The sequence below is a fragment of the Thalassophryne amazonica genome, chromosome 11 (genome assembly GCF_902500255.1).
Source record: "Thalassophryne amazonica chromosome 11, fThaAma1.1, whole genome shotgun sequence".
Lineage (NCBI taxonomy): Eukaryota > Metazoa > Chordata > Actinopteri > Batrachoidiformes > Batrachoididae > Thalassophryne > Thalassophryne amazonica.
In genome coordinates, this window is record NC_047113.1 from 59,393,950 (window position 1) to 59,466,038 (window position 72,089).

The following is a 72,089-nucleotide window of genomic DNA, read 5'->3' on the forward strand; positions in this document are numbered from 1 at the left end:
AAGAAGAGGAGGACGAAGACCTCATATGCCCATTGGTGGTTAGAAATGGTCATCATGTGTATACCCCATGGAGCTGGACAGACATGGTGGGGCTGGCCAACAGGCTGCCAGACATCACCCAAGGAGCTGGGAGATGGATAACTGCCTTAGAAGAAGGCACTGCAGGGGTAACCTTGTCTTTAGGTGACATAAAAGCCTTGCTAATGCATGTAATGGGAAAACATGACACTGAAGAATTAGCAGGAAAGGTTGGACTAACACAGATGATGGGCACTAATCAACATGATGAAGTCCCCTTTAATCGCTATAGAAACTCCATGTGGGAAGGACTGAGAAGAAAGTACCCTGAGGTCTTGGATCCCTCTAAATTGGATGATGAGGAGTGGACACCTGAAGAGTGCCCAAAGAAGTTCCTGCACCGATTCCAGAAAAAATGGGCGGAGGAAACAGGAAATGCATGGAACCATTCTCCAGCAACTGAAATCCTGTTTAAAATAACTGTAAAAAAGGCTCTACCAGATGAGGTTCAGAAAGCCCTAGATGGAGTCGTGGGACTATCAAAAATGAATTGGGCTTTATACTCTGAGCATATTTGTCACCATCTTGAAATCTACAAGAAAGAAAAACAAAAAGAAGAAGATGCAGCAAAATCCCTGACGAAAAAATTGGTGCAGATGCAGTTGGGAGAGCTAACCAAAGTCAAGAAAGAAAAAACAAAGACCCAGGCACCAATGATGACCCCTGTTCCTTCTGAGTCGGCAAGCCTAGCCCCTACGACAAACACTGCTGCCACCATACAGGCACCTGTGGTAACAGCCACACAGAGCCCCCAAGGAGCAGCAGGGAGCACTGCTGCAGGAGAAGTCTCGGCACCAGTGGAGCATCACTATCACTACCATAGCACTGGCACACCCGGAAATGGACCCACCTACAGTCATGGGTGGAGAGGAGAGTCACGGAACTTTCAAGGTCAAAGAGGAGGGTGGCGAAGAGGATCTCGCCAACCTTCATTTGGAAGCAGATTCCAGAACTCAGCTCCCAGGAACAGTCAAGCGGGACCGCCTATGGGACCAACACCCCCAATAGGGGATCAACCCTCTAATGAGTGTTGGAGCTGTGGACAACCTGGACATCGAATGAGAAATTGTCCGGCCCGACCTTGGGTTGGACCCTCTGCCTATTGGCAATAGGGAGGCCTAGAGAAGACAGAGGGGGAAACGGTGGCATTGGCTATTTCGATGATACCTAAGGAAGAGCCAACCGTCACCGTTAATATACAAAACAGAGATTTCCCTTTCATGGTGGATACAGGGGCAACATACTCTTGCATAGGGAAAATGGGTGCTCATCTCCCCCTCTCTGGGTCTGTAATTAAGACCATCGGCTTCTCTGGGAAAACTCAAATAATACCTTTTACACGCCCACTTCCTGTAACGATTGCAGGAAAAACAATTGAAGCACCCCTGTTATACTCACAAAATACACCTGTGAATTTGCTGGGAAGAGACATTTTATGTAAGCTACAAACCCAGATAGTGTGTACCCATCAAGGACTGCAAATACACTTTCCTGACGAAGCACTCACCAACATTATCGTGCTTATGGACATGGAAAACAAGGTCCGACCTGTGCAACCCATGGTATACTGGCTGAAGTTACAACCAGAAAATTCAAATCTCCAACTGGAATGGGAAAAATGGAAGCCCTGGGCAGAACAACACTATGAAGCAGTATATACACCTAGTTTACCTTTACATGTCACCCTGATGTTCGATGCCAAACAAGAACAGACTGACTATGCATGCTGCTGGGATGCATTGATGAATCAACGGCTGTTTCACATAACCACCACAGAAATTTATTTAGGCCCCCAAGGGGCCGCAGCTTCTGTCAAGCTAACTTCAGCTGAACAACAATGGTATCAAGTGCCGAATGCCACACCTCATGTGACCCTTTTAGTCTCAGAAAAGTACGAATCCCATGACCTAGGTCCAATGGTAAAGACAGCCTCAGAAGTTGAAGAATGGCAAAACATGGAAAGTCCACAAGTACATCTGTCAAAAGACCAGCAGTTTGTACGAATTAACTTAAAAGTAAATGATGAGGCTATAGCTCAAAAAGTGGAGCTCAATCCTAGACCAGAGGGACAGATGGTGTTATCGGCCCAACAAGAGAAATTGTTAGAGCAAATACCACCAGTGGTGTGGTCCAAAAGCAAAACGGATGTAGGACTAGTAAAAACAGCCTTACCAGTAAAAATAAAAGTAAAACCGGGAGCAAAACTGCCTCACCAAAGGCAGTATCCATTAAAACCTCAGGCTATTGAAGGCATAAAACCAGTAATTAAGGGACTAATGGCAGCTGGAGTTCTAATAAAAACTGCAAGCCCATGCAATACTCCTATCTATCCTATCCCTAAAAACAATACCAAAGAGTATCGGCTGGTACATGATCTGCGTCCTATCAATGCAATAATAGAAATGGATGCACCTATAGTACCTGATCCGCATACTATACTATCAAGCATCCCTGCTGGAGCAAAATGGTACACAGTAATCGATCTGTGTTCAGCCTATTTCAGTGTGCCTGTGCACCCAGACTCACAACATTTGTTTGCATTCACATTTCTGGGACAACAGCTAACGTATACACGGCTACCTCAGGGACTGAACCTGTCCCCAGCCATCTTTAACAAAGTCCTGGCTGAAGATTTACAACACCTTGATATACCCAGTACATTGGTGCAATATATGGATGATCTCCTTATTGCATCAGAGACTCAAGAACAGTGTGAAAAAGATTCATTAATTGTATTGCATGCATTGGCAGATGGAGGTCATAAAGTAAGTAAGGACAAATTGCAGTTCTGCAAACAACAAGTAGAATACTTGGGAAGACAGTTGTGTGGGACCACGCGATGTATAGCCCCAAGCCAAGTGGAGGCTATAATCAAGGCTCCCAAACCCCAAACAGTGGGACAGATGCTTTCATTCCTTGGGATGGCAGGGTACAGTCGGCCGTGGATTTGTGATTATGCTATAAAAACTGCACCTTTGCGTGCCATGATTAGAGCAGTGGGGCAAACAAGCAATGCAGCTCTCCTCGTCTGGACAGATCAGGCAACGGGAGCTTTTGAGGCCCTAAAAACAGACATGCAATCTGCTCCCGCGTTAGGTAACCCAGATTATGGGAAACCTTTCCATTTGTATGTTACTGAAAAAACTGGATATGCTTGTGCTGTACTAATGCAGGAAACAAATGAAGGAAAACAACCATTGGCCTATTATAGTACAAAGCTTGACAACATTGAAACAGGATTGCCACCATGCTATCAGGGTCTAGCAGCAGCTGCTTTTGCATTTCAAAAAGCATCATCCATAATCATGGGACATGCAGTAACGTTGTACACGTCGCATCAGTTACATGCCCTGCTAACCAGTCAACGTTTTGTCTTAACACAAGCTAGACGCACTGGATATGAAGTTGTGTTGTCCGCTCCAGAAATAACAATACAACGTTGTCACACGGTGAATCCTGCCACCAAATTGACCACACCGTTAGATGGTACTCCACATAACTGTGTGGCAGAGACAGAGAAATTTTTGAGAGCCAGAGAACATTTGTATAATCACGCCATAGATGCAGATCTAACCCTGTTCGTGGATGGCTCATGCTTTCGGGATGCCGCGGGATTGCATGCGGGTATGGGGATTGTTAAACTAAACACGGATGGCGAGACCTTTGAATTACTGGAGTCCCAAGGAATTGATCAGCCTTGTTCAGCCCAACTGGCAGAAATCAAAGCCTTAACTATGGCTTGCCAGATAGCTAAAGATCAACGTGTTAATATCTACACAGACTCAGCCTACGCTTATGGCGTATGTCATGTACATGCAAACATTTGGAAACAAAGGGGATTCCTGAGAGCAGATGGCACCCCTGTCACTCATGGAGAAGCGATTTCCCAACTGTTACAAGCTCTCCAATTACCGTCTGAGGTAGCCATCATTAAATGTGCAGGTCATCAAAAGAATAATAACATCATAGCTCAAGGTAACAACCTAGCAGATGACGCAGTGCGCAAAGGAGCACAAGGAGAAAATATGTTTCCCCTGCTAACCATCCAAGATTGTGCCCCACTGGTTTCACTTGACGCACTGATAGTGGCTCAAAGTAGGGCCAGTGGAGAAGAAAAATGAATGTGGGTTAAACGAGGCGCTATTGAGACACGCAGTCAGGGGCCAGCGGACAAGCTGTGGCGCAGTAGTCATGGACATTTTGTGTTACCCACCAATTTATTACGACATGCAATCATTTGGGCCCACGGACCCGATCATTGTTCGCGAGTCCAAATTATGAACAAACTAAAAGCTGTCTGGTGGTCACCATATATGGCAGCTACAGTGGACCGTTTGTTGAATGAGTGTGAGGTATGTGCACAGTACAATGTCCGGAAATCATTCACAGCCCCTTTAGCCCACATTCCGGTCCCTGATGGGCCATTCAGACATCTTATGATGGATTTCATAGACATGGGAGCTGAAAATCGAGTTAAACGAATGAGATATGTTTTGGTAGTGATATGCAGATTCAGCCGATGGATTGAGGCAGTAGCCTCTGCAAATCAAGACCATAAAACGGTAGCCAAATTCTTGTGCCGAGACGTCTTTCCAAGATTTGGCATTCCAGATACTATCTCATCTGACAACGGTAGGGCTTTTGTAGCCAAGGTTACACAAGAAACATTCAAACAATTGGGTATCAAACAGAAGTTTGGGTGTGTTTATCACCCCCAATCAAATGGGGCGGTGGAACGGGCTAATGGCATTTTAAAGAACAAACTAGCAAAAATCATAGCAGACAGCAATGGCAAACTAACCTGGCTGGATGCGTTGCCGCTTGCTTTATTGTCAATGCGCTCACAAACTAACCGACTAACCCATTTGACACCATTTGAAGCTCTTACAGGTCGGCCGATGCCTATTCCATACCTGAGAGGACCCTACGAAGGACCATCGCTGGAGCAGCTACAAGACGAATGGCATAATTATCTGAGACAGTTAACCCAAATACACAAAACTATCTTTTTGCAGGTCAAAGGTGCTACAGAAGACAGAGAAGCAGAGATTCCACTCGAAAATCAGAGCATCCAGCCTGGTGATCTGGTTTACGTCAAAGTGTTCAAAAAGAAGTGGGACAGGCCCCGCCGAGAAGGTCCTTTTAAAGTTATTCTTGCCTCACGTACAGCAGTCAAAGTAGACGGTAAGGACACTTGGTTTCATTTAAACCACTGCTGTAGGGTTGGTGGCCCAGTGCCCCTGCGGCCTCGGCAAGCTCGTCTTGGCAGAGCCGCCGGGCCAAGGGGGGAAGCAGGAGAAGCCAGAGACCCTACAGCAGCACCGAGGGACGGCCACGCCTCCCTGCAGCCAGGCGAACACTGGCCAAGGCGCTCACAGAGACTGATTGAACAAAGACGACGCACAGCTTCAGAGAGTAGTGGATCCCTGCCAGATAGAGCAGCGACAGACTCAGATGCAGACTCAGAAACAACTGGAGACGCAGGCCAACAGACAGACAGAAATACAGACCGACAGATAGACAGGCCACAGGAGACATCAGACTCGGACAGCAACTCAGTAGATTTACCGACAGAAGAACCGCAGGAAGTACAACCCAGACAAAGCACAGATACACCACACATCCCTAGTGACAGCTCATCTAGTGACGGCTCACTTAGTAGCACATCTAGTAGCACATCTCAACAGTCATCAGAGCAATGATTAAGGAATTATTCAAGGGATTGACAATACTACTGGTGGTCAGTATGGGAGAAAATAGACATCCAAAACATACAACGGACTGTGCCGTGGCCATGGCCGCAATAGCAGCTAAACAAGGCATTCTAAACACAGGAAAAACATATAATTTGGTATACATTAAATCAAAAGTCTACAAGAACATAGGAATACAGGGAAAGCTGGGGGATTACATATTAGGCGAAGCCACCCTCCCTTAGGCAGTATTATTAGACGGTATTGCTTAAATTTTCATTGTTACGCAGATGATACCCAGCTTTATCTATCCATGAAGCCAGACGACACACACCAATTAGCTAAACTGCAGGATTGTCTTACAGACATAAAGACATGGATGACCTCTAATTTCCTGCTTTTAAACTCAGATAAAACTGAAATTATTGTACTTGGCCCCACAAATCTTAGAAACATGGTGTCTAACCAGATCCTTACTGTGGATGGCATTACCCTGACCTCTAGTAATACTGTGAGAAATCTTGGAGTCATTTTTGATCAGGATATGTCATTCAAAGCGCATATTAAACAAATATGTAGGACTGCTTTTTTGCATTTACGCAATATCTCTAAAATCAGAAAGGTCTTGTCTCAGAGTGATGCTGAAAAACTAATTCATGCATTTATTTCCTCTAGGCTGGACTATTGTAATTCATTATTATCAGGTTGTCCTAAAAGTTCCCTAAAAAGCCTTCAGTTAATTCAAAATGCTGCAGCTAGAGTACTGACGGGGACTAGAAGGAGAGAGCATATCTCACCCATATTGGCCTCTCTTCATTGGCTTCCTGTTAATTCTAGAATAGAATTTAAAATTCTTCTTCTTACTTATAAGGTTTTGAATAATCAGGTCCCATCTTATCTTAGGGACCTCGTAGTACCATATCACCGCAATAGAGCGCTTCGCTCTCAGACTGCAGGCTTACTTGTAGTTCCTAGGGTTTGTAAGAGTAGAATGGGAGGCAGAGCCTTCAGCTTTCAGGCTCCTCTCCTGTGGAACCAGCTCCCAATTCAGATCAGGGAGACAGACACCCTCTCTACTTTTAAGATTAGGCTTAAAACTTTCCTTTTTGCTAAAGCTTATAGTTAGGGCTGGATCAGGTGACCCTGAACCATCCCTTAGTTATGCTGCTATAGACGTAGACTGCTGGGGGGTTCCCATGATGCACTGTTTCTTTCTCTTTTTGCTCTGTATGCACCACTCTGCATTTAATCATTAGTGATCGATCTCTGCTCCCCTCCACAGCATGTCTTTTTCCTGGTTCTCTCCCTCAGCCCCAACCAGTCCCAGCAGAAGACTGCCCCTCCCTGAGCCTGGTTCTGCTGGAGGTTTCTTCCTGTTAAAAGGGAGTTTTTCCTTCCCACTGTAGCCAAGTGCTTGCTCACAGGGGGTCGTTTTGACCGTTGGGGTTTTACATAATTATTGTATGGCCTTGCCTTACAATATAAAGCGCCTTGGGGCAACTGTTTGTTGTGATTTGGCGCTATATAAAAAAAAATTGATTGATTGATTGATTGATTGATTAGCATCAAATGTGAAGAGGAGGGAACACTCAACATAGAGGTAATTTGTGATAAAAGAGGATGCAGGGAAACCAAGCAAGACGTAACTGTTACAGTACATGAAGCCACAAAATGGGTAAAGATCAAACCAAGGAAAAAGAGGACAATTAGAAGCCTAGAAACAAGCAGTCACTTAGGGAGATGGGATCCCAGTACAGACCTAGCCCGCACACAAGGGTTGAAGACCAATTTATTTTACCAATGGTTGAAATTTTCGGCTAGGCAGATCAGTGAAAAGCCTTGCATAGCCTGTCACCGGAAAGGTGTGATACCTCAGGCTAAACCCCTACCTGATATCAACAACTGTTATAGGAGTCCCCAACATAACTCAGACCAAGCAGAATGCTATACACAATGTGTTATGAAAATGGCAGTAGGTGATGAAAAATATGCTGCCGACAGTAAACTTTGTCCAGTGCCCCTAAGTACAGAAGGAACCGTTCCACCTATGATTAAAATAGAGAAAGGGATGATACACCCATTCTGTATAGCTAAAGGCTTAGTAGCACAATACATAAGCGATTGGCAGGTAGGGACGACCCAGCCAAAACACCACATACAGTGTATGCAAAAGCAGCAAGAATACAAACCGGCCAAAACAGCATGGAACATTACCGTCTGTCACACCCTGCCAGCAGCAGGCATACAGTGTGAACAAATAGTACCGGCCACAGGGGGGTCTGTAATTGGACTGAATCTCACCCATGCTTCATGGGTATCTACTCCAAATTTAGCTAACGGTACCCTTAGCTGACATCTTTTGGATATGCGGACAAAAAAGGAAACTCCTGTCATCGCTGTCCCCGAATTGGAAAGGCCTTTGTGCTCCTGTGATGCTCACAGGAGCAATAACAGTAATTGAAATGCCGAATTCAATACAACCCATGCCACAGAAACTTCGTAAGAAAAGAGGAATAATGACGTTTAAAACAGACTACAACATCACAGTAAGAAACGGGATACCAGAAGGGATACCCCGACAGTTAGAAGCCATAGACAGTAGCAGAGTTAAAGCAGATGAAGATGCGGATAAATGGGGATGGGCATTGGCTCTGTTCGGGGTTACTCCAAAAATCCGTTCTAGGTTCCAGGAGGTGCAGTGGATTAATTACTTGTGGTATAATCAGCAAAGATACCTGAACTGGACATTGGCAGCAGTAGGAGCCTTAACCGAACAACTGCACGCCACCTCGCTAATGACAATGCAAAATAGATTAGCTATCGAGATGATGATGGCTGATGAACAAGGAGTTTGTATTATGATCCAAGCCACCTAATGTTGCACAGCTATTCCCATGCGTACAGGGGAAGACGGAAATTTGACAGAGCTCTTAATCACACTTGAAGAGATGCAACAGGAACTGTTAAGTAACTCCATAGGAGGGAGAAATGAAACTGACGATTCTGGATACATTGTAGGGAATGGAATGAATATTGGCCCACTGTTTTCACTGTTTGGGACTCTAAGGAGAGGGTGGATATCATGGAAAGACTGGTTATACCAGATAGGTGTAATCTTGGCACTAACAGGGGTGGCGGTCTTGCTGGTAATATGTTGTGGTATTCCCTTGATAAAATTTCTGGTCAATAAATTGATTTCATCCACAGTAGGACAGCTCCCACTGCTAGCCATCCGAGCCCTAGAAGAAAGCACAAACGAAACAGACAGAGAACCAGAATATATGGAAATGGATGAAATACCAATTATCCTCCCCGACAGCCCCCAGCTCCCTAATATTGTGGCGTATACCCCAGATAGGGAGGACTGGGATGGACCGTGCTTGGTGATATTGTAGACGAGGAAGAAGACATGCACGCACATTTACATTCACACACATGCACCCACAAAAATGAGGGATAGGATAGACAATATCTGAAAGAATGACATGGAGCTGTAATAATGAACGTATATGTATATTACTAGGACACAGGAGTATGGCTGAGAGACCAGACTCCCCTGATCAGGGACCTATGCCTGATCTGCCTCTATCAAGTCTGATTGGACTCTCAGAACTGTTTGGAGAAGAGGATATACAGGAGGGATGGTCGAGACATGATTGGTCGCCACAGCCGCCTTCCATCCAGCAGCTAAACCAGTTGGCAACAGAAGGATCTTCATCGTTCCAGCACCTGGCGATGACGGCTTCACAGAATCTGCCTGCAGCAAGAGTCGGCCCGAGGACTCCACCATCACCTGAAGGACCCTTTGGACTCAGGAACACACCCCTTCCGCAGATGCCATGGAGACAGTCACATGTGCCAGTGGCAACGATACCCTCCAGGGGAGGCAGCCAAGGTCGGCCATATGCAGCAACTGCCCGAGTGCATCCTAGACCCAATTCACTGCTAGGACCTGTCCCCAGCTTTCCACCCCCAAGGCAGGAGAGATATTCTGATCAGCCCAGTACCTCTGGAGGAGGATCAGCAGGGGTGGACCTTAGTGAACTCACCCACCAGGACAGAGGGGAGCTTTGTACAGGCTACTAAATGCCCAGAGTGTCCCAACCACTTGCCTGTGCGACATCAACAATACTCCCCCCACACACGAAATGCCTTCCCCCTTGTACTTCCTGTCCCCTGGACTGCACAACCTTAATCTGGTCATGGTCACCCCACTGGACATGGCAATCTTGGTTCGAGAGCTTTGTCTTCCACAAGAGTCTGTTCCAAAAACCTTGGAGCAGCTCCTGCCCCTCACAAATCACATTCCCCATGAGCTATTTGAGGAAATCATGCCACAACTAAGTCAGACAGCTGCATACCTGTTCAGGATACACCGTGACAATGCCAACATCTCTTGTGCTCAGGAGGGCCTCCATACTCAACTGTGTGGTCTTCAGTCTAGTATGGACATGCTAGCCAGCATGATGGAGCATATGGAAAGGGAGCAGCTAGGACTGGCCACCACCACCCTGAATGTGGGCAAGAATTCTCTGGGGGCCCTGTACAACCTAGCCAAGCAGCACAAGGAGCTGGAAAGATCCATCAGAGAACTGCACGACTGTCTGAAAGCCAGAATTCCTGATCCTTCCCCCACTACCCCTGAAAGGCCAACCTCCCCATGTTCCCCAACTTCTCCCAAAACTTCAGATGCTGAGTAAATGCTGAGGAGCGCGGACTGACGTAATGGCACTGAACACGGACTATGATATTGGTTCTTGAGTTTGAATTACGGACTGGTTTCAGAAATCTGAGTGTAAATAAAAAAAACAAAAAAAAACAAAACAAAAACAAAGAAGGATATATGTTAGTAACGAAGGCTGGGTAAATGTCTGTCCTTACCATCATCTGCGTAACACAGATAAAGCTAAATGCATACACATAGATATCACATTGCAAAGTTATAAAAAGGGGACCCTTACACGGCGTGTTTGTAGATTTAGTAGTAAAGATGCACCATAGGGACCCCTTTTTCTTAAATTATAGCATGCCTCAAGAGACATGCATCGCCTAAATTTGGCGTCTGGCCAAAAAGGGCATTAGAAAACAAGCTGAAAAAGAAGAAAAACAAAGTGGAGAATGTTGAGAAATGGCCTATAATGAAAACCATTATATGATTGACTAAGGCAAATGACTTAAGGACGGACATGAAGGGAAACCATTTATTGTGTTTATCATTTAACTAGACATAGCTGCGCTAACCTTAGAATAGTTTATAATCCAGCTAATTGCTCACCTTGTGCCTTAGTATGTAGGTTCACCTGCACTGCAATATATTTACCGTGTGAAGTATCACTGATATTCATATCCGCACCAGAGTTATCAGTAAGTCCAGTGATGTGTTTTTCTTTTTTATTATTGCAATGCACAAATGAAGATGTCTTGTCAGTAAACAACCCAAGAGTATAGTTGAAGTAATGGGACTCTTTCGAGTCCCAGAGGAGGGACTGTAGAAGAATTTTTAGGGCCATATTTGAACTGTGATGAACTATCAAGTGTCCTGATCCGAACTGTATGTCCTCTGGTTGAACTAGCAGGTGTTCAACCCAAAAAAAAAAGGGCTCTATTAGTCATTCAGTCTGTCAGGGGCTTTCCAAGGCCTTTTAGGTGCTTTCCCGCAGGCCACGTGCAGGGGCCTCAGGCCAGCTGCACCTGTGGCTGAGGCCACGTGCGGGGGGGGCCTCAGGCCAGCTGCACCTGTGGCTGAAGGTCTTTTAAAAAAAATCAGTTGTAAATCCTTCATGTTTTAATGGGAGCATTTGTCACATTGAAATAATGGCCTAACACCTGCTTAGGGTTCACTAGAGGACGCTTCCAATAGAAAACCATGTCTTGGGAATGAAATAAATAAAAAAGTTGAAGGAGGAGCGATGTCCGCGGGTCTCCAATAAATAGACGAGCGCGGTTGTCATATTCAGTCTCTCTAGAGGACTCAGTTTGTCTAAGCTCTGTGTCGAAGGCTTAAATAAACTTAAAAACTCTGTGCATTTTATCTTGCTTAAGGCTGAATTATTCTAAAGTGTTGTGTCCTTTTTCTAGCATATCACTTGCAATTAGTTTGTGTTATCTAAAAGAAGACATCCCGAGAAGACTAAAGACGAGCCGCGACACCGACTTCTACCGCCGCCACCCGGACAAGCCCGGTCTGGCGCCAGGAGGCGCCCGTTGAGGGGGGGGGGGGTCCTGTTGTGTGGGCCGCTGAAGAGGAGGTACTGCTGGCCCACCACCACCAGAGGGCGCCCCGCCTGGAGTGCGGGCTCCAGGCACCAGAGGGCGCTGCCGCCTCACAGGAGCAGCCAAGGTGACAGCTGTCACCTATCAACTGAGACAGCTGACATCCATCAGCGGAGGGGTATATCAGCTGGACGGCATCTCCACCTCATTGCTGAGATATCGCTCTACTAAGGAGGTAACGTACTCAGCCAGTCGCTTCATTTCAGAGGAATAACACTTTATTGCTTGTGCCTAAGACAGCTGAAGACTGTATTGGACATATATCGGATAAGTACCCATATTCCTACACTGCAGTGTTGTTTTTTGATTAGAGGTGGAGGTGGTGTTTCCACCCTACGTGTTGCTGGGTGCAGCCGCACCCACATCTGACTGTTTCTGTTCCTCGCCAGCAGTACCGGATCCGACGAGCGGAGGCAGTGGCCACCTGGGAGTTCGGGACTTGGCGGCTCCAGTATTCCCGGGGTTCGGTGGCAGAGGAAATCGGGTGGTTCCGGTTCGACTCGGACAGACGTCTTCTATCGTCGAGCCTGCCCACACGACACCATTGGAATTGGTTTATTTCCACAATTGTGATCTGTTGTGTTTGTTGTGCGTGTTCACAACAGTAAAGCCTTGTTATTTGACTTTCTTCATTGTCCGTTCATTTGCGCCCCCTGTTGTGGGTCCGTGTTCCTCACTTTCCCCAACAGATAACTATCATCGGCAATAACAAAATCAAAAATGTGCGAACTTTCAAGTATCTTGGTAATATGATTACAAATGATGAATTGAACACATCTTGTTTCCTTTATGCAAGAAATGGAGGTGCTTTCCAAAAATGGAATGAACTCAAGCATCAACTAACTGACCATCCAATAAAGCTAGTGACACAAATGACATTCCTAACTACATGTGTACACTCTCACCATCTATCCAGGCATGGTCATTAATGGAGACAGAGCTTTGTACGATTGAGGTCATATGGCATGGCTTTTGAGGAAAATGGTTAAGGGTGGGTATGAGCGTATAAATGCACCCAGTAGCAGGAATAAACAGAAGGGAACAGATAGTGAGCTGGACCGGATATATGAATGAATGAATGAATGAAAACTGTTTATTTCGAACATTTGATACAACAACAATTACAAGATAGATCAGTAAAGACAACAACAAAAAAGTTCCTACTGTGTACCCAACATGTCCGAAAAAACTTTAAAAAAAAATATAAAAACTATCTGGGACATGTATGCAGGCTGGAGAACTATTGCAGACACAAGTGCTGTTTGATGTTAGAACATCAAGTAAAGTATGGAACTATGTCAAGAAAATACTAGGCATTGACACACTGCAAGCACATAAGATCATGATGGATAAAACAGCTTGGATGCGAGTGGTAGATGCGAGGTTAGCCCCATCAGGAGCGCCCTGAGGCCAGTGATGTGCCTTGTGGGACAAATGATGGTGATGATGAGTGAATGTGTACAAATGAAGATGCAAGAGACAAAACTTTCATGATATCCAATTTTTTCAATTACAGCAACAGAAGCCTATAACTCTGAGTTGACATGGGTCTCTTGGTGACTTCCTCACCAGTCTTGCATGGCCACTCAGTGACCGTATTTTACTATACCCCCCCCCCCCCACCCCATCCACCCCCACACACACCCCCACACATGTTGAAACCTGTGTATTGTGTTCCACCCCTTGTTCCTGGCTGGTGTTCTATTAGTTAAATATTGTTGCTTTTTGTCCCTTGACCTTTTTGTTTTATACTTTTGCATTTTTGAGTTCTGCTTTGGATTTCTGGCACTGATATTTGGTTGAGGTCTCCTTTTTGTTAATGCACAGGTTTTTGAGCATCTTATTTAGAATTTAAGTTATACTCCTCTTGGGTTCCTTGTAGGTTGACGTCTCACTGCGTTTGTCAGTCTGTGCCTGTGTGTTTGTAGGTGTGGCCCTTTTACTTGGTATTCCTTACAGCTGTTCCACATCACAGTCACCACATCTGTCTCTTGTCTCCTCACCATGTCACTATTTAAGTTCATCACTGTGCCTCCATGGTTGCTGGGTTGTTTTGGTTCCTCTGGCTACACTTTTGAAGAGTTCTTTGTCTGCTCCTCGACTCCATGTTCCTGTCTTTGACTGTTGGACTGCACCCTGGTGTTGGACTGGACTGCATTGTTTGGTAAAATAAACCTTACATCCTGTGTGCTCACTGTCTGCATTTTGGGGTCAGTTTATACAGATCATGGCACTGTGATGTTGTAGACTTAAACTGAAAGTCTTCTGGAATGATTTCTTTCATTTTTTTCATTCTTTGATACAGAATGGTTTCCTTTTATGATAAATGATTATCCTAAAGACAGACAGTCATTGATCTTCAAATTAAGCTGTTTTTCCACATTTTGACATCAGGATTATGACAGGCAGCCAAAATCCAGACAGGCTGATACAATCTGAAGCTGCCACCAGCAACTCCAGAAGTGACAAGAAGCAAATAAAGTAAGGTTATAGCCCGATGAATATATCACACCAGCTGACATTGCGCACAGCAGCAGGCCCCGTGCATGCTCAATAACTAATTAGAACATACTTAAATGCCCTGCTTCCAGTCCTTCCAATTTTAAAAGAGACAAAGAAGAGCACACGACGGTCTCGTATCCACAGAGCCATCAGCTCAGAAATGGTCCGGTGGCTTGCGCCGTGTTCTCGCAGCTCGGAGCGCGGCGCACCGAGCGTCCTGAAAGGGGTCCTTAAAGCTGTACTACCAGACCTTATTCTCTGTGAAGCCCGTAAAATTTTCACCGAAAGCCAGATACATTTTTTGAATAGTTTCCAGGTGCCAGTCTCTAACAGCTTCTGAAAAAATTCTGATGGAAAAAACCCCAAATCATTCCGCCATTTCCAGACAATGAAAATCCGACGACGGGGTGGGACCACTCCTTCCACAAGGCGTGCTCACAGGTGAATGACGTCACCGACAGGCGTGGAAAAACTCACGCATGCGCACAAGGGTTCAAGCTTGTCTGACGTGAAAACATATGAATCAAATCCATATAGTTTAAAAAAAATAAAAAGGTACGATACTTTATGGACAGACCTCGTATGTACACATTTAGTCACATCCCTTGTAATGTGAAGAAAGGTGGGGGTGTTGTTCTTATTTATAAAAGTTTAGTTTATTTGCTGTTGGGGGTCACAAATATAACTCATCTGAACATTTGATTCATTGCTCTGCCCACGATGCTACGTATTTCCAAGGTCAGAATAGAAATCAGCCATATTACTTTGTCATTGTATATAGCCCCCCTGGCCCATGCTCTGAATTCTTAGATGAATTTGCATTCATCTCTAACTTGTCGACTAGTGCAAATAACATTCTGATTGTTGATGACTTTAACATTCATATAAATAAGCCCTCTGATCCACTCTGCAAATCATTTATGGAAATTGTGCATGCATTAGGATTTTAGCAATGCATTCAGGACTCAATGCACATTAGTGGAAATACCATGCATTTAGTTCTTGCATGCGGTATTGCTGTCACGACTATTGACATCATGCCTCCTGTATCGGTGGTCTCTGATCACTCACTTATTAGGGTTACATTTTCACTGCCGTGTTTAGTGGAACAACAACCTTATTTATCACTGCAGTGACACATCAACTCCTCAACTACAACTGAACTTGAAGCTAGACTACCTGGTATCTTAGCTTTATGTTTGGAAAATGCCCAATCAGTAGACAGTTTTGTGGATAGGTTAAACTCAGTGCTCAAAACTACACTCGACATGATTGCGCCAACTTTATTAAAACCACCCCCCCAAAAAAACACTGTCACCTTGGTTCAGTGATTACTTGCATGACCTCAAGCATAAGGCTAGAGGTCTAGAACGGAAATGGTGTAGTTCAATATTAGAAGTATTCCACCTTGCGTGGCGTGTTCTTGTTCGACACGGTGGCAACACTTATTCATGGACAACCACCTGTAAGTCACTCTCCTTTTACAGCACAAGATTTCTTGGATTACTTTGATAAGAAAATAGAAGACATTAGGTTAAACATATCCCAGCATGCCTTAACCCAGCCACTACACCGTGCTATTGAGGTGGGTGTCATTACTGAGGTATTACCTATATTTACAGAATTTGATAGTATCTCACTAGGCATGCTGACAAAACTTGTAACGCCTACAAAAAGCATAACCTGCTTATTTGATCCTATACCAACAAAACTGTTTAAGGACCTGTGGCCCACTCTTGGGCAGACTGTGCTGGTAATAATTAATCTCTCATTAACTTCTGGATCTGTTCCTAAATGTCCTAAATCAAATCTGCAGTGATTAAACCATTACTTAAGAAATCTAATCTTGACCCTAGTGTATTGAAAAACTATAGGCCGATGTCAAATCTATCATTTTGCTCTAAAATTCTGGAAAAGGTGGTTTCAGGGCAGCTTATGGACTATCTTACTGAGAATAATCTTTTTGAGCCACTGCAGTCTGCTTTTAGAAAATATCATTCCACAGAGACAACTCTCATTAAAGTGATGAATGATCTTCTGCTTGTAATGGATTCATACACCACTACGGTTCTGGTGCTGTTAGATTAGTGCTGCATTTGATACTGTGGATCATCATATTCTACTCGATAGGCTGGAGAATCATTTTGGGATTTCTGGGCGGGCCCTTGCATGGTTGACGTCATACCTGACCAGTCGTTCTTGCTGTATTTTGTATAATAACACTGCCTCTATCCTTAGTGACATGAAAGTTGGGGGTCCACAAGGGTCTGTCTTAGGTCCCCTGCTTTTCTCCCTTTATATAGCACTCCTTGTGCACATATTGCAGCATTTTGGGATTACCTTTCATTGCTATGCTGATGATACTCAGTTATACATGCTGATAGCTGCTGGCAATCTCATCCACATAAAATCCTTACAAGATTGCTGCATCAGTGAAAAGCTGGATATCTACCACTTTCCTACTTTTAAACTCTGACAAGACTGAAATGATGGTTCTTGGTCCAGTGAGACATCGGCATCAATTTTACCAGTTAATGCTTAGCCTAGGCTTGTGTGTGATCACACTGACAAAGTGAGGAACCTTGGGGTAATTTTTGATCCTACGCTGTCCTTTAACCTCCACATTAGAGATATTACAAGGACTTTCTTCCACGTGGAAAATGTAGTGAAGATTCATCCCATCCTGTCTATGGCTGATGCTGAGACCCTGATTCATGCATTTGTCTGTTCTAGATTGGACTACTGCAATGTTCTATTTTCTGGTTTACCGCAGTCCAGCATTAGGGCTCTCCAACTGGTTCAAAATGCTGCTGACACAAAGCATTTTGGCATCCCTTCTGGCTTCCTGTCCCAGTGAGATCAGATTTTAAGGTTCTGTTACTAACTTATAAAATTGTTCACGTACTGGCACCTTCCTACTTAGCTAGTGGGTCACAGAGCTTTCGCTTATTGTGTCCCTGTTCTGTGGAATAATTTCCCCGCATCAGTAAAAGTCAGATTCTGCAGAGACTTTCAGGTCCACACTTATGATACACTTACTTTCCCTTTCATGTGGCTAGCATGCTGGTATAGTATGTTACTATGCTTGTTACTCTTTTAAATTCATTTTATTAGGAAACAGAGTGGGCCACGGCCTCATCTTTATCTAAATTCTGGGTCTTTTGAAACTTGTGCTTGTGGCCGGTGATCACCTTAGTATTTCTTCTGTTTTTCTTGTTGCTTAATGCTGACAAATTAGACTGTATTTGTTGTCTTCCTAATGCCTGATTGTGTTTCTTTTTCTCTCTGCTTGGGGTGTGGCTCCATCCAGAGATGGGTGTGGTGTCTGTTTCTGTAACCTTCCTGTCCTGTGCACCAACAGCATTTCCTGTATATTCATTTTGTGAATTGTTTTGTAAATTGTGTCGGTAGCATGGCCCAAGCAGAAGGTCACCCCTTTGAGTCTGGTCTGCTTGAGGCTTCTTCCTCAAAATCATCAGAGGGAGTTTTTCCTTACCACTGTCGCCTGTGTGCTTGCTCTGAGGGTTGGTAAGGTTAGACCTTACTTGTGTGAAGTGCCTTGAGGCAACTTTGTTGTTATTTGGCGCTATATAAATGAAATGAAATTCATGACACACCTAATAAAGTGGCCACCTCCCATACAAATGTTTATGGTGACTGAGAGCCCCCTCACGGAACTGAATTTGCTGTTAACTGTGGCTTACACATCACTTGGATGCCTTGGTGGATTTCAGATTTAACAATTTGAATGGAATGCAATATAAAGAATTAATTCATTGGATAAAACACAACTGTCAACCTCCTGTGCTTAAAAATGAAGCCAATGTGGATGTGTTAATCCCTGTTGAAGCCCATGTTCAATTTTACAGCAGAAATAAACATGTTTCTAGCCTGGTAGATGGTGGTACCATAGCTGGGTGCAATATGGGCAGCCTCTGAGCCTTCTCCAGCCACTGGGGTCCTCAGCACTGAGCGAACTGTGTGCTGGATCATCAAGAAGTAAAAGTGTTGTTGCTGATGCTTCCTGATGTACGAGGTCTACACCCATCCTCACACAAAGGCTGCTTGCAAGCAAATGATGCAACTGACAGGCGTGAAAAAAATCATGCATACGCACGAAGGTTCAAGGTTGGCTAATGCAAGCACATGTGATTCAAATCTATCAGGTTTTTGAAAAAAAGGTCGGATACTTTTCTAACAGACCTCGTAAATGGCTACTTTTGAAAGGTGGGGATGAATCAATTGTCTGCACGGCACCAGCATGTGCTCCCACACCTGACCTAAACTCATCTGACAGCTTGGGACAAAAAATGGTTTTGTTCCCTAGAACTAGCTCTCTGTTCAGGACAAGTGCACGCAGGTTGATTTTTTTTTTTTGTAGAACTCATCAATTCAGGCTATTTTAAGATGTAAAATTTTATGCGTAGTCACTTTGAGTAATCACTTGTGTGTTCCATTTTATTACAAACTAGCACGCTACCGTTGCAAGGTGCATTTGATTCAGATACTGAAATGAAAACTTCATCTTCCCCAACAAAGCTATCGCCTTCCACCTACTCCAGATTCCAAAGAACTGTTAAGGCTCAACAAATGTTGCCTCAAGAAGAGACAACAGAAACCTTTTAGCACACATGCCGATGATGCTGCAACACAGGTGTCTCTCCCCTGAACAACTACTACTAAAGTTGTCAATAGTCTATTTCACTCTCCGTATGTCAAAGTACATGTGTGCCAACTTTGGCTCAATTCCAACGAGCCGTTTGAAGAGGAGAGGGACACACACACACACACACACACACACACACACACACACACACACACACACACACACACACACACACACACACACACACACACACACACACACACACACACACAAGTATATACATACATACATACATACAGTACACACAGCGGGTAAAATAAGTATTTAATATGTCACCCTTTTTTCTCAGTAAATATATATTTAAAAGGTGACAACCCAATTAATTCAAATGTATATGAAGAAACCAAAACAAATAAGTACAGAAATTAAGTAATGTGTAACAATGTGAAATGACACAGGAAAAAAGTATTGAACACATGAAGAAAGAGAGGTGCAAAAAGACATTAAAAGCCAAGACACGAACTGAAATTTATCAGTAATTAGAAAACAATCCTGCCCCTTGTCAGTGCAAATTAATATCAACTGGTTCAGTTCCTACTGATGGCCTGTAAGAAAGTGTCTCATTATCAAGGTATCACACAAGAAGCATCTCATGATGGGTAAAAGCAAAGAGTTCTCTCAAAGTCTTCACAAGCTTATTGTTGCAAAACATACTGATGGCATTGGTTATAGAAGGATTTCTGAACTTCTGTTCCAGAGAGCACTGTTGGGGCCATAATCCAGAAGTGGAAAGAATACCATTTCACCATAAACCGGTCATGACCAGGTGCTCCTTGCAAGATTTCTGACAGAGGAGTGAAAAGAATTATCAGAAGAATATAAAGTACTGCACCACTTGCGGAGTTGTTTCAAAGAAAACAATAAGTACAACCCCTGGCAATAATTATGGAATCACCGGCCTCGGAGGATGTTCATTCAGTTGTTTAATTTTGTAGAAAAAAAGCAGATCACAGACATGACACAAAACTAGTAATTTCAAATGGCAACTTTCTGGCTTTAAGAAACACTATAAGAAATCAGGAAAAATAATTGTGGCAGTCAGTAATGGTTACTTTTTTAGACCAAGCAGAGGGAAAAAAATATGGACTCACTCAATTCTCAAGGAGAGGATTATCAAACTCTTAAAAGAGAGTAAGTCATCACGCAATGTTGCAAAAGATGTTGGTTGTTCACAGTCAGCTGTGTCTAAACTCTGGACCAAATACAAACAACATGGGAAGGTTGTTAAAGGCAAACATACTGGTAGACCAAGGAAGACATCAATGCAATCAAGACAGAAAACTTAAAGCAATATGTCTCAAAAATCGAAAATGCACAACAAAACATGAGGAACGAATGGGAGGAAACTGGAGTCAACGTCTGTGACTGAACTGTAAGAAACCGCCTAAAGGAAATGGGATTTACATACAGAAAAGCTAAACGAAAGCCATCATTAACACCTAAACAGAAAAAACAAGGTTACAATGGGCTAAGGAAAAGCAATCGTGGACTGTGGATTTTTCTGTGTAGGCTCTCAGTTGTCCAGGTGGTTTCCATAGTAGAGAAGCTTGAATCTTCGACTGGACTGGGTTGCTTGATGTGAGGACGTTTCGCTTCAAATCACAGAAGCTTCCTCAGCTAAAATTCTTGCTCTGGTAGTCTGACTTCTGTCTTGACTCTTGTAGAGAAGAATAAACCAGAAGCCAACAAAAGCTGGAGTTTTTTTAACCTAACCAGACCCCAACTACCAAGAGGCTGACTGCTATAGGCTAGTGACTAAACAATAGCTCTAATTAGCACCTATTGTGCTCTAGTTACCACTCTCCTAATGACAGGACGGAAGACTCCCCTGATGGCTCCCTTGACGACTCTCTCCTGATGATGTGAATGACTCATTACCATGAACAAAAGACTGAAACTGCTTTGACCTGAGTACCACATTGTAAACAGGGGACAAAGCGTGTCTGAGACCCGCTCCACGGTTAAGGCTGGGTTTCAACTGTTTTACAAAGAATGCTTCCTTGACACCTCTCTCAAACCATTTCTTCTCTCTGGCTAAGATTTTAACTTCCTTGTCCTCAAACGTGTGGTTATTGTCTTTCAGGTGGAGATGAACTGCAGACTGAGGTCCACTGGCGACCTCTCTGCGGTGCTGGTATAGCCTCTTGTGTAAAAGTTGCTTCGTCTCACCTATGTAGTGTTCAGTACAGTTTTCCTGACATCTGATATGATACACTACATTGTTCTGTTTGTAACTAGGGATCCTGTCCTTCGGGTGAACTAATTTCTGTCTCAAGGTGTTGACTGGTTTAAAGTAAACTGGGATTTTGTGCTGTCTGAAGATCCTCTGTAGTTTTTCCCCTACTCCTGCTAAATAAGGGAGAGACACTCCTCTTCTTCTTGTCTCCGTCTCCTGTCTATCTGGTCTCTTTGTTTTCTGGGACTTCTGGACTTTGTCCAGGGACCAACGTGGGTACCCACATACTGTGAGGGCTTTCCGTACAAGTTGTTGCTCTTTAGCCCTTCCCTCTGCAGTTGTGGGCACCTGTAGGGCTCTGTGTTGAAGAGTCCTGATCACCCCGAGCTTGTGTTCAAGGGGGTGGTTTGAGCCAAAGAGCACATATTGGTCAGTGTGAGTGGGTTTTCTGTAAACCTCTGTCTGGAACTGCCTGTTCTCTCCAATCGTAACATCACAGTCCAAGAAGGCTAAATGGTTGTTTCTGGCATCCTCACGTGTGAACTTGATATTGGAGTCCACCGAATTGATGTGTTCTGTAAAGTCCTCGACCTCCTGTTGCTTGATTTTTAACCCATGTGTCATCGACATATCTGAACCAGTGACTGGGAGAGATGCCTGTGAATGACGTCAAGGCTGTCTTCTCCACTCGCTCCATGTACAGATTGGCCACAATGGGGGATACCGGAGACCCCATCGCACAACCATGGATCTGCCTGTAGTAATTCCCCCTAAACAGGAAATACGTGATGTTAAAACAGATCTCCAAGAGTTGGTAGATGTGGTCTGGTGTGAGTTTGGTCCTTTCAGGTAGAGACACATCTTCCAGCAGTCTCTGCCTCACAGCTGAGATGGCCTCAGCGGTGGGGATGCAGGTGAACAACGAAGTCACATCAAATGACACCATAGTTTCATCTGCCTCCAGCTGCAGGTCCTTGATTTTGTTCACAAAATCTTGTGTGTTCTCCACATGGTGGTCTGAGTTACCCACTAGAGGAGCCAAAATCCACTTGAGGTGCTTGGCCAAATTGTATGTGATGGAATCTGTGCTACATACAGTAGGCTGTGGACTGTGGACTGTGGATGACTGGATGAAAGTCATATTCAGTGATGAATCTCAAATCTGCATTGGGCAAGGTGATGATGCTGGAACTTTTGTTTGGTGCCGTTCCAATAAGATTTATAAAGATGACTGCCTGAAGAGAACATGTAAATTTCCACAGTCATTGATGATATGGGGCTGCATGTCAGGTAAAGGCACTGGGGAGATGGCTGTCATTACATCATCAATAAATGCACAAGTTTACGTTGATATTTTGGACACTTTTCTTATCCCATCAATTGAAAGGATGTTTGGGGATGATGAAATAATTTTTCATGATGATAATGCATCTTGCCATAGAGCAAAAACTGTGAAAACATTGCTTGCAAAAAGACACATAGGGTCAATGTCATGGCCTGCAAATAGTCCGGATCTTAATCCAATTGAAAATCTTTGGTGGAAGTTGAAGAAAATGGTCCATGACAAGGCTCCAACCTGCAAAGCTGATCTGGCAACAGCAATCAGAGAAAGTTGGAACCAGATTGATGAAGAGTACTGTTTGTCACTCATTAAGCCCATGCCTCAGAGACTGCAAGTTGTTATAAAAGCCAGAGGTGGTGCAACAAAATACTAGTGATGTGTTGGAGCGTTTTTTTGTTTTTCATGATTCCATAATTTTTTCCTCAGAATTGAGTGAGTCCAGATTTTTTCCCTCTGCTTGGTCCTAAAAAAGTAACCGTTACTGACTGCCACAATTTTTTTCCTGATTTCTTAAAGTGTTTCTTAGAGCCAGAAAGTTGCCATTTGAAATGACTTTAGTTTTATGTCATGTTTGTGATCTGCTTTTTTCTACAAAATTAAACAACTGAATGAACATCCTCCGAGGCCGGTGATTCCATAATTTTTGCCAGGGGTTGTAATGCACTCAACCACCATGACCTGCATGCACTCTCACCATGCAAGACTCTATTGTTGAAGAAAAAGCATGTTGAACCTTGTTTAAAGTTTGCTGCACAATATTTAGACAAACATTTGAAATATTGGGAGAACATAATCTGGTCATATGAGACCAAAATTGAACTCTTTGAAAGCCAGTTACACACCTGTTTGGAGGTCAAATGGCACTGCACCTCAGCCCCAAAATATCACACCAACAGTGAAGCTTGGAGGTGGGAACGTCATGGTGTAGGGTTGTTTTTCATCATATGGCACTGGCAAACTTCATATAATTAAAGGAAGGATGAATGGAAAAATGTACCAAGACATTCTTGATTAAAAAAAAAAGTACCTGGATGGTGAAAATGAAACGAGGGTGGACATTTAAACAAGACAGTGATCCCAAACATACAGCCAAGGAAAACTCTCAGTAGGTTCAGAGAATGAAAATAAAGCTGCTAGAATGACCAATCACCTGACTTGAATCCAATATAAAATCTATAGAAAGAACAAAAGATCAGAGTTTATAGAAGAGGTCCACAGAACCTTCAACTTTGAAGACTGCTTGTGTGGAAGAATGGGTCAAAATCACACCTGAGCAATGCATGTGACCAGTCTTTCCACACAGGAGGTGTCTTGAAGCTGTTATTTCCAAAAAAGATGTGACATTGCCTCTCTACTCTGATTGGGTGTCGCTATGTGCTTCCAGCATGTTACAATTAGGCTCACAAATAGTCAAAAACGAACCACAGAATGCAGGCAGCCAACACACAAGAATTATGTGATTTGTTATACACGTGTTTTCCAAGGTGTCAAAAATCCACTGTTAGGATAGTGGGGCTGAGGGAATAGAGACCAAAAAAAACAAAACAAAAAAAAAACAGCAACAGCAAAACAACAGAGTTACGTGGAATGAAAATGAAAGACTGGAAAAACACAGGGAGCTGGAAAGTCGGGGGAAGCCCCACATGATCTACGATGCGCTATCATAGATTTTATGGATCGCTACCATAAGTAGTTCAAGACTACCTGTTCTTTTGTTTTTTTTTTCCCCTTCAGGGGAACAATTATTTTTTAAGCTTTAAAACCAGCTCCTCAAAAAACAACAACAAAATCTTTGAGAGATGTCACAAAGGGTTGTCCAGTATGTCTATAAAAAAATCATGTGCTTGAATAAGGTTCAGCATATGACAAAGTCATCAATTTTCATATTAGTTACTGTACATTTTTGTCTCATTTGTGAGCAAAAAACAAAAAAACAAAAAACAAACAAAACAAAAAAACCCAAACAAAAACAAAAAAGATGGAGGGAGAAAACATGAGAGATTGTCTGACTATGGAAACAGAATATTACAGGAAGATTTTGTGGTTCACATTCAGCCAGCAGTTACACTATATGATGTGAATGTATATTTATTTGCGGTTATAGCCATACAACTACAGTATTTCTCTTGAAGAAAACTGTGTGAAAATCTGCTGTTTATATTTATTTTAGCAACTGTGTGGATCATATTTAAATGCTGTCCATTTCCTTTGTGCATCTGGAGGATGTTGACAGCAGGAGACGGATGCTGTGTCTTTTACTCTACAGAACTTTTTTTTTTTTTTTTAACAGAGAAAAGAGCTACTGGTCATTCAAATTTGTTCTGTATTATTATTTTTTTTTCTTTATGGTACCTTCACCTCACTGGCGACCCCACAACTTTTTTATTTTGGGGCCTGGTATGCGGTGACAGATTTTGTAGTAAATGTGCAAATATGCACATTGAAGTCCCTCTAATGCTGCGTTTACACATAATGATGACAAGTCACGAATGCCACGAAGTACACATTTTTGGCCGATGATCACGAATGTGATGATTCGGGGCAGAGGCGTCAGGTGTCCTCAGGAACTGCTGCAACCTGTTACCGCATGTTACGATTAATGGCACATGTTGCCGGAGAATGATCAGGAACCATTATGCACGGTCAAGAATAGTGTTCCGCGTTGTTACGTGCTATTGCGCGCTATTGCGCGTAACAGCGCATCGTTAAGTTCCATCACGTTGTGAACAAGTTGAATTGTCTCCACACACACACCCATATTCATCCAACCGAATTCAGATCACTCCAGTTTTTCAGAAGAACTTTGTGACTGTATGTGTAGTTGGGCTCTGTGCCAAGGAGTGGCGCAGAGAGGAGGATGACATAGCCAGATGTGTGGCTTCATGTGGCTCTCGTCTTGCGCATTTTCCCAAACATCAGGCACATGCAGCAGGTGGAACACCTGCAGGAGCGCATGGAAGAGCACTGAAATTTGACTTTTAGCCGACTTGGTGTCAGCAATCAAACTGAATGCGGTGCAGCAGGGTTTAAATGTGCGCACGCTTCTTCCTCCGCCGGACTGGAGGAGGTGCAGAGATGTCAGGCAGCACGTGAGTCTCATCTTGCTCCTCTGGTTGCTCAGACTTGTTCTCCCGCTCATCGGTTACAACAGCAGGTGGAACACCTGCAGGAGCGTCCTGAGGAGCTTCAGCAGGAACTGTGGAATGACATTTGGAGCTGAGTTTAATTGTGCGCACGTGACAGAAAACTGATTCGTCGTGGCACGCAGTGAAATGTGACGCAGCGTTACAAGTCGTGTCAAAACCTGACAGTTTCTGTGTCACTTTGTAATAACACGTCACAGTTTGGGCTCCAAGAACCATCACATGAACCACTACGAACGTTGTCATGTTCTATTAAGGATCAATACTCATAGAACAAAACACAAAGTCTGGTAATTCAATAACAATCTGGAGCAAGATTGGCAACATTTTAGCTTTAAATCCCTCCTGAAATATCCCACACAGTGGTGGTGGAAACATTTTTTTTTTCTTTTTTAAACTTTGAACCAATAACCAAACACCTCAGATAATCTTTGGCTTTTTTAAGTGCTCAGGACAATAATGGTATTTGAAACACTGAAACAAAAAGTAGTTTGCAATTTTTGCTAAAAATTGTTAGCTAAACCTGCAGTTTAGCTAATTGTTAGCTAAACTGCAGGATTGTCTTACAGACATAAAGACATGGATGACCTCTAATTTCCTGCTTTTATACTCAGATAAAACTGAAGTTATTGTACTTGGCCCCACAAATCTTAGAAACATGGTGTCTAACCAGATCCTTACTCTGGACGGCATTACCCTGACCTCTAGTAATACTGTGAGAAATCTTGGAGTCATTTTTGATCAGGATATGTCATTCAATGCACATATTAAACAAATATGTAGGACTGCTTTTTTGCATTTATGCAATATCTCTAAAATTAGAAAGGTCAGAGTGATGCTGAAAAACTAATTCATGCATTTATTTCCTCTAGGCTGGACTATTGTAATTCATTATTATCAGGTTGTCCTAAAAGTTCCCTGAAAAGCCTTCAGTTAATTCAAAATGCTGCAGCTAGAGTACTAACGGGGACTAGAAGGAGAGAGCATATCTCACCATATTGGCCTCTCTTCATTGGCTTCCTGTTAATTCTAGAATAGAATTTAAAATTCTTCTTCTTATAAGGTTTTGAATAATCAGGTCCCCTCTTATCTTAGGGCCCTCGTAGTACCATATCACCCCAATAGAGCGCTTCGCTCTCAGACTGCAGGCTTACTTGTAGTTCCTAGGGTTGTAAGAGTAGAATGGGAGGCAGAGCCTTCAGCTTTCAGGCTCCGCTCCTGTGGAACCAGCTCCAATTCGGATCAGGGAGACAGACACCCTCTCTACTTTTAAGATAGGCTTAAAACTTTCCTTTTTGCTAAAGCTTATAGTTAGGGCTGGATCAGGTGACCCTGAACATCCCTTAGTTATGCTGCTATAGACTTAGACTGCTGGTGGGGGTTCCCATGATGCACTGAGTGTTTCTTTCTCTTTTTGCTCTGTATGCACCACTCTGCATTTAATCATTAGTGATTGATTCCTCTGCTCCCCTCCACAGCATGTCTTTTTCCTGATTCTCTCCCCTCAGCCCCCAACCAGTCCCAGCAGAAGAATGCCCCTCCCTGAGCCTGGTTCTGCTGGAGGTTCTTCCTGTTAAAAGGGAGTTTTTCCTTCCCACTGTCGCCAAGTGCTTGCTCACAGGGGGTCGTTTTTGACCGTTGGGGTTTTTACGTAATTATTGTATGGGCCTTGCCTTACAATATAAAGTGCCTTGGGGCAACTGTTTGTTGTGATTTGGCGCTATATAAATAAAATTGATTGATTGATGTCATAGGAAATAAATAAATACAGTCAAACTTATTGTATTTATTTATTTCTGATTGTGTTAATCTGTGGGTACTGACGGGTGAGGGCAATTGTCTGTATGCTGCAATGGACGCTTTGCACTTATTTTGTTTGTTCTCTAATTATTTAGACGGTTCAATAATGCAGGTAACTGTGAACTGAATTGCCTCAGGGATTAATAAAGTTGCCTGATTCTGATTCTGAGGCTGTCTGAAGTATTGGTTGGATGTTGGTACTCTTCCCTGGGGTCTCCTCCCTGTCTGACATGTTTGGAAGACCTCCCTAGGAAGACAACCTGGGTACCATCCTCAGATGCCTGAACCACCTCAGCCAGCTCTTTTTGTTGTGAAGAACTCCGAGTCCCTCCCGGATAGGTGAGCTTCTTACCTTGACCAGGAGTCTGAGCCCAGATACTGAAGGAGGAATCTCATTTCTGCTGCTTGTATCTGTGACCTTGTTCTTTTGGTCATTACCCAAAATTTATGACCATAGGAGCATAAATCGATCGGTAAATCGCCTTCTGGTACAGTTCTTTCTTTACCATGACGGTCCCATACAGCGTCCGTAAAATGTCAATTTGTTCACATTTTGTCAGTCCCTCTTGTAATAAATAGTTTCTATTTGAATGTGGAGTGGGCAGCTCTTATTTTGATGCCATGTCACAATGTAAAGTTCTATCTATAATATCTGTGTGTGTGTGTGTGTGTGTGTAAAATAAAGAAAACAAAACAATCAAATATTTTCAGAAAATTTTGGTTACAATTATTATGATTTTTATAGTCACACAAAATGATTATTACAGTTTATATTGTAATTGTTTGTTTGTGTGCTGCCTTCCATTTTGTCCTGCACCTTTTTGTCGTTTATCTTCTTGGTGGCAGAGTCTAAATGTTCCAGCAGCAGACGTGTTGATGTCTGTGGGATGTGGGAACATTTTGGACGTTGCCTGCAGCAAATAAGAAGCCCGGAGGGCTGCTGGCTGAACAGAGGGAGGGTTTATCAGGGACGGCAGACCTTTCCTCTGTTGCGACACCAATACAGACAGCAGCATGAGCTCAGTGGTCCACAGCCAGATAAACCCCCAGACACACAGCACTGCAGCCACACCACAACCTGCCCAAAAACTCTCTCCTCATCTCCAGCTGAAGGTCTAATTTCACAAAAGAACAGAGCTGTTTAACAAAGTGACTACAAACAGCATCATTATGACATCATAGAGGGAGAAACAAAACACGAAACAGAGACTAAATCCAACTTTCCAAAGACATACGGTATAAATTATTAAGAACTTGATTCAAAGTGGACGTCACACACATCCCAAAAATAAATGGTGCAGACATTTCTTTAGTGTTGAAAAGCTTCTGCAAGAATTCATTTTAAATGCAATAATTCTGAATTACATTTAGACTGAATGTTTTTATGTAATATGGGCTCTCACAGATAATGAAAAACAAGTTATTAAAGTGCAAAAATATACATATTGCAATTAAAACCACAGAGGAGCACACAAGCCCCACAGCTTCGTTTTTAATGATTTATGCAACTGTTCATCTATTTAATACAAATCTTATAGAAAATAACTGATTAAAACACTTTGCTTAAACTGGAAATACTGTATATGTTTATCCACCTGAGACGGAATGAATTTTTCATTTTGTAACTTTTGTACAACATGTTTCATGTGTTTGCAAGTGACCTCAAAATTCTTTTTAATCTACATTTTATGCTTAAATATGGCTGGTTAAGGTAAAATATCCTCAAAGTCCCACAGTTAGATGTCTAGGTAAGTACGTTAAAAACCCCAATATGAGCAGTGTATTAGTCTGACATTCTGATTCCTATGTCATGTTTTGCAGAAGACCCTACACATCCTCTTGTTTGTGATATGACAATGTCAACACCAACACCCAATATTGATCCAATTTGGCACAAAATTGGTGCAGTCACTGAGGTTCAGCGAAGGACAAACTGATTTGATTTGGAGAAAAATTGTTTTAAATTCAAGGTCATAGGTAAAGCTTGAATTGTTAGCAAAATGCTTGTGTGTACAGTAGAGTATGGGATTATTTAGAATGGCTTTCATGAGGAATTTATTAGATGGACTTACGGTTACCATTAAACACTTGTACTAAGTCATACTCACCTGTTTAATGGTCACATGACCTTTTACCTTGTTTAACCTTGAAAGGTGAAAGCAGTTTGGAGCCAATATGGATTAAATATGGCATTGGAGTTATTCTATCAATATGAAGACTTGGGTTTGATTCCTGGTCACACTACCTGTCTATCATTGGACAAGACACTGTATCTGCATTGCCCCAGTCCACCCAGCTGTAAATGGGGACCGGCCTTGGCTGGAGAAGCAACTTGAAATGGACTTACATCCTCCCATCCAAGGGGAATCGTAGACTCTCAGCTGCTTCATGCTATGATATTTGGGCCTATGGACTGGTGGAACGGTTGTGTGCTGGTAATAACAAAATGTATCAGGTTTGGACATATTTGATCACATTCCAAGGTCACATGATTTTGTGATATTATGGTCTCACCAATCTCAGTGAATTAATTTTGTATTATCAGGTGTACAACATAAGGCGCATTTGTGATCCTTTTTGTTTAAAGATCTTTCATCTCAGTTGTTTGTGTCACTTTTTTTATTTTTATTTATTTTGTCCACTGTTATCAAATCATCAGTGTTTATTTATTTGTCTGTCTGATAGCAGGATTACGTCAAAATACTGCACAGATTTTGACGAAGGTTTCACCACAGATAGATATTAGGCCATGGAAGACTCCACTGAATTTTGGAGGTGATCCAGATCAGGATTCGGGATCAAGATTTCACTTTATATAGGCTTATATAGGATTATGTCAAAACTACTTAACGGATTCTCACCAAATTTGCACCACAGATAGATATTAGGCCATGGAAGACTCCACTGAATTTTGGAGGATCAAGATTTTACTGGATCATGAGGTGGTGGGTGGTGGCCAAGTGGTTAATGTGCTTGGTTTCAATTCAGAAGGCTCCGGGTTCAAATCCCACCCCAGCCACATTTCTCCATGTAATGTGGAGTTTCATCAGGAAGGGCATCCAGCGTAAAACCTGTACCAATTCAACATGCAGATCCACCTTGGATTTGCTGTGGCGACCCCGAGTGCAAACAAGGGAGCAGCTGAAGGGACTTACTACAAGATTTTACTTTATATAGGCTTTGAATGATTATGTTTTATGTTTATGTATTTTGCATGTGCACACTCACACTTTAATAACACCATGTTTAATACAGCAACAGATCAGATGTTAGACAACGATAAGTCAGCAAATCCTCAAATGTGATTTTTCAGCCATTGTCTGAAAGTGAGAAGAGAGTAAACAGAAATCACCAAAAAAACAACAAAGTAGATTTGAAGACATGATGGATGAGCTGTGCAACTGAAGACAAAAAGATCTTCCTGTTTGGGTCACTTTTTCCCACCGCGTTGTGAGCCAATAATGAAGCAGAAGAAGAAAATGTTGTTTCAACAGGATTTTCCCCATTTCTATCTCGTTCTTTGTTGTGTCAGTATAAACATGTTTGTGCTCGTCTGGCAAGAGATGAACTTGGTCATAGAGGTCTGAGACAATAGCAGGCAGGAAGTGCTGAGCCAATCGTCGCACCTCGGCAGCGGTAAAGTCATTTCGCTCCAGCAGACCACTTAATAGCTTTGGCTGATGCACAGTTTGGAAATCCATCGGTCAGCTGGGTCAAAGGGAGATGAGCCGCCGCTCCGCTCCACAAACAGAGGGCGAGGAGGCAAAGAACGGACAAAGGATCCTTCACATCAGTCACTGTCAGGGGAGGTGATGGTCTAGTGGTTAAAGTGTTGGGCTTGATCCTCAGTTCAAATCCCAGACTGACTAGAATATCACTAAGGGCCCTTGCGCAAGGTCCTTATTCCCCTAGTTGCTCCCGATATGTAGTGAGCGCCTTGTATGGCAGCACCTTCACATCGGGGTGAATGTGAGGCATTATTTGTAAAGCACTTTGAGCATCTGATGCAGATGGAAAAGTGCTATATAAATGCAGTCCATTTATTTACATTTAGTGTCAGTCTGAACAAAAACAAGTTTATACAGTTTCCTGAAAGGAGCGCTGACTCACAAATCCAGGGTGTGAATACAGCAAACCTTTACCTGTTTGTCACACGTGTCCGAGTCACAGGACTTTACTTAAAGGCCCTGAACAGTCACACCGGTTTTTTCATCGGTTTTCATAAACCGCCGCTTGGATTCAAGTGGGCGGAGCTACATCAACTCTATCTAATATTAACTTTAAACTCCACCCACTTCCACATACGGGCTAGCAGGAACATTCCATTTGGGACAAAACCGTTTACACATCAGTTTTCCAGCTCATGGACTGTAGGGAACATTTTTTTTTTTTTTTTTACTGAGTTTGTAGAATTTGTTTCAAAATGATTTTTAAACAGTTTTTTTTTTTAAATGTCTGACGTTTTGGACACTTTTTTTTTTTTTTTTTTACCTCTGTCAGTGAACAGACGTTTTGTTTACACTATCGGTTGCTAGTTTGACTTTCTGAGAGTTTGTAGACAAGTTAATTCAGAAAGTTACAGACAGATTTCAGGTAAAGTTTTGTGGAATTTCAAGACTGATCTGGACACAGCTCTAGCTCCTGAATCAGTTCGTGATGGCCACATGAGCTCTCATAAAGTAGTTACTTTTCTATTCTTAACTCACTAGATGGCAGTCTCATTTGAGAAACCATTCAAAGCACATTGCACTTTACTTTCTTTTGAACCTTTACAGTTTTTTTTATGATTGCATAAACACTAAAAACAAAAGAATTACATAATTATCAACACCTTACACTCAAAGAGTAAAACGTTGGACCAGATTTTCACCACTATAAACACAAAGTCAGCATCACACTTTTTGCAGAACAATACACACAGTGATTTGCAAAACACTAAACACACTTGTATACATTTATATGTCCGTGGAGGATGAGCAGGAGGTAGAGGTTGAGGAAGACCTGAAACAGGAGGAGAACGTCTTCACAGAAGAAGAGGACCAAATTTGTCAAATGAAATTCATGCAACACTCATTGATCATGTCATCAACCATGGATTGACGCTGAGGGAGGCTGGACGAAGAGTTCAGCCAAATCTCAGTCGATTTACAGTGGCATCTGTCAGCTGCTTACTGTGTTATATGCACCATATCAGCACTTTTGATACCCCTTCCTGTGTCATTTTACAGTAGTTTACATGTATTTTTCTTCTATATAGGGTTGACGGCCAAGAACGACAAGAAGGAAGAGGGCTCATATTCACACCAGAACAAGAGAGAGAGAGATCATAAACATGGTTCTGCCATTAGGCTCAGAGAACTTCAAGCCAACATTACTGGTGACAATGACATTTTCAATAATGTCCATCAGATCTCTCTGACAACACTAGCACACATCCTGAAAAGACTTCAAGTTAAAATGAAACAACTTTATCGAGTCCCTTTTGAGCGGAATTCAGAGAGAACCAAACAACTGTGTCATGAGTATGTGGAGGTATGTATTGTTCACTTTAGCACTGTAATGTTACAGACCGCACACGTAACCCTTTTTTACATGTAAATTTACTGTATACTAGAACTGTGCTGAACTACACAATCCTGTCTTTCACTCTATTTCAGAGTTTTACAGATGGATGCTGAGGAAATCCCTCATGAATTCATGTACATAGCTGAGGCAGGGTTCAACCTCAGTAAAGAATTAGAGGCAGAAATATCATTGGCCACAGTGTTATAATCAATGTCCCAGGGCAACGTGGGGGTAACATCACCCTTTGTGCTGCCATTTCACAGAATGGGGTCCTCCACCATCATGCCAATATGGGACCTTACAACACAGATCACATTCTCACATTTTTTGGCCAATTGCACAGCCTCGTCACAGTAATTAACCAAATGCACCAGATGCAACACATTGTCATCTGGGACAATGTGTCATTCCACCGCTCTGCTCTGGTGCAGAACTGGTTTCAACACTATCCACAATTTACAGTACTGTACCTGCCACCATATTCTCCATTTGTAAACCCAATCAAAGAGTTTTGGCATGGCGGTGGAAGGTTTATGATCTCCAGGCTCAGGTGCCCCTCATTCAGGCCATGACCAAATCGACCAAATTGACGCTGCAGCTGTGCAAGAATGGATCCATCATTCAAGACGGTTCTTCTATTTATTTCATTTATATATCTATATTTATATATATATATATATCTCAACAAAGTTGCCTCAAGGCGCTCCACACAAGTAAGGTCTAACCTTACCAACCCCAAGAGTAAGCACACAGGTGACAGCGATAAGGAAAACCTCCCTCTGATGATTTGAGAAGAAACCTCAAGCAGACCAGACTGAAAGGGGTGACCCTCTGCTTGGGCCATGCTACTGTCACAATCAACAATATGAATATACAGGAAATTTTGGGAGTCCATGCTGGTGCACAGGACGGGAAGCTTGCAGAAGAAGGCACCACTCCCATCTCTGGATGAAGCCGCACCTCAAACAGAGAGAAAAAACAGAATCAGGCATCAGATAGACAACAAATACAGTATAATTTGTCAGCATTAAGGAACAAGAAAAACAGAAGAAATACAGTACTAAGGTGCTCCCCGGCCACTAGCCCTAAGCTTCACTAAAAGACCCAGACTTTAGATAAAGTTGAGGATATGGCCTGCTCTCTTTACTAATAGAATTAATTTAAAAAGGTAAAAAGTGTAGTACCATACTATGTCAGTATGCTAGCTATACGAAAGGAAACATAAGTGCATCTTAAGTCTGGACTTGAAATTCTCTACAGTTTTATTGATACAGGGAGATCTTTCCACAAAACAGGTGCACAATAAGAGAAAGGTATGTGACCCACAGACTTTTTATTCACCCTAGGGACACAAAGTAGTCCTGCACCCTGAGAATGCAGACTCCGGGCTGGTACGTAGGATTTAAGTAGGTCAGCTAAGTAGGGAGGTGCTAGTACGTGAATAATTTTCTAGGTTAGTGAACACAACCTTAGAATCTGATCTCACAGGGACAGGAAGCCAATGAAGAGACACCAAAATGGGTGTAATGTGGTCAAACTTTCTGCTTCTTGTCAAAAGTCTGGCAGCAGCATTTTGAACCAATTGGAGACCCCTAATGCTGGACTGCAGTAAACCAGGAAATAGAATATTGCAGTAGTCAATCTCGAAGAAACAAATGCATTAATCAGGGTCTAAGCATCAGCCATAGACAGGATGTGATGAATCTTCGCTATATTTCGCTGGTGGAAGAAAACAGTCCTCATAATATCTCTAATGTGGAGGTCAAAGGACAACGTAGTATCAAAAATTACCCAAAGGTTTCTCACTTTGTCAGTGTCATCACACACGAGCCTAGGCTAAGCATTAGCTGGTCAAATTGATGCAGATGTCTCACTGGACCAAAAACCATCATTTTAGTCTTATCAGAGTTTAAAAGTAGGAAAGTAGTAGACATCCAGCTTTTCACTGATGCAAGGCAATCTTCTAAGGATTTTTATGTGGATGAGATTACCAGCAATTATTGGGATGTATAACTGAGTATCATCAGCATAGCAAAGAAAAGTAATCCCAAAACGCCCAAGGGGTGCTATATAAAAGGAGAAAAGCAGGGGGCCTAAGATAGACCCTGTGGAACCCCAAAGTTCATGTCACTAAGGTTCAAGGTAGTGTTATTGTACAAAACACAGTGAAAACGACTGGTCAGGTATGATGTCAACCACAATGCAAGGGCACTCCCAGTAATCCCAAAATGATTTTCCAGCCTATCGAGTACAATATGATGATCCACAGTATCAAATGCAGCACTGAGATCTAACAGCACCAGAACTGTAGTGGTGTCTGAATCCACTGTAAGCAGAAGATCATTCACCACTTTAGTGAGAACCGTCTCTGTGGAATGATATTTTCTAAAAGCAGACTGCAGTGGCTCAAAAAGATTATTCTCAGTAAGATAGTCCATGAGCTTCTGTGAAACCACTTTTTCCAGAATTTTAGAGCAAAATGATAGATTTGATATCGGCCAATAGTTTTTCAATACACTAGGGTCAAGATTAGATTTATTAAGTAAAGGTTTAATCACTGCCAATTTGAAACATTTAGGAACAGATCCAGAGGTTAATGAGAGATGTATAATTTCCAACACAATCTGCGCAAGAGTGGGCCACGGGTCCTTAAACACTTCTGTTGGTATAGGATCAAATAAACAGGTTGTGCTTTTTGTAGACGTTACAGGTTTCATCAGCATGCCTAGTGAGATACTATCAAATTCTATAAATCTAGGTAATACCTCAGTAATGGCGCCCACCTCAATAGCAGGGTGTAGTGGCTGGGTTAAGGCATGCTGGGATATGTTTAACCTAATGTCGTCTATTTTCTTCTTGAAGAAAATAGATGACATTAGAAATCTTGTGCTGTAAAAGGAGAGCGAACTTACAGGAGGTTGTCCATGAATAAGTATTGTCACCCTGTCAAACAAGAACTTTGAGTTATGCTTGTTTTTGTTGATCAAATCAGAGCAATAGGTCCACTTTGTAGCCAGTAGTGCATGCTTATAGGCTAAGATAGCATCACGCCACGCAACGTGGAATGCTTCTAATTTTGAACTACACCATTTTTATTTGAAATCTGTCAGGTGTGTTTATCCTGTAATAGATTATCAAATATGTGGAGTTTGGTCCAGAGGATCTGGTGGGCTAGTTGTTAGGTTCTTATGACAAAAACAATAAAGACTACATTTAGTTTTTGGATGAATATGTGCATGAAAACTGTAAAAACTGTGAGGGAGATGTCAGCGTGCACACCCACACAGTCCTCAAAGCTGTAATCAGCCAAAATCAATGCAAACACCTGTGGGGCTGCATGGAGGCTGTGCACAGTGTTTAATCATTTCAAGTAAACTCTGAGTTTACATGCTGACATCATGTATAACCGTGTCTAAAAACTGTTGCACAAACCTGATATGGGACATCGACAGTCTTTTGCTGACAGTGTGTGTTTGTGTGTGTGTGAGAGATCTTTGTGTTGAAATTCATATTACACTGGGGAGAGCAAGATGCTGGTACTGACTAATGTCTGGGCAAAATGTCAACATGCTCCAAATTTCTGTTATCTTGTCATAGACACGACTCAAAGAACAACACAGAATGTTTTTGGAATAAACCTGTTATTTTATTGTATTTAAATGGAAAATGATATGAAAACTTCCTGCACACATTTTGTTGTTGCACACAACTGAAATGAAGAGTTTCTTTATGATATCATGAAACATATGAACATAATGTTGGGTAATAATGAGGGAAAACAGCAATAACCACAGAAATCATATAGCGGGAGCTTCTGCTGTAAAAATCAACAGATAAATTAATAAAAACAGGGAGAATACTAGATTACTTCAGGAAGCCCACAAGTGCCATCATCAGCCAATTCTCACACTCCGCTTCACCACACACACACACACACACACACACACACACACACACACACACACACACACACACCACACACACACACACACACACACACACATTCACTCTGCTTATACAAACACGGAGGTACATAAACACTCTTATTCCTCCTTTTCACCCACCAAACTAAAAAGAAAGTAACAAAAATTAAATATAAGTAAAGCAGCCCAGTTTTACAGTTTTTTTGTCCTCCCGTCACAAAATGAGTCAAATTTTTTTTGACTGATTTTTTTTAACTCACTATTCCTAACCCAACTCCTACCCCCAACCCTAACCTTTACCATAACCTAATCCTACTCCTCCCCCCCCACCCTTACCATAACCACCCTGACCCCCCACTTCACCTTTAATTTTGTGCAACCATCACAGAATAAATTAGAATGAATTTGTGCTGCAGTGAAGAAAATGAGGAGCTTCTTGTCATAATATCACGAACCAATAGATTAATGTACGAGGTCTGTGATAAAAGTAACGGACCTTATTATTTTTTTCAAAAACCATATGGATTTGAATCACGTGTGATTACATCAGACGTGCTTGAACCCTCGTGGGCATGCGAGAGTTTTTTCACGCCTGTCGGTTACGTCATTCGCCTGTGGACAGTCTTTGAGCGAGGAGTGGCCCACCCTCTCGTCGTTTTTTTCATTGTTTAGGAATGGCTCAGAGACTGCTGCTTTGTTTGATAAAAATCTTTTCAAAAACTGTAAGGCACAACTGAGTGGACACCATTCGATAAATTCAGCTGGTTTTCTGTAAAAATTTTAACAGCTGATGAGAGATTTTGGTCTGGTAGTGTCGCTGTAAGGACGGCCCACGGCGCCTGACAGCGATCTGCGCTTCGAGGCGGCAGCGTCTCACCGTTTCAAGTTGAAAATTTCCACATTTCAGGCTCTGTTGACCCAGTAAGTCGTCAGAGAACAGAGAACTTTCAGAAGAAGTCGGCATGAGGAGTTTATTCGGACATTCCATTGTTAACGGACATTTTGTAATGAAAGAACGTGTGGGCAGAGTCGCATGTCGGGCTGGACCCGACTGCGGGGGGTCGCGACAGGAAAAACACCTCCGTTGGAAACCTTAACGGGCAAGTTGGAACATGCCCAAGCTGTTAAACAATTTCTCAGTTACTCACTTGTTGAAAGCCATCAAAAGCCGCCTGAATTTTACAAATGGTTTTCAACACGGAGGTGTTTTTCCTGTCGCGGCGCACACAGATTTGCCGAGTCGCCACGGAAACAACTCGGCGAATTTGCGCGCACGTCTTTCATTAAAAAATGTCCTTAAACAGTGGAATGTCCGCATAAAGTCCTCATGCCGGCCTCTTCTGAATCTTCTCTGTTCTCTCACGACGTCCTGGGTGAATTAAGCCTTAAATTAGGATGTTTTCAGGTCGAAACAGGCCGACGACGGCGCCTGGAAGCGCTGCACCGACGTCCTGCTCTGTGGGAAGTCCTTACAGCGTCAGAAACACCCCATAATCTCTCATCAGCCGTTAAACGTTTCACCGAAAACCAGCTTAATTTCTCGAATAGTGTCCACACAGTACGTGTTGTCCAGCCGTGATGTCCAGATCCACAGATTGCTACACATTTTCTAAGTGCCATGAGAGTGGTGTTAGATGTTCCAGTGTGTCAGCTGGAATTTGGCCGACACCTGCCGCGAAAGGGTTCAGTGGGCTTGCAGAGCACACACTCTGTCTTTCAGCCACTGGTGAGTGCAAATAGATGTAGCAACAGGTGTACGAGGCATTGGAAACAGCTACGATTTTACACATTTTGCATATGATTCCTGTTTCATGCGCACTTGATGCGCAGCTCGACCAAATTTGCACGATGTGTGAAGGGGCCCTAACATTCATCTGGATCCTAGTTCCTTCATATGTTCCAGATTGACTCAAAAATTACATTCCTAGGACATTATTCATCTGATTACAAAATGTTATTGATGTTCATTGCTATTATCAATATAATTTTGATTGAATTAAATGTTCCTGAATGGTTAAAATGTCTTCTGGAACCAAAATATGTCCAGAAACAAATTCACAATAAAATCCCCCTAGTTCCTCAGCTGTTATTCATCTGCTCAACAAATTTCATCAACATCACAGGAGAATCTAGCAAGAGAAAAAAAAACGTCTACTTATGGTCACAGTGGAGCTGGAGGTCCAAACTGCAACTGGTTGTTGTTGTTGTTGTCCTTTTGGCTGCTCTCGATTTGTTCAGGGTCGCCAAATCCACATACACATCCACATCCACATACACATCCACATCCAGCCACATCCAGCTCTGCTGGTATTTGGCACAAGTTTTATGCTGAATGCCCTTCCTGGCACAACTCCAGTTTTTACCTGGAGAAACATATGTAATATGGTGTTCCGAAGAGGTCTCCTATCCAAGTACTAACCAGGTCCCACACTGCTTAGCTTCTGAGATCTGACAAGATTAGGCACACACAGAGCAGACAGCAACGTCTCATAAATGTGAACCATTAAAGTATAATGCATATTTTAGACCAGTAATGTGGCATTTTTTTTTTTTTTTTTGTAATCACAGTATCAGGAAGAACAACATCAGAATTGATCAATCCACATGTATGAGCTGGAACCTCTGTGGGTCGGGGGGTGGGGTGGGGGGTACCCAACCTACAGAATCCTCCGAGAAGACAATCCATGTGCATTTTCCAAGTCCACCCAGCTACAAATGGGTACCACCCTTGACTGGGGAAGTAACCTGTGATGGACGGCACGGTGTCCAGGGATATATACCTGCCTGATGGTCCTCTGAGCCTGTATCAGATTTACTCTTCATCTACAAGCACCCAAGCCCAACTTTGACTTTCCGCATTTGTCATATGTGCCGTGGCCCAAAAACTGTCACATTAAAATGACTTTAAATCATGAGTTCATTGATTTTCTTGCTTCAAGCTGCACACAGATGAAGTGGCAGTCAGTCTACTCCAACAGATTGCTCGTATGAGAGCAACTCTCAAGAATCTGAGCCAACACACTGTGCTTATTTATTTTTAAGATTTCTGGCCATCATCGTGTCAACAGTCCAATGGACCATTTAGAACTGCAGCCATATTGCTGCCAATAAAGTGGCTGACTTCAAGCTGCATTGATGAAGGTGTTCTGTGCTGGATGAAAGAATTGGTATTCATCATGTTTGTTTCACATAATGAATTATCTACACTCAACAAACATATAAACGCAACACTTTTGGTTTTGCTCCCATTTTGTATGAGATGAACTCAAAGATCTAAAACTTTTTCCACATACACAATATCACCATTTCCCTCAAATATTGTTCACAAACCAGTCTAAATCTGTGATAGTGAGCACTTCTCCTTTGCTGAGATAATCCATCCCACCTCACAGGTGTGCCATATCAAGATGCTGATTAGACACCATGATTAGTGCACAGGTGTGCCTTAGACTGTCCACAATAAAAGGCCACTCTGAAAGGTGCAGTTTTATCACACAGCACAATGCCACAGATGTCGCAAGATTTGAGGGAGCGTGCAATTGGCATGCTGACAGCAGGAATGTCAATCAGAGCTGTTGCTCATGTATTGAATGTTCATTTCTCTACCATAAGCTGTCTCCAAAGGCATTTCAGAGAATTTGGCAGTACATCCAACCAGCCTCACAACCGCAGACCACGTGTAACCACACCAGCCCAGGACCTCCACATCCAGCATGTTCACCTCCAAGATCGTCTGAGACCAGCCACTCGGACAGCTGCTGAAACAATCGGTTTGCATAACCAAAGAATTTCTGCACAAACTGTCAGAAACCATCTCAGGGAAGCTCATCTGCATGCTCGTCGTCCTCATCGGGGTCTCAACCTGACTCCAGTTCCTCATCGTAACCGACTTGAGTGGGCAAATGCTCACATTCGCTGGCGTTTGGCATGTTGGAGAGGTGTTCTCTTCACGGATGAATCCCGGTTCACACTGTTCAGGGCAGATGGCAGACAGCGTGTGTGGCGTTGTGTGGGTGAGCGGTTTTCTGATGTCAATGTTGTGGATCGAGTGGCCCATGGTGGCGGTGGGGTTATGGTATGGGCAGGCGTCTGTTATGGACGAAGAACACAGGTGCATTTTATTGATGGCATTTTGAATGCACAGAGATACCGTGACGAGATCCTGAGGCCCACTGTTGTGCCATACATCCAAGAACATCACCTCATGTTGCAGCATGATAATGCACGGCCCCATGTTGCAAGGATCTGTACACAATTCTTGGAAGCTGAAAATGTCCCAGTTCTTGCATGGCCGGCATACTCACCGGACATGTCACCCATTGAGCATGTTTGGGATGCTCTGGACCGGCGTATACGACAGCGTGTACCAGTTCCTGCCAATATCCAGCAACTTCGCACAGCCATTGAAGAGGAGTGGACCAACATTCCACAGGCCACAATTGACAACCTGATCAACTCTATCCGAAGGAGAGGTGTTGCACTGCATGAGGCAAATGGTGGTCACACCAGATACTGACTGGTATCCCCCCCCAATAAAACAAAACTGCACCTTTCAGAGTGGCCTTTTATTGTGGACAGTCTAAGGCACACCTGTGCACTAATCATGGTGTCTAATCAGCATCTTGGTATGGCACACCTGTGAGGTGGGATGGGTTATCTCAGCAAAGGAGAAGTGCTCACTATCACAGATTTAGACTGGTTCATGAACAATATTTGAGGGAAATGGTGATATTGTGTATGTGGAAAAAGTTTTAGATCTTTGAGTTCATCTCATACAAAATGGGAGCAAAACCAAAAGTGTTGCGTTTATATTTTTGTTGAGTGTATATTTTGTTTCGAGTTATGGCTGCTGTGAAGAAGAATGAGTGCAACGGGATGAAAAGACAAAGTCATTTGATGATTGAGGCATCAGTGATGGTCAGGTTGACTCATCATTGTGACTCAATGGCGTTTAGACACACAGATGGTAAAGCAATCACATGTGATTGCTGCTTGTCTTCACTGTGATGTTCCAAATTGTAAATGCATATTGAAAAAATTATCATGAATGAAGCATGATTAACAAAGTCCTAACTTCACCTGATAAAGCTTTGGATCAGCCAATCTGTTTTATTTTGACATTTTATTGAGTGGTGCAAAATGTCAAATGAAGTATTTATTATTACTACTGAGTGGAGAGGATCGATGTGCAATGAACAGGAAAAACATGAAGCAGATTCACAAATAAAATCAAGTCAAAATAATTTGCTGGAATTGCAGCTGTGATTTGTTTTGTCCTTTCTGTGCACATAAAACACAGAGCAGTGTGATGGATCACTCACTTCTGTGTTTCTGATACTGATACTTTCCCACTTTCTATGCATGTTGGTCCATTTCTATTAAAATAATTGGTAGGGCAATGTACAATGCATCCAGAAAGTATTCACAGCATTTCACTTTTTCCACATTTTGTTATGTTACAGCCGTACTCCAAAATGGAGTAAATTCATTTTTTTTCACCTCAAAAGTCTGCTCACAACACCCCATAATGACAACATGAAAGTTTTTTTTTTAATTTTTGCAAATTTATTAAAAATAAAAAACAAAGACATCATGTGTACATAAGTATTCACACCCTTTCCTCATTACTTTGTTGACTTACCTTTGGCAGCAATTACAGCCTCAGGTCTTCTTAAATATGATGCCACAAGCTTGGCGCACCTATCTCTGGGCAGTTTTGCCCATTCCTCTTTGCAGCACCTCTCAAGCTTTTGATATGTAGGGTCATAGTCCTGCTGAAAGATAAACCGTCACCCGATTCTGAGGTCAAGAGCGCTCTGGAGCAGGTTTACATCCAGGATGTCTCTGTACATTGCTGCATTCATCTTTCCCTCAATCCTGACTTGTCTCAGTTTCTGCTGCTGAAAACATCCCTACAGCATGATGTTGCTACCACCATGCTTCACTGTAGGGATGATGTTTTAATAAATTAGCAAGAATCTTTAAAAAAGCTTTTTTCACATTGTCATTATGGGGTATTGTGTGTACAGCTTTGAGTGAAAAAATTAATTTCATCCATTTTGGAATAAGGCTGTAATGTAACAAAATGTGTTAAAAGTAACGTGCTGTGAATATTTTCCGGATGCACTGTATTGTGAAAGTGAATCAATTCCAAGCTGATTTTTGGCCAAAAAAAAAAAAAAAAAATGCATTTCTTGATGTTTCCCACAAATTGACTCTTCTGACCTGAGTTAGACCTCAGGCCAGGCTGTCTTCAGAAAGGACAATTCTCAGTGTATTTGAGATACATAAAAATTATGTTGTTGGGACATCAATATCTCATCTCGACTCATGATGTGCAACCAATGTATACTCAACAAAAATATAAACGCAACACTTTTGGTTTTGCTCCCATTTTGTATGAGATGAACTCAAAGATCTAAAACTTTTTCCACATACACAATATCACCATTTCCCTCAAATATTGTTCACAAACCAGTCGAAATCTGTGATAGTGAGCACTTCTCCTTTGCTGAGATAATCCATCCCACCTCACAGGTGTGCCATACCAAGATGCTGATTAGACACCATGATTAGTGCACAGGTGTGCCTTAGACTGCCCACAATAAAAGGCCACTCTGAAAGGTGCAGTTTTGTTTTATTGGGGGGGGATACCAGTCAGTATCTGGTGTGACCACCATTTGCCTCATGCAGTGCAACACATCTCCTTCGCATCATCCGTGAAGAGAGCACCTCACCAACGTGCCAAACGGCAGCGAATGTGAGCATTTGCCCACTCAAATCGGTTACGACGACGAACTGGAGTCAGGTCGAGACCCCGATGAGGACAACGAGCATGCAGATGAGCTTCCCTGAGACGGTTTCTGACAGTTTGTGCAGAAATTCTTTGGTTATGCAAACCGATTGTTCCAGCAGCTGTCCGAGTGGCTGGTCTCAGACGATCTTGGAGGTGAACATGCTGGATGTGGAGGTCCTGGGCTGGTGTGGTTACACGTGGTCTGCGGTTGTGAGGCTGGTTGGATGTAGTGCCAAATTCTCTGAAACGCCTTTGGAGACGGCTTATGGTAGAGAAATGAACATTCAATACACGAGCAACAGCTCTGGTTGACATTCCTGCTGTCAGCATGCCAATTGCACACTCCCTCAAATCTTGCGACATCTGTGGCATTGTGCTGTGTGATAAAACTGCACCTTTCAGAGTGGCCTTTTATTGTGGGCAGTCTAAGGCACACCTGTGCACTAATCATGGTGTCTAATCAGCATCTTGGTATGGCACACCTGTGAGGTGGGATGGATTATCTCAGCAAAGGAGAAGTGCTCACTATCACAGATTTAGACTGGTTTGTGAACAATATTTGAGAGAAATGGTGATATTGTATATGTGGAAAAAGTTTTAGATCTTTGAGTTCATCTCATACAAAATGGGAGCAAAACCAAAAGTGTTGCGTTTATATTTTTGTTGAGTGTACATATGTAAATCATATAAATAACCAACAGAGTTATTTTTTTTCAATCTGTCAAGAACAGGGTAAACCCACACTGGGCTTTGTGCCAGTATTTCCTGCAGTTTAAACAACAACATGTGTTTGGACATACCCCAAATGGACCTGCACCCTCCGGACAAGCTCTTTTAGTTAAAACACAGCCCTTCAGGTTATGTTTGGCTCCAGTCTTTACTGTCTGTAAATATTGATAATATGAACCCTTTAAAAACCCCATGTAACCTGCTGTCCTTCATTTCACTAAGCTCCAACCAAACTAAATGCATCTTCTTCCATACGAGACACAGCAGACGTTTGTAGCTTTCTGTCCGTATCTAAGCTCACATAACTGCAAATATCAAAGAAGCATTTTGCTGAAAGCCAGAATTCACTTCCCTCTCACCTCACTGTACATATTTAATTTTTTCTCCTTCTCTGAAAATCTATTTTAGGGATTCGATTCCATTGTTGCTTTGATGAAAACATGGAATCTGAAAACAATATCCCTTTGTTTGCAGGAATGAGAAAAAACAAATTGCACAAACATCACCTGCGCTTCTGTTGAAGAGTTATGATGTCGAGTCTCCTCAACCTTCCTCTTTGTTTAGGTCGTTCTTTTTGTTGTGAGCAGCTTTTTGACAGACTTAATTGGCAGACACAGGTGTGATTCACTAACATTGCTGTCTGGTTGCTGCTCTTTGTTGTTCAGCACTCAAAGTAGAATCCATTGTGCAGGAACAAGTGTCTGGATTTGATGTCAATTTCATAATAACCAGCCCCTCTTGCACCTGCCTGCACCGGGTAATTGGCTTTAAAGCCTCACTTATGTGGAAGCAGGTTCTGTCTTTAATGAACATGCAAATGAATAATAAATGATTGTTTACAGTCCAACAGAGGACAGACGTACTGCACCTCACACACAGAACAATTCAGAAATGTTGACTTCAGAGCTTCTACCTCCGCCAGTGAAGTTCGTTGACGTTATGTTTTTGCCCTGTTTGTTCGTCTGTTTGTGAACAGCCTGGAGACCACAATTTTTCAGATATCATTATGAAATTTTTATTGAAGATTCATATCCTGATTGGGAAAACTGATTCAGTTTTCAAGGTCAGAGGTCAAATGTCAAAGTCAGGAAAAATCTAGCTTTAACATTGAACGAATTTTCCAAAATATATAACACTGTCAAAAAGATCAAATTTCTTTCATATTTGAGAGTATATTTGATCGTTTATTTACTGACAAAGATTGATACGGATCTGATCCAGATTGTGGATTTTGTGGCTATTTAAATTTAACATTGAAAGCCCCATTTAATGTATATTTTACATTATATCTTAATCAAATGTGCCCCAAACACTCTCATATTTGAAAGTGAGGTGCAGAGTGGCGCTCACTATCGCTTGACAAACTTTGATCCAGATCTGATGCAGATTGTGGATCATTTGAGTTAAATATTGAAAAGCCCATTTGGTGTACATTTTGCACTATATCTCAATAAAAAGCGCCTCATTCACGCTCATTTTTCTGTCATGGATTTACCTACACTACCAAAATTGGTTGGAGGTTCCAGTTGTATGTCTGTCTATCTTCCAGTTATCAGTCGGAAACCAAGTGCCAAAAAGCAATGACAAATTGTGCATAGCGGAGATATACTTTGGCCTTGAAATTTTTTTTCCAAGGTAAAATTTTGTGAAAGTGGAAACTAGTGTTGGCAGACGTTTGCGCTCTACAAGCGTGGTGCTCTAGTTATCTTTGTATTCAGAAGAAACACCTTTATGTCATGCTTTATATTAAGGTCGCTGTAGTAAGTGTTAGTTAATTAGTAATAAGGCTGTTATAAGTCATTCTAAACTGTAAATGTTAAGTGCAGGACTGGTTGTATATTAACAAATGAAATGATGCTGACGACACAAAACATGTTATATATACTTATGTGTGCCAGTAATCTGAGTGACTGACAGAATCCACATTCTTTCACACATGATAACTCCAAAACAAAGTATGCAAGCAACTTCTTATTTACCGTGTCACATTTTGATATGTAAGAAATGATGAAATTAACATTTGATCAGTGTAGATATGGGGTAATGTATGAATATTGTGCTGTCATCGACATATGTCCATATTATTTATCCACCCTGGACAGGTCTGTACATTACTTGTTTCTCTGTATGCACCACAAATTTTCAATAAGTTTCATGAAAATGGGTCCATTTCTTTTTGAATAATCCAGAGTTTCTCCAAAGACGTGAACGTTGTTCCTTAGAGCAGAAAATAAAACAATGTTACTTTGGTTTGCTTTTATTTGTTTCAACCCAAACTGTGACCCACATTAAACTCATCTCAGTGCCCTTGAACCCATCTCAGAGCAGATAAAATGGTTTCTCTGGGTTCATAGTTTCCACCTTCATGCACATGAGAGGAAAACAGATTTTTTTCCCTCCTCACAGGCAGTAAAAGCTGCAATTATTTGAATTGCAGTCAAAGGCAGATTTTTTCTGGCCACTTCTGCCCCTGTTTTCCTGTTTTGATGGAGTCCATTTGTTGTTTGTGGACATCTGCTGTGCAGCGTGGAGCCTCTGGCAGCTTTCAGCCAGACGTCTGCTTCCGGCACAGCGGGTTGTTGATTCCTTGAGTGAGTGAAAGCATGATCGCGATGACCGTGAATTAAATGCATCACTGGAGGCTCGTTAACAAAACTAATCAGTGCCATCGCCCAAATGAGAGTGGAACAGTGAATAAAGGGCCAACTGCTCTGACAAACAGCTCCATGAAACGTTTGAGCTGATCACGTGTTTGAAATAAAAATAAAATCAAGAAATAAAGAAAATAAGCGGAAGTGTCCATTAGAGGAAAAAAAACTTTTTTGGACCAGTTCAACCTGAAATGTGACCATGCCAGGACAATTCTGCAGTCCAACTAAGTATGTGCCACATTTGGTTCAAATTGGGTTCCATCTCAAATTCCTTGACCTTTACCTTGGCCAAAAAAGAATTCTTTAACGGCAATTTTGGGGACAATCTTAAATGATATACCAAATTTATTTGAAATCAACAAAAGGCTCTGGGACCAGCAAATAGACAGGCACCCCAGTGACCAACGTTTGGCAAATTTGACCTTGTTGGCAATTCTGGAACCCAGCTGGAGCCCCACATGTGCCAAGTTGGAATCAAATTGGAGTGAAAAATATTATTTTGACCTTTGTTTCCAATGACATTGACCCCAATCATTGACCTTTGGCAGATTTCACCTTCCTGTGCAATTCCAGAACGCACCCCATATGCATGCCAAATCTTATGCAAATTGGAGTGATATATCACACCTGTGTGTGAGCTTGTGTGATGTGAAATTATACCACGAGTTGTGTAAATCTTCGCTGAAAAAAAACAACCCAGATTTTCTTCTCTGAAGTTTGATTATTTTTTAGGTAAAATCATTTGTCCTCTTTCTCCCGAATAAGATTCAGCCACATCTGACATAATGTGAATCCTCATAATGCTTCTCTTAATAAGAAAGGTTTTTGGTGAGAACAGAAGATGAGCTCAGATGAACACTCTGTTCCCTGGTAGAAACATCGTGAACCCACAACATCCTCTGCTTGACCAAAAAGCAAATAAGAACTTCCTCACTGCTTTCCAGCCAAAGAGGAGAAATATTTCATCACGGAGATAAGAACGCTGTATGAAGCGCTGCTCTACCATAGAAAAGGAGCTCTGAACTTACTTTGTGAAACATGGATTAGTTCTGCTAAAGTTTCTATAATGAATCCAAAGCTAAAGTGAACTAACGTAGAGTCAGTTACTCTTTGCCTTGCCGGGCTGACGCTTTGCCGCCGGAAGAAGATGAATAGACTCAGATATGTTGTAGTGTATGACGTGCCTCCTACGTTACAGTGCAGCTGTGTAATGTGTGCCCTGAGGAGGTTCATCTGAACCTCTATGAACACTTCAGAACTTTTTTCTGAGTAATTTCTGATTGTCTTCTGGAATAATGTTGCTTATGAACTTAATGGTCCATTGTGCAATTTTCACATATTTCTACTTTGAAACTAAATTCTATCAACTAATGATTTTCTGAAAAGTGGATGAGAATTTAAAAATCTCACAGCATTCACATACATCATTTGCTCAAATACAATATAAAATTCCATTTAACGAAATGTAACGCAGCGTAGATTCTCATAAGAAGGCGCATGTTTCAAAGCTTTCATTCAGATTCACTGACGTAACAGCTCTAACCTCTAAAAGGAAGCAGCTGGACCCCTTTCAGTCATCAGCTCACAACCCCCCTATGCACATTATGTAAAAATGTCAGGTGTATCTTATTACTCTACTGCTTGCAGTCACTGACCCGAACGTTATCTCCTCCTCCCCACCACCACCAGTTGGTCCCTGTTTGACACCGGGGGGCTCGGTCCCTGCCTTTTTGTGACTTTTGTGATTGCAGGATTCAAACTGAATGCCGTTGTGACCTGGACCTCCAACAACGACTATTCTCTACAATATCACAATGGATTAAAATCTTTTTCTTCTTTCCCGAGTCTTTTGCTGGAGCTAGAAAGAACACTTGGAGTGGAACACCTGTGCCTTACATATGAGGATAGTTAGTGTTTAGCCAAAAATGGTTTACAAAGAACAGTATGCATAAAACTGAGGTTTCTTCCTCAAATCATCAGAGGGAGTTTTTCCTTACCATTGTTGCCTGTGTGAGTCAAGAGAGAGTCAAGATGTTTATTTGTCACATGCAAAAGTGCAGTGAAAAGTGTCTTTGTACCTGCACTGATAAAAACAATAACAATAACTATAGCAAAAATGCAAAAGTACAGTCAGAGTGAAATTATATATATATATATATATATATATATATATACAGCTATATAAATTTGGGCGTTAAGGGGTTAAAGCTGCCATTCCCAACCACTCAATCGCGATCAACTGGTCGATCGTGAGCAGAGTTCCAGTTGATCGCATGAACAAATAAAAAATCTGGCCTCATCGAGAGGATTTAGTGCTGCTATAACAGACTGATGCAGAAGGTGGCAGCAATGCACCAATAAGGATGCTGACCAAGGTAATGCTAAAAAATCAAAAACCTATTTTCATTCAGAGTGGGAAGAGGTTTATTTTTTTGTTTATTCAAATGCCAAATCCATCTGTCTGATCTGCAACGCAAATATGGCTTCACCGAAGAAAGGGAATTTGGAGCAGCATTTCAAAATGAGCGACAAACTTCCCTGCTAAATCAGCTCTGCACGCCCGAAAAGTCCAGGAAATGAAAAGTTGGCTAGCAGCAAAAGGGTCCATAAATATGGAAGGGTGATGGATGTGGCAAACAAGATTGTGTGCTCTGTTTGGGCCAGGAGTCTGCCGAAGCATTTATTCCATGTGCAGCTGGAGCAGACGTGCAGACGGAAAAGGCTATTTGCACCACTGAGGTGTAAATTAGGATTTAATACACTCCTATTTACACCACCCTCATCTACACAAAATTTATTTATATTAGAAACATCTACTACTGTGGTACAAATTAAACTTTAATATTCCCTTATTTGCACCACAATGGTGTGAATAAAGATTTGGTAGTTCTCTATTTACACCACTATGGTGCAAATGTGGCAGCATGGTGGCTTAGTGGTTAGCACTGTTGCCCCACAGCAACAAGGTCATGGGTTTGATTCTCACCTGTGGCTTTTCTGTGTGGAGTTTGCATGTTTGCCCCGTGTTTATGTAGGTGTGCTCCGGTTTCCTCCCATATTTAAAGAGATGCAGGTTAGGTGAACTGGAAACTTTCTAATTGTCTAGGTCTCCTCAATGGCCGCGCCAGGAAATTTTTGTTGGGGGGGACTGGGGTAAAAGTTGGAGGGGCTCCACAAAATGTCGTCAAAATGAACAATATATAGTAAATTGCTTTATAAATACCAAGGTATATGTTTTAGTCACCCATGATCCTCTAAAATGTGGTATCAATGCACACACATCACTTAGAATGATTGCATTCATCACTTTGCTCAGTTATGCAATATTGAGACATTCTCAGTGCAAAACTGGAGTTGAGATCCACAAATATGTCAGTTGCTATTCACATTATTGGCAGAATTATTGGGGGGGCTGGGGGGGGGCTTGGCTCATTATTGGGGGGGCTTAAGCCCCCCAAGCTCCCCCTTGGCACCGCCACTGGGTCTCCCTTACAAAAGAGGTCTTGATCTCAATGGGACTAACCTGATTAATTAAATTTAAAAAAAAAAAGGATTTAGTTTTACCATATTTGCACCACTCGTGGTGTAAAAAAAACAGTCTGCTTACAGACACAGATCCGTTGCTGCACACAGAGATAAATTTCTGGAACAGTTTTCTGAATTGTTGCCCGAAATTAAAGAATTTCTTAAATGTTCAAACCATGATGATTATGCAGAGCAGTGGCTCTTGGACTCAGCCTTTCTTACAGATCTGACTGACAAGTTCAAGACAAACCCATCAACATTATCAGCTCCATGAACACATTTAAAAGTAAGTTACACCTGCTGTCAAGCATTGTGACCTGCAGAACTTTCCACACATGGACACAGAACTTAAGCATCAGGACAAATACTGGGTTGAGCTTGAGTGTGCACATTATGATGATCAAGTGCAGAGCATCTTGTCAGAATTTGACAGGCAGTTTACTGACTTTGCATCTACTGAGCCTGTTGTCAGTTTTCTCTGTTTTCCATTGGGGTAAATATAGATATGGATTATATAACTTCCATAGTGGCGTCACTCTTCAACCTGGATATCTGTGCTATTGAGAATGAGATCCTCACCTTAAAAAATGACATTCAGCTGAAATCTAAAGCTCCTACTGTCTGGACTAGCTGACTCCTCTCAGTGCCAGAAGTCCAGGTAAGGTAGGGAACAACTTTTTCAACTTGAATTAGGCATTGTATTATTTGGGTTGTTTGTTGTTTGCATTGTTACGGGCCAGTCTTAGGCCTACTTGTGCTTATTCTTTGCACCATGCACATTTACTTCAGTACTGTATTATTATTATTGTTAAAACTTTTTCTTTGTGCCAGGAAATTGTGTTTTTATATAGGTGACCAATATATTGTGGCTACGCTATGGCTTTCGATATGGATTGGTAGATCGTGATACACTTTCAACTTTAAAAGTAGATGTTGGTTCAAAAAAGGTTGGGCACCAGCATTCGATACAGTGGACCACTCCATCCTCCTGAACCGTCTAGCCCAGCAGGTGGGCTTTCAGGGACTCGTGCTGTAGTGGTTCAGGTCCTATTTAACAGACAGGCACTTCTCTGTTTTCATCAATGGCCACTCCTCTTCTACAGCCCGACTGTCTTCTGGTGTCCCGCAAGGCTCCATGTTGGGCCCAGTTCTGTTCTCTCTTTACATGCTGCCTCTGGGTTCAATCATCTCCAGCCATAACGTGTCTTTTCATATGTGATCTTCAAATCTATCTACCAGTCTCACCAGATTCTCCAGATGCATTTCAGGCCATCAACACCTGTATGGATGACATCAAGCACTGGTTCACACAGAATTTCCTGAGTCTAAATGAATCCAAAATGGAATTCTGTCTTTTTGGCACCACAAGCCCACTCGCCGTTGTCTCAAATGGTCACTCACTTCCTCACCATAACATTGTAATCAGAAACTTGGGAGTTCACTTGGACACTGACCTAAATCTCCATAAACAAATTGTCTTTGTTGTTAAGACAAGCTTCTTTCAGCTCCGCATTCTTACAAAAGTGAAACCCTTCCTCAGTTGTTGTGACCTGGAGAAAGCAATCCATGCATTCATCAGCTCACGCTTGGACTACTGCAATGCTCTGTACATTGGACTCAGTCAAACATCCTTACACAGATTACAACTGGTACAGAATGCTGCTGCCCGGCTCCTCACAAATTCTCATAAACATCACCATATCACACCTGTTTTGCGCTCTCTCCACTGGTTGCCAGTGCAATACAGAATCCAATACAAACTTTTCCTGTTCGTTTTCTGGTCCATCCACAGCCTTGCACCTGCGTATCTATGTGAGATTCTGACCTTTCACCAGCCCAGCAGATTTCTACGATCTGCACAGCTCTACTTGTTGGAGCAGCCCAGGTCTCGAAGCAAACAGTGGGGTGATCGTGCTTTCGCAGTAGTAGGTCCTAAACTTTGGAACTTGCTGCCCCTCGACTTGGCATCTTGGATCTGCCACTTTTTAAAACAAAACTCAAAATGTATTTGTTTAGATGTGCTTTTGATACTTAGTCTTGTTTAGACTTGGGAATAAAATGTATCTGTGTTCTTCTTTTTAACTATATTTAAATACAATTTTTATATGTACAGCGCTTTGGTCAACTTAGGTTGTTGTAAAGCGCTTAACAAATTAAATTTGATTGATTGATTGATTTAAAGGTTCCAATCCACCTAACCTGCATGTCTTTGGATGTGGGAGGGTCACACTTGCAAAAGGTCAGAGTCACTGGGCCAAGGTCATGTCTGCCTGTCTATTTATTGACCTACTCCTACAAAGTCTTTTTGCTGATTTCTACCAAACTTGTAAGTCCATTTAGGGAAAGATGAAAGAATTTGATTTTGAAATGGAATTGGACCAAATTTAGCACACTTTGGTGAATTCAGAATTGCCCCGACTATGTTGTCAGCCAGAGGTCAGCCATTTTACTGAAGGTCAAAGTCACTGGGGTCAAATGTCAGATTGCTGTAGGTCATATAGTCTTCATACCCAGGTGTGAAATTCCAAAGTTATCCCAAATCCAAATTCAAACCCTCCAGCTATTCTATATCTTGCAATGCTGTTGAAAGTGAAAAAAGTGTTCTGATTATATCACGGTTCTGGATCAGCACCAAAATGTAACATTATTTTCTTTTAACATGCCTCAAATCTCTAGCAACCTTCAGGAGGTGGTTATAACACAGTCACTGGGTTCCTACTTTGAGCTGAATGTTGTTTGTTTTTTAGAACAGTAGATAAAATAATGCTACTTCATTTTTCTTTTTGTCTGTTTAAGACAAAAATGTGACCCACATTAAACTCGTCTTAGTGGCCTTGAACTCGTCTCAACACAGATAAATTGGAAACTCAGGGTTCATGTGTTTTTGCCTTCATGTGTACAAGAGTGAAAGAAAAATCATGTTTTGATTTTGGTTTTATGTCTGCTCAAGTTTGACTCCCTCCAGAGGCCAGTTCTCCAGCGACAGGTGGATTGTCCAGATATTGGAGCATAAAAAGGATTTTCTGGCTGCGTTTCTGCTCCACAGCTGATAACGGTGGGATTGTCCGCCATGAAGAGGTCTTCCCTTCAGATGTGAGCAGAGCTCCTCCTCACAGTGCTCAGCCTGGAGCTTATTTTCACACATTCCTTTGCATTTCCTCTCAGGATCCTTAGGACTTTAATCAGGTTTGTGTGCAGACACGAGGACCTGCTGCTGATATAGTCCTATCAAAGTTTCCCATGTGATTAACGCAGCATTGAGTGAATGCACAAAAAAACTCAGAGCTTCCCTTCTATCATGCATCTGGAAAGTATTCACGGCGCTTTACTTTTTCCACATTTTGTTATGTTACAGTCTTATTTCAAAATAGAGTGAATTAATTTTTTTCCCTCAAAATTCTACTCACAACACCGCATAATGACAGCATGAAAAAAGTTTTGAAATTTCTGCAAATTTATTAAAAAAAAAGAAACAACAACTAAGAAATCATGCGTACATAAATATTCACACCCTTTGCTCAACACTGTTGATGCACCTTTGGCAGCAATAACAGCCTCAAGTCTTCTTCAATATGATGTTACAAGCTTTGTGCACCTATCTTTGGCCAGTTTTGTCCATTCCTCTTTACAGCACCTCTCAAGCTCCATCAGGTTGGATGGGGAGCGTCGGTGCACAGCCATTTTCAGATCTCTCCAGAGATGTTCAATCAGATTCAGGTCTGTGCTCTGGGTGGGCCACTCATGGACATTCACAGAGTTGTCCTGGAGCCACTCCTTTGATATCTTGGCTGTGTGCTTACAGAGCAAAATCACCTGTGTTAAATTAACAGTGACAGTGTCTATATTTGTTCACACTGAGTCAGTGAGGAACATATAGACACTGCTAGTGTTAAATTAACACTGGGAGTGTTAATTTAACACTGTCAGTGTCTATTTTACACTGGCGATTTTGATGTGTAGGGTCATTGTCCTGCTGAAAGATGAACCGTCACCCCACCCTGAGGTCAAGAGTGCTCTGGAGCAGATTTTCATCCAAGATGTCTCTGTACATTGCTGTATTCATCTTTCCCTCAATCCTGACTAGTCTCCCAGTTCCTGCCACTGAAAAACATCCCCACAGCATGATGGTGCCACCACCATGCTTCACTGTGGGGATGGTGCCTGGTTTCCTCTAAACATGAAGCCTGGCATTCACGCCAAAGAGTTCAATCTTTGTCTCATTACACCAGAGAATTTTGGTTCTCATGGTCTGAGAGCCTGTTTCTAAAGGGGTGGCCTACATCTGGCCACTCTGCAGCAATCCACCAATCACGCCTGTATTGTAGAGAAGGCTGTCCTTCCAGAAGGTTCTCCTCTCTCCACAGAGCTCAATGGAGCACTGACAGAGTGACTACTGAGTGCTTGGTCACCTCTCTGATTAAGGCCCTTCTTCCCTGATTGCTCACTTTAGACAGGCGGCCAGCTCTCGGAAGAGTCCTGTGCCTGGTTTCAGTCGCCCAACATTAGCTGTCTAATCACCTTTTCACATTGAAGGCTAAACTTGTAGATTAACCATCTTACGTTAGTCGACGATTTTCATGGCATAGCGGCCTTGCAAGTGCCTCTGCCAAGAAATGCCTCCAATGTGTGAGAGTTTTGTTTACTTCTGGGTTGGCTGCAACCACAATGTGTGTGTTAGACTTCTGTCCATTACCGCAATGTGTATGTCCAGTCCTGCCCGCACCCTCAAAACTCAATAGAGTGCCTTTGCAATAATAAAGATGCATTGATTTTGTGTCTCCCGCAGAAGAAAACACGTCATCTAGGGTATTAATAAAGACATTCGTGGGGTTGTCTTTGCGCACTGGTCAGGAATAGTGCTCCTATTTCATTGTGTTTCATTTATTTTAAAGACAGTTTCATATGTGTACCATATATGGGCTTGCAGTGTTGCTATGGTAACTGTCACTGTGGCTGTGCCTGTCTCTGTATGTGTACCTGTTGCTGTCCGCTCATAAGTGTCAAATTAACATCCTCATGATTTGGCACACGGTCGACTTGGGGATGTATATGGTGTCGCTGATAACCTACTGAAAGGTCCCACAGGTGCCATTTTTTAGGTAAAACACTGAAGTTATTTGACTAAATAAGATTAGCCTCCTCTGCAGCAGGCTAAAAACTTTAGTTGGGTAACGCAAACCTTTAGCCTACTAAACGCTTTGTCCAACGACTAATGTCAAAAGATTAATTGACTAAGTGAGTTTAGTAAAGTAAACAAGATTATAAAGGGGAGGTGATGGTCTAGTGATTAAGGAGTTGGGCTTGAGACCAGAAGATCCTCGGTTCAAATCCCAGCCTGACTGGAAAATCACTAAAGGCCCTTGGGCAAGGTCTTTAATCCCCTATTGCTCCCGGTGTGTAGTGAGGGCCTTGTATGGCAGCACCCTCACAATGGGGTGAATGTGAGGCATTATTCGTAAAGCGCTTTGAGCATCTGATGCAGATGGAAAAGCGCTATATAAATGCAGTCCATTTACCATTTTACCATTAGACTGTTTCATGAGACAGTACCCTGATGGATCTGAACTTCTTCCATTTATGGTTGATGGAGGCCAGTGTGCTCATTGGGACATTCAAAGCAGCAGAAATGTTTCTTTACCTTCCCCAGATTTGTGGTTTAAGCCAATCCTGTCTTGGAGGTCTACAGACAATTCCTTTGACTTTATGCTTGGTTTGTGCTCTGACATGCACTGTCAACTGTGGGACCTTATATGTAGACAGGCGTGTGCCTTTTCAAATCATGTTCAATCAACTGAATTGACCCCAGGTGGAGTCCAGTTAAGCTGGAGAAACATCTCAACTATGATCAGTGGAAACAGGATGCACCTGAGCTCAATTTTGAGCTTCATGGCAAATGCTGTGAATACTTACGTACATGTGATTTCTTAGGTTTTTTTAAATTTTTAAAATAAATTTGCAAAAACCTCAAATAAACTTTTTTCACAGTCATTATGGGTTACCGTGTGTAGAATTTTGAGGAAAAAAAAAAAAGAATGTCATCCATTTCGGAATAAGGCTGTGACAACAAAATGTGGAAAAAGTGCTGTAAATACTTTCTGGATGCACTGTATGACTCAATTCACCCAGAGTTCTTTTTTGTTTAGTAAAGACAGCCGTGTAAATTCATGCAGTATGTTTGAGAGCCAGCAGCCAAGATATTAAAACTCTGTGTCAAAGGAATAACAGTTTGGCATATCAGCATAGCAGAGACTGTATTGTATTTTTAGTATAAATTCTGTAAAATGCAGTGAGTGAAGAGATAAAAACAATGCATTTCATCATCTTGTACATCTCCAAGTTAAAAATGCCTGTAATGAGGATAAACTGAATAAAATCAAGTGAACTTTGACCCACCAGATTAATCCAAATCACACATTTGTTTTGCCTATGTGAAATCTCACAGACCTGCCAACCACCTGATGAAACCTCCTACTGAGGTCAATGGGAGAAGTAAACTGCTTTAGCACAGAAATGTACTAAATCAGAGGAGCTAACGATTATTTCTTGTTTAAAAGCAGTTATATCATGGTCAGTGAGAATTCCATGTCTAACTGGTGTGCATTATTTTCGTGTATACGCACACGTAGTTCTGCGAGTTAAGTCACTTGTTATAATCGCTCCGCTCTGGTCGTCACCATGGCAATGCACAAATCAGTTGGCGCAGATCAGCTGTGTTTTGACAGGTGAATGAGAGAAATGCGATAAAACATGGATTTCCAAGTGAATGTTAATATTTTTGACCAAAATAAAAAGTTTTAGGAATGGAAAGAGGAGGAGAGCAAACGAGAAGAACATCAAAAGCAACGGCGTAAAGATTTAACATCGGACGAACTGGACAAGATTGAATACGGGAAAGAAGAGGAGAATGGTTCTATCCTTGTGGGCTGCCGGAGCGCTCCATATCAAAACAGAGAGCGTAGTTTCTGGACCTGTTGCCAGAGTTGGCCGCAGCTCCACAAAGCAGAGCGGGAGGCGATGTGAGTGGCCCGCTGCAGCGCTTACCGAGCCCGCAGACACGGTAAGCGCATTGGATGCAAAATGTCTTGAGACTGGCATAGAATAGTCCCAAATACTTACACATTTTATCAAGTTCTGTTAACTTAAGTAAATATTTGTGTGTTCGCTCACTGTGTGGGACCATGGTGTATGCGGATTAAACAACGAGAAGCTGTGCATTATACAACCCCTGGCAATAATTATGGAATCACCGGCCTCGGAGGATGTTCATTCAGTTGTTTAATTTTGTAGAAAAAAAGCAGATCACAGACATGACACAAAACTAAAGTCATTTCAAATGGCAACTTTCTGGCTTTAAGAAACACTATAAGAAATCAGGAAAAATAATTGTGGCAGTCAGTAACGGTTACTTTTTTAGACCAAGCAGAGGGAAAAAATATGGACTCACTCAATTCTGAGGAATAAATTATGGAATCACCCTGTACATTTTCATCCCCAAAACTAACACCTGCATCAAATCAGATCTGCTCATTAGTCTGCATCTAAAAAGGAGTGATCACACCTTGGAGAGCTGTTGCACCAAGTAGACTGACATGAATCATGGCTCCAACACGAGAGATGTCAATTGAAACAAAGGAGAGGATTATCAAACTCTTAAAAGATCTCTTACAAACTCTTAAAATGATCACGCAATGTTGCAAAAGATGTTGGTTGTTCACAGTCAGCTGTGTCTAAACTCTGGACCAAATACAAACAACATGGGAAGGTTGTTAAAGGCAAACATACTGGTAGACCAAGGAAGACATCAAAGCACCAAGACAGAAAACTTAAAGCAATACGTCTCAAAAATCGAAAATGCACAACAAAACAAATGAGGAACGAATGGGAGGAAACTGGAGTCAATGTCTGTGACCGAACTATAAGAAACCGCCTAAAGGAAATGGGATTTACATACAGAAAAGCTAAATGAAAGCCATCATTAACACCTAAACAGAAAAAAACAAGGTCACAATGGGCTAAGGAAAAGCAATCGTGGACTGTGGATGACTGGATGAAAGTCATATTCAGTGATGAATCTCGAATCTGCATTAGGCAAGGTGATGATGCTGGAACTTTTGTTTGGTGCCGTTCCAATGATGCCTGAAGAGAACATGTAAATTTCCACAGTCATTGATGATATGGGGCTGCATGTCAGGTAAAGGCACTGGGGAGATGGCTGTCATTACATCATCAATAAATGCACAAGTTTACGTTGATATTTTGGACACTTTTCTTATCCCATCAATTGAAAGGATGTTTGGGGATGATGGCATCTTGCCATAGAGCAAAAACTGTGAAAACATTCCTCTCAAAATTACACATAGGGTCAATGTCATGGCCTGCAAATAGTCTGGATCTTAATCCAATTGAAAATCTTTGGTGGAAGTTGAAGAAAATGGTCCATGACAAGGCTCCAACCTGCAAAGCTGATCTGGCAACAGCAATCAGAGAAAGTTGGAGCCAGATTGATGAAGAGTACTGTTTGTCACTCATTAAGTCCATGCCTCAGAGACTGCAAGCTGTTATAAAATCCAGAGGTGGTGCAACAAAATACTAGTGATGTGTTGGAACGTTCTTTTGTTTTTCATGATTCCATCATTTTTTCCTCAGAATTGAGTGATTCCATATTTTTTTCCCTCTGCTTGGTCTAAAAAAGTAACCGTTACTGACTGCCACAATTTTTTTTTCCTGATTTCTTATAGTGTTTCTTAAAGCCAGAAAGTTGCCATTTGAAATGACATTAGTTTTGTGTCATATCTGTGATCTGCTTTTTTCTACAAATTAAACAACTGAATGAACATCCTCTGAGGCCAGTGATTCCACAATTATTGCCAGGGGTTGTATGGTTTGAATGCAGTTCGCATCGTGGTGTTTCAAACTCCACGTCATGCATTCAAACCGTATAATGCACGGCTTCTCGTTGTTTAATCCTTACTTATATTCTAAAACTGAAAAAAAAAACATAATCACAAGTTCACACACAGAAAGAATTTGGTATGAATGGAGCTGAAGCAGGCACGTCTTCATTCTCTCTCCTTCCCTCTCAACATATGTGTGGTTTATAGTTACATGTAACTCTAGCCCTAATCTAATTTTTAAAGTTTAGGTCTGGTGGGTGGCAAATCCACTGTAGCCCCACAATCACCTGTTTTGTTGTGTCTAATGGATTCTGGGTGATCCTTCGCTGTCCTCTCTGTGGACTAATTTGACCCTGTCCTCTCTGAGGCCTTCAGGGACTCAGACAGAATTAAAGCAGGAACACAGGAAGGCAGCTGACAGAGTGAGGGAGCTGCTAGATTTGGAATGCCTCGGTGGACACCTCCTGAAATTTTGACTGACACTCGAACGTCGTGAGGGAGGAAAGTTTGGTAATGAACCTGGAGTTTGCCTGATGCAGAATTACCACAGAGTGAGCATACTGAGCCACATGTAAAGCAGTGATGATGATAGCTGTTTAAATAAATAATAAGAGCAGAGAGCAGCTCTCTGGTTTCTCTCTGATTGTGCCTTCAACCTTGCTCGGTTACCGTTGTATCAGTCCTCCTTGTTTTAATGTTGGCTAAAAGGGCCGGCGTCTGCGATGCTAATCAGCACAGATGGAACATTTAGTGCCACATATCGTGACCAGCTTGCTGTGTGACAACTGCCAAAACATGAGTGCCCACTCACTGCTACCAACCTCTTGTGTGCACAACAGCACCCTTGAAGTGCTTTAATGGGGATTTGGACTCTACTGTGAAGAAAACTCTTCATCCAAGATGTTGGCTTGTGTGTTAAGTTGAATGACCTGTAGAACTCTCTGGTGACAACCGAGCAGTGGAGCTTTTCAGTACCACCATGTGGGCAAAGGATTAAAACTCATGTGGACGCAATTCAGTTTACAGAATACCAACACTGACAAAGGAACAATTTTATCCTGTTCTGTATATCTTCTTTCCCCACCACCAAGTTGACACCTTTTCACTCAAATACACAGTAGAGTTGGATGAGTCCTTATTGGATCTTGCAACTGGATCCACAGTCACAAATCTGTGTTCTCCACTAACCTGGATTCTTTTGTTTCCCACTGAATCGTCATACGAGGTCTATTAGAAAAGTATCCGACCTTATTATTTTTTTCAAAAACCATATGGATTTGAATCACGTGTGATTACATCAGACATGCTTGAACCCTCGTGGGCATGCGAGAGTTTTTTCACGCCTGTCGGTTATGTCATTCTCCTGTGGGCAGTCTTTGAGTGAGGAGTCGTCCACCCGCTCGTCGATTTTTTTTCATTGTTTAGGAATGGCTCAGAGACTGTTGCTTTGTTTGATAAAACTTTTTCAAAACTGTAAGGCACAACTGAGTGGACACCATTCAATAAATTCAGCTGGTTTTCAGTAAAAATTTTAACGGCTGATGAGAGATTTTGGTCTGGTAGTGTCGCTTTAAGGACGGCCCACGGCGCCTGACGGCGATCTGCGCTTCGAGGCGGCAGCGTCTCGCCGTTTCAAGTTGAAAACTTCCACATTTCAGGCTCTGTTGACGCAGTAAGTCGTCAGAGAACAGAGAACTTTCAGAAGAAGTCGGCATGAGGAGTTTATTCGGACATTCCATTGTTTAACGGTCATTTGTAATGAAAGAACGTGCGGGCAGAGTCGCATGTTGGGCTGGACCCGACTGCGGGGGGTCGCGGCAGGAAAAACACCTCCGTTGGAAATCTTAACGGGCAAGTTGGAACATGCCCAAGCTGTTAAACAATTTCTCAGTTACTCACTTGCTGAAAGCCATTAAAAGCCGCCTGAATTCTACAAATGGTTTTCAACACGGAGGTGTTTTTCCTGTCGCGGCGCACACAGATTTGCCGAGTCGTCACGGAAACGACTCGGCGAATTTGCGCGTACGTCTTTCATTAAAAAAATGTCCTTAAACAGTGGAATGTCCGCATAAATTCCTCATGCCGGCCTCTTCTGAATCTTCTCTGTTCTCTCACGATGTCCTGGGTGAATTAAGCCTAAAATTAGGATGTTTTCAGCTCGAAACAGGCCGACGACAGCGCCTGGAAGCGCTGCAGGACGTCCCGCTCCGTGGGAAGTCCTTACACCGACAGAAACACCCCATAATCTCTCATCAGCCGTTAAACTTTTCACAGAAAACCAGCTTAATTTCTCGAATAGTGTCCACTCGGATATTCCTCACAGGTCCAGAAAAATTTTTGATAAAGCAACGCGCGCCGTCTCGAGCAGCGTGTGAAACAAAGGAATTCAGCTGAGAGGGCGGGACCACATCTCACTCAAGGCCTGCCCACAGGGAAATGACGTCACCGACACGCGTGAAAAAACTCACGCATGCGCACGAGGGTTCAAGCATGATTGGTGTAATCGCATGTCATTCAAATCCATATAGTTAAAAAATAAAAAATAAAAGGGTCGGTTTATTATCTAAGAGACCTCGTATACAAATTAAATTAATTCACTCACAAACTGCCTTGTAACCTGCACAATCTTGCTACAACATAACCCATACTATATAAGTGAATCAGGATCAGATCTTGGTCATAAGCAGCAAACACAGTGGACTTGGATTTGCTCATGTCAGGACCAAGGAAACAAGAGCACTTCATCCACATTGTGGATCACAGTGGACCCAGGTTAGTTGATACTGATCTCTCTCTGCATCCAGACTTGGGACTCATGTGACTCATAGGTTTGATCTTCCTTGCAGCATGAATCATAGTGGATGTTTCTCAATTAGAAACATAAAAAAATATATTGTTTGGACACTGATCATGTGCAACCGATGTACCTGTTTTAATCCTGTAAATAGAGTTTTGTCTCCCCAGTATGCATGTGAAAATATTCTGATTTATTTCAGACCCACTTTGAATTCAGCAGAGCTCGCGGTATCAAAGCCAAAGCAGGTCGCCAGCATCTGTTCACTATTATGTCAAATTACAACTGGATTAATACCTTCCTGGCCAAGCAAACCAGAGAAAAGAGAGAAAAACATCATCTGAAAACCAAAGAAAAGCTAACAACGCCCTCCAGGGATGTGCAAATAGAATAAGAGCACACGTTGGTACTTATTCATTTGTATTTGGTGACAGAAATGATTTAATTCAGCCTGGAAACCAGTTAGATTATATACGATGGTCTTTTTCAAGTGAAAAAAAAACAAAACAAAAAAAAACAAGATGTGCAAGCACATTTGAACTGTTTTCTAGTTTGTTTAGTATAAAACCAGATCATCTCATCCTTTAAACATCTCACACAAAACTCTGATCTACTTTGGATTTGTACAGAAATCATAAAACCATCCAAACGTCACCTGATCACACTCAGCAACATCAACATCGAGTAGTCAACACCCCTGTTTAAATTTGGCACATTCAATACATGCAAGATCCACACTGACATAACACAGCTTTTTCTCTAATAATAGGCCTTCTACAAGAACACTTTCATTAATGCCTTTTAAATTTCTCGTAGCTTTATTTAGGATGATGGGCTTATACTCAATACTCGTAAGCAAATCGCGATTATTGTTTAAATTACATGTAAAAAACCTGCTGAATTATGCATGTACGTGAATCAGTACATATGATAATTACCAAAGTTTTTCCACTAGACACCATAAACTTACGAGTAGATTAGTTAAACAAGGGTTCAGTTCATCAGTTCAAAAGATTTTCTAATAGACATCAAGAAATAATATCTAAGTTTGGGGTTCCCATCAAACTAGAAGATGGAATTTCTTCTACCTAGATTAGCTAACCATAACCTGACAAATAGGGTAAACCTTAGACAAAACCTATAACATACTATATCTGAGCCTTTGTTTATACAGTTATACTGCTACAATTATAGCTTAGCCTATTAGCTATTAATTACCTAATAGGCTGCCTCACCCTCATTCACCTTATACGAGAATATATATATATATATATATATATATATATATATATATATATATATATATATATATATATATATGCCAGTTTAATGTTTAACGCTTTACGTGGTTACTGGGATGATCAGCTGTAATTACATGTGTTCCCACATGAGGGCGAAGCTACTGAATACTGTGTCAGAAATATAAGCAGAAGAAGAAGAAATGGCAAGACGTGTAACGCTGGCAGCTAAAGGTTTGGTGATTAAAACGCCCGCCGTTTTTCTCTTTTCTGCAAATACGAGGTCTATTCCTCCGCACGTCTGTCTCAATGTGCCGATAAAGTGCTGATGTCCACGTCTTTTCACAATTCCTGTGCTAGTCAGACGATGTCCCGGATAAAACACAGCGTCCAGTTTGGAAATGAACGGCACATTCCACTGTTACAGGAGTTTTTGTCATGGAAAGAGGAGCGGAGGCTTCGCGCATCACAGCGGTGCCGCATGGCGCAAAGCAAAGCCTCACAGGACATGTTCTGGCATGTCCAGGCACATCCACAATTTCTCGGATAATCACTCGATGGAAAAACCACTGACAGCTGTCTGAACGCCATCTCAAAGCTGTCCTGTGAGACCAAAACGGAGGTTGTTTTGTCTCGCTCCAGTAGCGAATCCATCGTGACGCATGAAGCCTCTGCTCGGCTTTCCATGACAACATCTCTTGTTAAAAGTGAAATCTGCCGGAAAATGGTTAATGTTCAGCTCTTGTGATAAACAGAGAAATGGCACACGATGGTCACGGATCCAGACAGCCATCCATTTAGAAATGAAATGGTCGTTCAGCCTGTCGATGGCGGCTTCGGAGCGCGGCGTGCCCCACAGCCGCTGGGGACCATCCTTAAAGCAACAGTAACACTCCTTATTCTCTACCAAGCCCGTAACATTTTTACCGAAAGCCAGATAAATTTTTCTAATGGTTTCCAGCTGCTTGTCTCTAACAGTTTCTGAAAAAATTCTGATGGAAAAAAAGCCCAAATCATTCCGCCATTTCCTGGCAATGAAACAACGACGAGGGGGCTGGACCACTCCTCACTCAAAGCCTGCTCACAGGCGAATGACGCAACCGACAGGCGCCGAAAAACTCACGCATGCGCACGAGGGTTCAAGCTTGTCTGACGCAATCACACGTGATTCAAATCCTTATGGTTTTGAAAAAAATAATAAGGTCGGATACTTTTCTAATAGACCTCGTATATGTACTTATGTCTCCATATACATTTCTACACGCTTTACTTTTTCTTGTTCCCCCCTTTTCAATATTATTATATTTAAGTGAATATTGGAGGAGTGGGGTACAATTAGTTATACCTAACAGCTAACATTAGCTTATGTAGCTGGCCTTAGCAACGTTCATCGTAGCTTACAAAATAGTTGGTTCCTTTGTATTTGATAACAATCTTCTCCTGTGATGTCTTATCCTTCTTATGTCTTATTACTTATTATATTATATATACCCTTTTCTTGAGCTGCTTGGGTGGGTAGGGAGAGTTCCCATGGGATAAAAAAGCTTTTTAACCTACCATCCCTGGTTCTCAAGACCAGGCACCTAAGTGGCTCTACTCTACTCTTTTCTACTTTCCTATTTTACTCTTCCTTTTTAGATATTTAGATATACCTTTGTATACTGGCATAGTTCCACCTTAGAATTGAAATATAATATATAAGATATACCTTACTGAATTTTCATATATAAAAAATGACATTCTGGAAATAACAATCCCCCACATGCCCCAAAAAAGTAGGGCTGCCATGTGCCCAGCTCATACATGTCAGAGGATTCCAAATAGGACACTGGGATTGGCGACACCAAAGAAGAACTTTCTTAGAAGAGGAACTTTTGTAATCAGAGGTTGACGTCGCACAATGAGGCAATCACAGAAGGAAGATAATCATTGTTAACAGTGTAAAAAGTGGAGCTAAGGGAACTTCTACAGAATGGGGAAAAATAACGTGCTTTCAATGGCATTTCACCAGAGGGTTGGATTATGACACTGAAATAAGGACGTAACGGTCTGACGTGAAAGTGTATTAAAAAACATGCATCACATTATAAATCTGGTTTGTCCTCAGTCCCCATTGCAGCAGTGGGATGAGCCAAGATGATCTTGAATCCTGCCAATGGAGGAGGCAGGGGGCAGAACCCATCCCCTGCAGTAGACAGGAAACAAATGGTAGTGGTAGGGCAGTGGAGGAAGCGTCAGGCGGAAAACTGAAAAACAACAAGAAGTGTGTGAGACATTGAAGCTTTTAAAGCCGTCTGTTTAGGATTATGTACGCAGCTGACGTCAATTAGCTGATTGTGAGAGATGCAGAACTGTGAGTTTTCCAGCAGTTTTCTTGGACTAGATACAATATGACTGAATAAATAAGCCTGCATCTTTAATATAAGCGGTTTGTCTCTTTTGAATTAATCACTTTTCTACTCATCATTGGCTCTTTCATCTCTTTAGCACACTTGGCACATAAAGACAGGTGGCTGTATGTGGTTCTCTTGTAAGCCCCATATTGTATCTTATGTGCGCTTTGATCTCCAATGATTTAAACCCTGAAGATTATTTAAAGCCCCCAGAGATCCTGAGCCAACAAAGTCTGTGTATTGATCTTACTTCCAAATGTGAAAATGTTAATTCCTTTTAACAGTCAGCTGTTCTTTCACATTCTTTATGTTTTGACTGTATCCTGCTAAAAGCCAAACCCTGTTTCAAGTGAATGTATCTCTCAGCAGATGATAAATCACTCGCTGGTTTCACTGTAAATTTTGTTTAATCACGAGTGCTGAATTTCAGCGCTTTTTTTTTTTTTTTCTTTGCTTTAATGCATTTTGTGTGATACACTACCACAGCTGCAGCGAGTGGCCCCAAACATACAGTTTCCACAAACACGCACAAATTGGCTGTGCAGATTGAGAAATCACCATGAGTGCTGTGGGAACAGTGAACGCCCCATTTATTACTGTAATTATATCAAAGTTGTTTAAAAATCGATGGTGAGAACACTGTTGGGCGTGATGGATGCACAGCGCACCCGATTCTGTTCCACTTTAGGGTACGTGTGACATTCTGTTTATCTTTGCCTTTTTTGCAGCTCCAGGGTAAAGAAAGAGTAAATCTAAATCATTTTTCAACGACACCTCGGTGTCAGGCAGTAAAGGCAGATTTTCGCCCGTGAGGCGAAAAATCAGACAAGGCAGGAGGAGAACTTGAAAAGTTTCTGTTTAAAAGGTTTGCAAATTAATGTTGCTGCAGTACGAGTTTTATGTGTTGTGGTAATTTTGCATTCGCAATATTACAAACACAGAACTTCGTCGCTGTCTCCAAACATTAACAGCCACCCGCGTGTCTCGAAACATTTTGACAGAGAGAGAGTTTTAAATTTTAATATGTTTATTATTCTACTATGTAATTAGTATGCGACTTGTGGGAATTAAGTATCACAGATGAAAACACAGACTTACAGGAAGCATGCAGACTTTAGGTTTAAAAAATTAACTTTCAACTATAAAATAACTTAAATAGGCAGATTATATGCCATTTTAGCATATGGATATAGGTCAATGAGGTTATGCATCCTCAAAAAAAAAAAAAAAAAAAATATATATATATATATATACATATATATATAAAAATGAATAAAAAAAATCAGGTTTTTAAAAAGACAAACTTTTGGAAATATGGAAAGAAGCTACTGCTGGCCACGCCCCCTCTCTCCTCAGTGGTGTATTGGAGTACATCTCTGTCTGTCCCACAGGCTAAGCGTGTGTGTGTGTGTGTGGTGCCTTGCTTTCAATGTGACATGCACTTTGAAAGCAAGGCACCATGTATGGATTTCTGTAATATGTCACAGAAACAGTTTGAACTGAGTTTAAAGTCCAAAGTCCCTGTCAAAACTGACTGCTCCCCCACCCCATACCCATTCTTCCACCTGATTTCTAGACATCTCCAGTCACAGCGCTGGAAGTGAATTAAAGCAGATGAAAAACAATGTAGAAATCATTCAGGATTATAATCTTTTATCAGTTTTTGTTTTTATTTTTGTGCTAATTATTTTTTTCTCAGTCCAGTTTTGTGACATGATGATGATGTGCATGTTGGGGTATGTGTGCATTGTGAACCTGCCATGTGAGACATATGTGATTTTGTGTCCTTTGCAAAACCTCTTTGTGCTGGACTTCAGATTAGACTTAGACCATAGAGACGGTGCCTGCTCCCAGACCACCAATAACCAGCAAAAATCTATTTAAGCATAAAAATTCAAAAAGAAAAAATAATATAGCACCTTCAACTGCACCACAGACTAAAACAGTTAAATGTGGTCTATTAAACATTAGGTCTCTCTCTTCTAAGTCCCTGTTGGTAAATGATATAATAATTGATCAACATATTGATTTATTCTGCCTAACAGAAACCTGGTTACAGCAGGATGAATATGTTAGTTTAAATGAGTCAACACCCCCGAGTCACACTAACTGCCAGAACGCTCGTAGCACGGGCCGAGGGGGAGGATTAGCAGCAATCTTCCATTCCAGCTTATTAATTAATCCAAAACCCAGACAGAGCTTTAATTCATTTGAAAGCTTGACTCTTAGTCTTGTCCATCCAAATTGGAAGTCCCAAAAACCAGTTTTATTTGTTGTTATCTATCGTCCACCTGGTCGTTACTGTGAGTTTCTCTGTGAATTTTCAGAACTTTTGTCTGACTTAGTGCTTAGCTCAGATAAGATAATTATAGTGGGCGATTTTAACATCCACACAGATGCTGAGAATGACAGCCTCAACACTGCATTTAATCTATTATTAGACTCAATTGGCTTTGCTCAAAATGTAAATGAGTCCACTCACCACTTTAATCATATCTTAGATCTTGTTCTGACTTATGGTATGGAAATAGAAGACTTAACAGTATTCCCTGAAAACTCCCTTCTGTCTGATCATTTCTTAATAACATTTACATTTACTCTGATGGACTACCCAGCAGTGGGGAATAAGTTTCATTACACTAGAGGTCTTTCAGAAAGCGCTGTAACTAGGTTTAAGGATATGATTCCTTCTTTATGTTCTCTAATGCCATATACCAACACAGGGCAGAGTAGCTACCTAAACTCTGTGAGTGAGATAGATTATCTCGTCAATAGTTTTGCATCCTCATTGAAGACAACTTTGGATGCTGTAGCTCCTCTGAAAAAGAGAGCTTTAAATCAGAAGTGCCTGACTCCGTCTTATAACTCACAAACTCGCAGCTTAAAGCAGATAACCCGTAACTTGGAGAGGAAATGGCGTCTCACTAATTTAGAAGATCTTCACTTAGCCTGGAAAAGAGTCTGTTGCTCTATAAAAAAGCCCTCCGTAAAGCTAGGACATCTTACTACTCATCACTAATTGAAGAAAATAAGAACAACCCCAGGTTTCTTTTCAGCACTGTAGCCAGGCTGACAAAGAGTCAGAGCTCTATTGAGCCGAGTATTCCTTTAACTTTAACTAGTAATGACTTCATGACTTTCTTTGCTAATAAAATTTTAACTACAATTTGTTCATGTAAATGGGGAATCTTCTTCACAGACTAAGGTTAATTATGGAGTTCCACAAGGTTCTGTGCTAGGACCAATTTTATTCACTTTATACATGCTTCCCTTAGGCAGTATTATTAGACGGCATTGCTTAAATTTTCATTGTTACGCAGATGATACCCAGCTTTATCTATCCATGAAGCCAGAGGACACACACCAATTAGCTAAACTGCAGGATTGTCTTACAGACATAAGGACATGGATGACCTCTAATTTCCTGCTTTTAAACTCAGATAAAACTGAAGTTATTGTACTTGGCCCCACAAATCTTAGAAACATGGTGTCTAACCAGATCCTTACTCTGGATGGCATTACCCTGACCTCTAGTAATACTGTGAGAAATCTTGGAGTCATTTTTGATCAGGATATGTCATTCAAAGTGCATATTAAACAAATATGTAAGACTGCTTTTTTGCATTTACGCAATATCTCTAAAATTAGAAAGGTCTTGTCTCAGAGTGATGCTGAAAAACTAATTCATGCATTTATTTCCTCTAGGCTGGACTATTGTAATTCATTATTATCAGGTTGTCCTAAAAGTTCCCTGAAAAGCCTTCAGTTAATTCAAAATGCTGCAGCTAGAGTACTGACGGGGACTAGAAGGAGAGAGCATATCTCACCCATATTGGCCTCTCTTCATTGGCTTCCTGTTAATTCTAGAATAGAATTTAAAATTCTTCTTCTTACTTATAAGGTTTTGAATAATCAGATCCCATCTTATCTTAGGGACCTCATAGTACCATATCACCCCAATAGAGCGCTTCGCTCTCAGACTGCAGGCTTACTTGTAGTTCCTAGGGCTTGTAAGAGTAGAATGGGAGGCAGAGCCTTCAGCTTTCAGGTTCCTCTCCTGTGGAACCAGCTCCCAATTCGGATCAGGGAGACAGACACCCTCTCTACTTTTAGGATTAGGCTTAAAACTTTCCTTTTTGCTAAAGCTTATAGTTAGGGCTGGATCGGGTGACCCTGAACCATCCCTTAGTTATGCTGCTATAGACTTAGACTGCTGGGGGGTTCCCATGATGCACTGAGTGTTTCTTTCTCTTTTTGCTCTGTATGCACCACTCTGCATTTAATCATTAGTGATTGATCTCTGCTCTCCTCCACAGCATGTCTTTTTCCTGGTTCTCTCCCTCATCCCCAACCAGTCCCAGCAGAAGACTGCCCCTCCCTGAGCTTGGTTCTGCTGGAGGTTTCTTCCTGTTAAAAGGGAGTTTTTCCTTCCCACTGTCGCCAAGTGCTTGCTCACAGGGGGTCGTTTTGACCATTGGGGTTTTTACGTAATTATTGTATGGCCTTGCCTTACAATATAAAGCGCCTTGGGGCAACTGTTTGTTGTGATTTGGTGCTATATAAATAAAATTGATTGATTGATTGACTTTTGATCATAGTTGTTCTTCTGCCAAATGATACTAAGGCATCTGAAGTGTGCCGCTGCAGTTCTACTCAGGAACGAGATGCAACACCACTGCTAGGCCTGTAGAAACCACTCAAAACAGCTGCCTAGTATTGCGGGCTCCTTTGTGTCAAATGGAAAATACGTAGGTCAATTTTGGGGGCACATATGGCCAAAATGTTGTGGCGGACGTTCACTCACAAAGCTGGTGAAACTACTCATCTGAGCCTCCTTGAGTAACCCTTCATTTGACACAAAATCATTCCAGCGGTACCCACAGATCCTTGACAATGGGGCAGCTGTGTTATTTTGGTGGCGTGAACGCAGTATTTTTCTCATTGATTTATTTATGAAGTTTACTTTTGTTTCATTGATTTTTATTTCTTAATGCATACTTTATCTTTCACTGTGAAATGCTTTCCAAACAAATGTTCACAGTTACAGCTCTAATGAACTCATGGATTAATGACACTACAGTTGCTGTAAATAATGTCAGGCATCGTTACAGCCACCACTGCTCTTCTTTGTTGGTGCACAGATCTCTGGATAAGTGCTCATTATGACCTCATTAAGATTATTCTGCAAATAAAAAAGCATTTTTATGTGGCAGATGTGCAGTTTAAGCCAGCTCACCTGGAAGCTAGTTGTTTTCATTAGAGAACTGTCATAATGCCATAAATATTCAACATTGCAATCGGAAACAGTCAAGAACAACAGCCTGCTTTTATTTGGAAGTTAAAAAGGCTTTTTAAGTGCATATTTGGGAAAAAAAGAGCAAGTGAAATGGTTTTCTGAAGATGACATTTTACAGTAATGTTGAACTGCTGAAAAACGTGTTGTGATCCTCACATCCATCACTGGAAGTGGAAGCTGAGTGGCCTCAGGAGCCGCCAAAGCAGAGTTAATGTCTGTCATTCTCTGCGGCAGCAGGTCACCTCCACACTGCACCACATCACTCCAACCTGCATGACTTCATACTGGCATCAGCGAGGGGGACAGCACTTGACTGTTTTCAGGAGGGACGGGTTGCAGAAATACAGACAGAACATTGGATATCTGCTTTAATTTCAGTCAACGGCACCTTAAACGTGCAATCAATGATCTGAGACAAATACAAAGTTAAAAGAGCCCAGGCCTCTTCTTTCAGGCCTGCCTCAAAAGCTCAAGAACATGCATTTCCATGCTTGCAGGTACAGAGAACTGGAAACGTTTGCATAACTACAGAAGACTGAAATAAGAATCAAAATCAGAATCCAATTTATTGGCAAGTAAGTTCTCACATACAAGGAATTTGATCTGGTGTCA

General features: G+C 41.9%; 2 long non-coding RNA genes across 2 annotated transcripts; one reads left to right on the plus strand and one right to left on the minus strand.

The window, feature by feature from the left end:
- The first annotated feature begins 8,305 nt into the window (after positions 1–8,305).
- On the plus strand, positions 8,306–33,733 carry LOC117520212. The gene is made up of 3 exons (XR_004563570.1): positions 8,306–8,317; positions 13,177–13,180; positions 33,593–33,733. It is a non-coding gene; the product is annotated as an uncharacterized LOC117520212 (long non-coding RNA).
- An 18,515-nt stretch (positions 33,734–52,248) lies between these two features.
- On the minus strand, positions 52,249–53,197 carry LOC117520901. The gene is made up of 3 exons (XR_004563808.1): positions 53,113–53,197; positions 52,894–52,898; positions 52,249–52,258 (listed from the first exon to the last, which is right to left on the minus strand). It is a non-coding gene; the product is annotated as an uncharacterized LOC117520901 (long non-coding RNA).
- Between the last annotated feature and the right edge of the window lie 18,892 nt (positions 53,198–72,089).